Source organism: Nicotiana tabacum, chromosome 12, assembly GCF_000715075.1.
Source record: "Nicotiana tabacum cultivar K326 chromosome 12, ASM71507v2, whole genome shotgun sequence".
Lineage (NCBI taxonomy): Eukaryota > Viridiplantae > Streptophyta > Magnoliopsida > Solanales > Solanaceae > Nicotiana > Nicotiana tabacum.
In genome coordinates, this window is record NC_134091.1 from 114,076,031 (window position 1) to 114,148,119 (window position 72,089).

Genomic DNA, 72,089 nt, shown 5'->3' on the forward strand with positions numbered 1-72,089 from the left:
CCGGATCGTTTATATAAATAGCATATTCTCACAATACTATCTGTCTATTCATAATATATCAACCCTTACTCCCATATTCAAATTCAGACCTCCCGGAGTTCAGGTCATAACAAGCCCAAAAAGACGGGCCATAAAAGTCTTCTGTCAACCAAGCGTCTTCATCAATAACCTTACCTCCGGATATTTCATCCCCATATGTCATGTTGAGAGAACTATGAACACACTAAGAGAAAAATCAAATTGTTATAAAAATAAAAATATTTACAAAAAGAAAAAAATAAGCAAAACCTGTAAAGATAAAAGTAAAAGTCTAATCTAGAAAAATAACTAAATAGGAAAATTAAAAACTCGAACAAAAATTAATTAAAAGCTTAACTTACATAAACAATCAAGCACTAAGTCCCCGGCAACGACCCCAAAAACTTGTTGGTTCCCCGAGTACACGTAAGTATACGTGGCCGTCAAGTAATAAAGTGACTCGAAAGTCAGATGCCGAACCCATAACAACAACAACAACAACAACAACAACAACCCAATATAATCCCACTAGTGGGGTCTGGGAAGGGTAGTGTGTACGCAGACCTTACCCCTACCCTGGGGTAGAGAGGCTGTTTCCAATAGACCCTCGGCATCCTTCCCTCCAAGAACTCCCACCTTGCTCTTGGGGTGACTCGAACTCACAACCTCTTGGTTGGAAGTGGAGGGCGCTTACCATCAGAGCAACCCACCTTGCCGAACCCATAGAGACTTAGATTAATCGTTAACTAAACAAACTAAAATCAATTAACTGTCCAAGATAATTAAAAAATATTATTTATCTACTAGACTACTTTTGCAAATATTGAACAAGTAATTAGCTAATTTATCAGGGATGCAAATGTGTGTTTTGGATTTTACTCAGAGGAGATGAAGATTCCAGGGTTATAGTCGGTTTATCAATCCTATTAAATTCAATAACTACACTTGTGAATCCAGATTATCAATGGTTGCTAATTGACCGGATCCTTTATATGAATAGCATGTTCCCACAATACTACTCGCCTATCCACAATATATCAATCCATATTCCTATGGTATTGAGTCTATCATGAACGAATATAATACGGTTTTTAACTAAGCAAGACTGTTAGGTATATTCCTATCCTAACCGTGAAATCGTTCCCCGAGCAATGGGTTTAGAAATAAGCTCTCTTTAATTTTACTCTAATCTAAATACAGCTTTCTCAAGCATAGCATAGATAGTAGGGTGAATTGGTAGCTACAACAATTCACAAGTTAAAACTAGAATTAAAGAAATAACCACAGGATGTTAATCCGAATTAACGAAGATGTAATTAATAAACGTTAATAATCATGTCAACTACAATCGTAGAAACTAGAGTGGCTAGGCACTCATGTTCGTAGTAATAATTTTTCAAGTATTTTGCTTAAACAAATTACAAAAAAAAAAAAGATGAAGGAATGAAGAACTCGATGATTTTCTCCTCCAAAAATTTTTCCACGTGATGTTCTTGCCTCCAAAATGGCTTGTTCTTCCTTCGGTCAAAAGATCCCGTAAAAATAGTGTTTAAAGACTATTTATATATGTAGGAAAAAGGCTTAGACGAAATAACTAAGTCCAAAACCAAAAAAGAGACGAAATAGGTTTGAAACCCGGAATACGCGAAGCATCTCGCTATAGGCCGTGCCTAGTGAGCTCAAACGCGAGGAATAATCTCGCGCTGGAAGTCGCGACGCAAGCTCAAACGCGAACTAAAACTCTCGCGCCACCTGCCCTTGTCAATTCTTCACGTCTTCATCTAATTCCTCAATTCATTCTGCTTTTCATATCATTTTGCTTGTTCAATTCCTTTATAACCTTTATCCAATCATCGCGTAATGATTAGCAAGTACTCGTTATGTGATGATTAGGTCCATTAGATTCTCCTTCTAATCACTCCTTTAGATTAATAACTTTTTATCCGAATTTTATCTCTCAGAATTTTATCTTCAATATACCTATATTATCCATTAACACCCAAATAAGTATAAAACTCCATAATCAAGTTAAATTGGATATATTCAATATCAAATACAAAAAAATAGCGGTAAAAATATGAGTAAGTTAATATCGAAACATACGAAAATATGTTCAACATCAAATAGATTTTCAAGATTAAAGGTTCGAATAATCATAAAGGAAATGGGCCCTCTAAGTTCCATATTAAAATGGTTCCGACCAAATTTAAATTAATTAAGAGAAAAAAGCCAAAGTTATGCCCCTACTTTGGATAATTAGTCACGTTTATATCCGTTTCTACTTTCTATCTAAAATTGTCCTCACCGTTAACATAGTAACTAAAATTACCCCTAATCCTAACAATGTCCAACATGGCACCTAGGACTCCATAATAATTTGTCAACTAAGCAAATATGAACTCATTTTTAGAAACCCGCTCGACCCTATTGGATTAAACTAGAACCCGTTAATTAGTCTTCTACTTCCTCATTAGAGAAGACCAATAGTTGAGTAAATGGCCGGAATCCGGTATTCAATTGCAGCCGGAGACATTGGCTCCAGTATTCAGGCCTGTCATCCACTCCTTCCATAGGAGTTCAAAATTTTCAGACGCCAAACCGATATTCAAGCTTCAGGCCTTTCCCTTAAGCAAACAATCCCATCATTTTCTTCTTAAGAAACGAAACAAGCAATTAAGGAAGCCGTCAATCAAAGCCGCCACCGAAGAAATTACAGGACTTACTACTATTTCAAACCCCGATATCCCTTGGCAAATTGTTGTTGGCTCTTTGGGTAATACTGCTTCTACTACTCTATGCTTTTTCCCTTTTATTGTTAAATTCTTGACTTTTTGCTTCTTCTACTTTCTGGGATTAACAAATTAGTGAAATTTTTTGGTAGCCGGTGTGATACCTTTCGTGGTTGCTGGAATCAAGTTCAGCAAGAGAATTGTTAAGTAGCAGTCCTACGTTTCAATTGAATGCTTGGAGAAGATTCTTCTTCATCTACTGTTGCTTCCTTCAGATTATTCACTAACAAAACTCGGATGACTCCACCCCCATTAATGTTTTTTCTCTTATTCTTTTTCTTTTCAGTTTCAGAGACCCAGATCTGAAGCACTTTGGCCGGATTCCGGCCATTTATTCAACTCCGGCTGACTGTTGGTCTTCTCTAACGAGGAAGAAGAAGACTAATTAGCGGGTTCTAGTTTAATCCAATAGGGTCGGGCGGGTTTTTAAAAATGGGTTAATATTTGCTTAGTTGGCAAATTATTATGGGTCCTAGATGCCATGTTGGACATCTGTTAGAGTTAGAGATAATTTTAGTTACTATATATTAACGGGGGACAATTTTAGATGGAAAATAGAAACAGGTGTAAATGTGGTTAATTATTCAAAGTAAAGAGACAATTTTGACCTTTTCCCATTAATTAACTAAAGCCTTTTGAAATATTGATGTGAAAGTGTTCAATAATTTTCAAGTATTTATAATTCCAAAGTGTTGAGAAGTTCAAGTAAGCAGACTAGTTATCGACATTTTATATTACTAAAATGTTGCTAAATGTGACAAACTAAAGTATGTAAGAGTATGTAATTGTTCAAGCTTACAGAGCTGAATGGGCTAAAGACTTCTAGGGACTTCATCATTTGTACGAAGATAGTAGAGTAAAATTCCCTTTGGCTATAGAAATGTTATAGCTCGTAAGGTGTTCGTCGGTCGGTACGATACGGTAATTAAATATTTCGGTTTGATACTTTCGGTATTCGATTTCTTAAAATGTTACACCAAAACCGTACCTAATTCAATTCGTATGGTTCGGTTTTTCTCCTATCGGTTTCGATTTATTCAGTATTGTAACTTCGGTTTGTTCGGCTTGAATATTAACGTTGAGAAAATCTTTGTCCAAAATTAGCAAGTATTAATCTATAGAAAGAAAAACAGTACATAAATGAATAAATTTGATCATTAAAAATGTCTTATTACTTACTTAGAGATAATAGCTAAACTTAGAGAATACAATAAGTACTAATCCAATAGATGCAATATCAATACACTAGTAAAATCATAAAAATATTATGTTAACCTGCTTGATAACCGGAAGAATAAGAGTCAAAATTTGCAGCCTAACTTGTTCCTTCATTTTCCTAAAGAAGTATATGGGTTTTAGTGGCAGCCTCATCATGAGTGCCAGAGAAATATTATGTAACTTAGTACGTTATAATCAATAATATATGTATTATGTAACTTAGTATATATTTCGGTACGGTATAGGTATTTCAGTATTATTTTTTTAAATACTAAATATCATACCTAATATCAATTCTTTTTAAAACTTAAACCAAATACCAAAATACTCGAATATCAAATATCAAAATTTTTGATTTCGATACGGTAATTTGGTATTTACCAAATTATGCACAACCCTAATTCAGAGTGTGACATCAATATCTTGTAGTTTAAATATTAAAGTTGCAAAAAGTGAATAATTTAAGGAGAGTTTTTAGGTATTTACTCTCAAAAAAAAGAATCATCATGTGTTATAATAAATATTTCTCAAGGATATTTTAATAAAACATATGCTTGTCAGTTTATCTGATTGTTACTAAAAATTTATTAACAACAAAATTTTATTTATAACGCTAACAAGTGAAATAAAATTTTATTTTATGTGACAAAAAAACAGAGAAAAAATTGATACTAAACAAGTTGATCTTGGTGGTTTGGTTTTTATTTTTGACAAAAATCGAAATAAATAGATCAGTTAACACTCCTATTTAGAACAATTTTCTCTTTAAAAAAAGATCGGGGGAGTGCAGAGAAAAGAGATTTTGAGAATATAGAAAGGGAAACGTGGGGCCTAAGTGTAAATGGATTATGAGAAGAGAGTTTTCAGGAGCAATTAAGTTTTTGGTTCATTATAATTCTTTTTCAGTTATGAATTAAATCTTACAGATCTTTAATTTTACACCTAAAAGATTTAAAAATTAACACTATGAGGATCTTCATATAATCACTTCCTCCTATTTAAATTGAAATTATTATGTTAAATCATTTTCTTGGGAAATAAAATGGAGGTAACCTAACTACCTAAGAGTGGTTTGCTTGAAAATGCTGAAGATTATTTTTTTCTCAACTGAGCAAGAAAAATAAGAAAAACAATCTTTTTTGTAAAAATAAAAAAAGATCTTGGCTATTAGTTAAGCCACTACATGGCTGTACCATCTTCATTTCCCCTTTAGAAGGGATATTCAAAACTACATGCATAAAATACTGTTATTTAGTAAAGTAGCATTCAAATATAAGGGTGTGTCTGGTTGAAGAAAAACATATTTTAGAGTATGTTTTCCTGAAAATATTTTTCATCAAAAAATAAGTAATTTATCTCACATGATTTTTGATGTTTGCCAAATGAACAATTTTAACCAAATCTCTCAGTTTTTTATTTTACTATGTTCAATTGCGAGTAAGCAGAAAATATTTTTTTTTAAATTTCCACCTATCCATGTTCATAAGATCTCTTACTTGTGTTGGTAAATCAGCAAAAGACTAGAACACTTGAGTTTGCAATGAATCATGGTTCAAAGCTGCCAGTTTATCAGCAACTTGATTGCTTTCCCTGAAATAATGATTCAGATTAAAAAATTTATGTCCCCTCAATCTTCTAAGCTCATTAATTTGATCTGCTATTCTCCATGAAGTGCAATTACTTCCATTAACACAATCCACCAAGAGTTTGGAATCACTTTCTCCATGATGCCAAATAACAAGGACATTTCTTCTGCCCAGTTACTAGTTCCATTACCTAAGTTTAGCGTGTACGCATAGATCAAACATCCCATATTGTCTCTTACTACTACTACTCCCCCAACCATTCCTACAACTTCCATCAGAATTAAGCTTAACAAATAGTTCGGGGGGATTGTTCCACTTGGTTATGATAGTCTTCTCGAAATAGACAGTTGTGTGGAATAATTGAGAGATGTTGTTCCATTCCGACTTGATTCTGAACCTAAGGAATTGAGTATTCACCACCTGAGAGATGGAGAAAGAGATAAGAAATATGGTCTTCCTCACATTAATTCTCTCGGAACCATATTTGACTCCTTACCTGGCTTTCCAAATTTCCCATGTTGTGGCGATAGGTAAACAGTTCAATAGAAGAGCTTCAGCTGGGTTTTGAGCCTTAAGCTTCCACCAATTTAACAATAGTTGCCTAAAGGACACTCCTATATAGGGAGTACCTCTAGGGCCACATATAATTCTCCATACTTCTTGAGCATAAGCTCCGGAACAAAAGACGTGATCTATTGTTTCAAGGTCAGGAATTATACAACAACAACTAGAAGAAATAGAGAACCCCATCCTGAGAACTCTTGCACCATATTGGATTTTATCCCTCAAGGCCCTCCAAACAATAAAACTCATTTTGAATGGCACTTGTTTCTACCAAGTCTTTGACTCAATCCATGAATTTTGCTTTTTCCTTCTGAATAAGTGCCCAGCTGAAGCCACAGAGAAGGTACCTTTCTCATCAGCAGTCCAAACTGGGACATCAGGTTCAGCACATCTCAGTTTGTTCTTCATAGAGTCAATGGTTTCCATTACATATTTAGGCATTACGCTATCCCATCCTCCCCACCACCATTGACCATTCACCAGTACTTCGGAGAGCTTCATGTTCGTAGGCTTGCTTCTTTCTGGCAGAAAATTGCACAGTGGACCAAGATTGGCCTAGTTATCAAACCAAAAGGCAATGTCCCCTTTCCCAACCTTCCATAATATGTGCATATCCACCTTACTTTTAATCTTACACATAGCATTGCAGGAATAGGACTTCCCAGAATACCATTTCTTGATCAGAGGATGTGATCTTTGACAGTACTTACTCATAAGAAACTTCTTCCATAGTGAATCATCGGTCCTTAAATTCCACCATTGCTTTGCTTTGAAAGAATTATATTTATCTTATAATTTTCTGAAATTAACTCCTCCCTCTCTGTATGGGAAGCATAAACTATCCCAGGAAGCCTAGTGAAATGTTCTCTTCTCATCTGAACCTCCCCAAAAGAATCTGGCCAACATCCTCTCTATCTAATGTAAGACTCCCTTGGAAGGGTGTATGGCTGCTAGGAGATGAATTGGCAAAGAAAGCAAGACATGTCTGATCAATACGGCTCTACCACCCGTGGACAAAAGTTTGGCATGCCATCCTGATATCCTTTGCAATATTTTGGTGATCAAATCAGAGAAAATAGCTATCTCTTTCCTCAATATATATGGGGCAGCCAAGGTACTTGATAGATAGTTCCTTGTGTTCCATTCCTGTGATCTCTATTACCCTTTGAATTAAATCTGCAGTTCCAATATGATACAAGACTTTTGTTATTCACCAACTCACCAGAAATTTTCTCGTATACTAATAATGCCTCCATAAGCATCTTCAAGGATTTTCTGCTGTCACGACCCAAAATCCCAACCTGTCGTGATGGCGATCTCGTTACTAGGCAAACCGAAAATCTCAATAAACTACAATTTCTCTTATGTTTGAAAATATAATATTTAAATACAATACAAAATCCCACAAATACTTATACGAACACTCCTCAAAACCTGGTGTCACTGAGTACATGAGCATCTAATATGGATACAAGTCTGGAACATAAGGTCTATAATAGTCTAAGACCAAAATACAATAAATAAGAAGATAGGGAAAGAGAGACATGGTCTGCGAAACACGGCAGCTACCTCTGAATCTCCAGAAGATCAACTGCACGAGAGAATCAACACCCGCTATGTCCAGAAGCACCTGGATCTGCACACAAAGTGCAGGGTGTAGTATGAGTACAACCAACTCAGCAAGTAACAATAATAAATAAGGAACTGAAAATAGTAACGAGCTATACAATTATAATTCATTTCCAGTAATTCCAGCAAAAAATAAACATGCTTTCAAATCCGGCAGTTTAAGTCGAATCAATTTTATACAATTCAAGTTCTTGTAATCCGGATATAGAATTCTTCAGAAATGTCACCACAATAATAGATAGCAACTAAGTGCATCAACCAATGAAAAACAAGTACAACCTCTCGGGACAACAATCACTCACTGGGCTCCCAGCCCTTAGCACTCACACTCAATGGGTACTCGCGCTCACTGGGGGTGTACAGACTCCGGAGGGGCGCCTACAGCCCAAGCGCTATAATCTGCACGGACAACTCACGTGTTGCACGGACAACTCACGTGCTATAATATAAATATCTGGATCCGCACGACCAACTCACGTGTTGCACGGCCAACTCACGTGCTATAGTATAATATCTCACAATCAGGTCCTCGGCCTCACTCAGTCATAAAGCTCTCCAGTCTCTCGGGCTCTCAACAATCATAAAATCAGCCCAAACAACAATGATATGATACATCAATAATGAATAAATAGAGGCTGAGATAAAATAATCAAGTAAGTTGTGATTGAGTACAAAACAATAATTTAAGTAGATAATTCAACATGTACACGACCTGTGTGGGTCCCAACAATACCAACATATAGCCTAAGCATGGTTTCTAGCATGACTTATAGTTAAATTTCCACAACACATAGAGAGCACATGACTATCAACAAGTTATTCAGTTTTACAGTTTCCACGGGACGGACCAAGTCACAATCCCCTCGGTGCACGCCCACACGCTCGTCACCTAGCATGTGCGTCACCTCCAAAGTAATCATATGATACGAAATTTCGGAGTTTCATACCCTCAGGACCAGATTTAAAACGGTTACTTACCTCAAACCGTGAAATTCTTATTCTGCAATGTCCTTTCCTCGTGAATTGGCCTCCAAACGCCTCGAATCTAGTCGTAAATAATTCGTTACAGTCAATAAAATTCATTGGAATTAATTCCATAAGAAAATGCTAATTTTCCATAAAAATCTGAATTTTAGCTCAAACATCGCCCGTGGGGCCCATGTCTCGGAACCCGATAAAAGTTATAAAATATGAACGCCCATCCAACCACGAATCCAACCATATAAATTTCACCAAATTCCGACATCAACTCGACCCTCAAATCTTTAATTAAAGTCTTTGAAGATTTCTACCATCTTCAACCCAATCTTTACCCATTTGAACTCAATAATCCTTCCATAAACTTTATTAGTATGTGTATGTATAAACAATACTCTAACACCCAAGAATCATACTTTTAATTACCCATCTTTACTCCAAACCCAAAATTGAAGAATTGGGGAAAGAAATTCTTACCTCTTTGAAGCCCTAGCAAGATCCTTGTGAAATCTTCAAACCTTGAACAAGAATTGATAGATAAATGACTAAGTCTTCACTTTCTCTCTCTAAAATGTTAGATTTTTGGCTAAAAAATGAGTTTCAAGGGCTATAAATCGAAGTTGGGTCGAGTCAAAAATTAGAAAGAATGGAAGCCCCGACGCAGTAGCCCTGACGCAGTAATGCGATAACATAACACGTATGCGGTTCGCATATCGGCTGCATAATTTGGCCTCCAAAACTGGGCGTGACTGACCCGGTCTGTGGTCATTATGTGAACCGCGGACCTGTTCTGCGATCGCATAATGCACTGTAGAACGGGTCTGCAGTCGTGTAATGCACCGCATATTTTCCTCAAATATTGCCTCACAACTGCTTCACTCTGCGATAATATAGTGGTCGCAGAAATGACCCTTTTTTCTGGAAAAAAATTTCCTTTACACATCGGTGCATTGTTCAACCCAAAAGTCCGAGCCGCGGCGAGCTTATTTCTATAACCTTTGTACTAATTGACCTACCTCGGCACCACAAAACCTTAATTTTCATAGCAAAACTTTTTCGGGGTCGTTACACATAAGTCTACATCCGCCCAACCTTTTCAACTTAAATTCTAAACCTTGAATATAAGTGTTCCAAATCATTGCAAAACCTCACCGGACCCGAACCAATTACCCTGCCAAGCCAAATAACAACAGTAAATCATAATTTGAGCAGTAAATGGGGGAACGAGATTGCAATAGTCAAAACGACCGGCCGGATCGTTACACCTGCACCCACTAGAAAAGAGAATAACATCATCAGCAAATGCAAGGTTATTAATTATAGGACCCTTCTTATTCATGTAGAATCCAGTGAATTCTCTATGAATAGATATATCCTGTAATTTTCTGGAAAGATATTCAGCACATAGGACAAAAAGAAAATGGGAAATGGGATCTCCTTGCCTAAGTTCTCTTTCAGACTTGAAGAATCCTTGTCTAATACCATTGACAAGTAGAGAATACCAATTACTAGAGACATGCCTAAAGATCATGTCAATCCATATTTCATTAAACTCCAATCTTCTCATCAAAACACATAAAAAAAGGCCAAGAAACTCCATCTTAAGCTTTAGCCATATCCAGTTTCAGCACAACATTGCCATATTTATTGGGCTTAGCAATATCTTGAATGATTTTCTGAGCAAATGAAATATTTTCAGCTATAGACCTTCCTTTAGTAAAATCACTTTGGTTCCTACTAATAAGATTAGGCAGTAACTTTGACAATCTAGAATTGAGAAGTTTAGCAAAAATCTTGCTCACAACATTACACAAGCTAATAGGTCTTATATCATTAAAATGCTGGGGAGAGAATACTTTGGGCAACATAATTATACAAGTATGACTGAACCACTTGGGTAGACTAGCCCCACAAAATAAAGAATTTAAGTCCAAGACTAAGGTTGGAGCAACAAAGTCCCAGGCCACCTGGAAAAACTTAGCAGTAAATCCATCGGGCACAGGGGCACTGTTAGGATCCATTGAGAATACACACGTCTTTATCTCTTCCATAGAAGGAATAACAATTAGCTCATTGTTGATATCTTCAATGATCATGGGTTCAATGGCATCCAGATCAGAGAAGTCATTATGATCACGCTTCTGGCAAAATATTCCCTGGAAGTACCTAATTGCAGCTTCAGATACCTCTTTGGTCCCTTTTACCCATTGGTGATGTTCATCCTGAATTTTGTTGATGCTCAATCTCCTTCTCCTATCTTTAATGACACTATGAAAATAAGCCGAATTAGAATCGCCATCTGTAAACCACTTCACTCTGGCCTTTTGCCTAAGGATAGAGTCTTGGAGTTTGATGTACCTCATGTAATCAGCTCTAGTATTGTTAAGATTGGTTCTGTTAGCCCCATCGTTATCAGCAATCATCACATTCTCTAACCTGATAAGCTCCATTTCCAACCTTTTGGATTCCTCATAAATATCTCCAAAGGCTTCTTTGGACCATGTACTAAACTTAGAAGCTGTCAACTTTAGTTTTTGATGAAGATTCCACATAGCATTGCGTGAATATTCAACTTCCCAAATATTTTTAATGACCTCTAGGAAGTCTTTATGTTCAGTCCATATGTTGAGTAACTTAAAGTACCTCACAAATAGTTCATCTGAAGCGCTAAATTGAGCAAGTAAGGGAGTATGATCAGAGCAGGCACTAGCCAAGTGGTTAACAGTGGTCCTACCATATAAGTCAAACCATTCAGCATTAAATACCATTCTATCCAATCTCTTCCAAATAGTATCAGGGTCTCCTCTATTATTACACCAAGTGAACTTATTTCCCACAAAGCCTGTATCTTGCATGCCACAATCAATTAAGCATTGTAGGAAGTCAAAGCTCTTGTTAATTCTATAGGTGCAACACTAATTAACCCCATTGGTGATAGATTGATGTGATCTATGGTCTTTTGTTGATTGTGAGCTACTACCTTGGCTGACTTACCTCCAGAGCCTAACTTTTTCTTGACTAAATGAGGAAGCTCACCATCAGACATAGATTCATTTTCAGTTGGTAACTGAGTTTTCTCAACCTCTTTCTCTGAAACTGATTCAAAATGAGAGTACTCATCAATGTCATCCCCTTTATTCTGAGAGTTACTTTCCTGAGCAGTAGGTTCTAACTCAATCCTTTTACTCATCACCTCAAGAGTTTCACCAGATTGAGTAGGATTGATAGACCTTGAAGCCCCTGGCGATGTGTTGAAGACTTGTTGTCCTAGTATCTTCCTCTCCTGTATAGAAATTGTTATGTTCCTATCTTCAGGTGATACTGAAATACTTGGATCTTTTATAGATACTTCTGGAGGTCTTCCATGATCTGACACCTCCTGCATAGCATCTTTCATGTTCCCTCCCACCTCAGGTGGAAGTTTATCTTTTACATTAGCATCGAAAGCTTCATTTATTTCAGTTTTGGATTTAGCTTTGTTCACCTCTCTTGCTTCTTTCTTTCATTTCCTCTCATATGGAGGTCCAGTTTTTACAAAGAAAACATTTACTTTTGGCCGAGATTTGGGTCTCACAGAGGTGGCCATCACCCTCTGTTCAACTAGGGTTTCCATTTCCACTTCTATAACATTCATAGTTTGGTCATTCACTTGAACAATGTCCTTAGATACATTAGTAGTAACGTTTGTAACTTTGAGGACTCCTTTTGTTGTAGTTGACTGATCTTTCACCTGCTTAGTATTGTTTAGTGTAGTGGTTGTCACAACTTGTGGCACCTTGTTGGTGTTTTTGCCTTTCTTCTTACCTCTACCATTAACCACAGTTTTCCAACCCTCTTCTTCTTCAAAATTTTCTACTTCCATAATTGTAGACCCTTGAGCCTTGTTAGTTGTGTTGCCCTCTTTGTTGTCATCCACTTGCATTTCATTAGCAGCACTATTTTGAACCTCTGTAGTTGTTCTCTAATTTTCTTTGGGTCCTTCACGTTCATTCCTCCCAGTACTCTTTTGGTCTTGTCTTAGCTCAGGGTGTAATATTCTACATTTAACTTCACCGTGTCCTTTTACAATGATTGCAATACTCTAGAATAGTCTCATATTCCACTTTTTGAATAATAGTTTCCATTTGACCCTTCTCATTCTTAATATCAATTTGCACCTCATGAGGCAGGGTTCTAGTGATATCAATTTCAACTTCGATTTTAGCAGTTGTAGGCCTAGTTTTTGAGTGTGTGGCTTTATCCACGATGATTGAAAATTCAATTGGTTCCACAATTCGAAAGAGTGCATCCCATTCAAAATAATGCCATCTCAAATTAGGAAGGTTGACCCATACGGGAGCCAGAGTAGTTTCAACTTCTAGTTTGAAATCATTGGTTCATTTCTTTAATTTCATCTGCATGTCACAAATTGTAAGAAAGTTTCTAGCTTTAACGTTTCGATAGTCTTTTTCGAGGTCAAAATCAATAAACAAATGTTGCATGTTATATGCCCCTATTTGCGCAACTCCATTTAGATGAAATAACTTAAGAAAATCTGATCTAATACGGTTAATGGCATATTTTATTCTTGGGAATTTACCCACAATAGTAAGTTTACAAGACTCTGCTAGCTTATCATCCTCTTCTTTAGTGAAGCTCACTACAGGTCTGCACTCCACTAAATCGTAAGGTCTGTGGTGCAGACGTACCTTTTTCCTTGAAGTTTTGAAACCTGAACCTCCTATAGCTGCTGCAAAATTAAGAGAAGAATCCCATACTGGAGCATTTCCATTGTTATTCAAAGCATTTTGTGGTTGCATTGATGTGTTTTCGTTGAAATTTTGAGATCGCAAGGGGGGAAATGAGTGGCTTAAAGCATCAATTAGATATGGGGGAGCTGGTGTGTGACCTCTAGGGAGGCCAATCATACCCACATGACGCATTTAAGCTTAACAATGGCCAATGTGTACAAAGAATAAAGGAGGATATATAGTGAAAAGGTATCGAAAAGTTTAGAGAGATGGAGGAGCTTCTCTCACTAGAAAATAGACGTTTTTTTATATTTTTCGGAGACTAGAATTTCAACTGTATGGATTTTAGATTTTAGAACGACGAATTTTAAATGTTAATAGTTGGGTTATAAATTTAATATTTTTACATGTTGAATAATTTTTTTAACATAAATACATTGTTTGAATAAAAATTAGTCAGTTAAATTAAATCCGTAGCCCGACTTCTAGCTACGCCCATGAAAATGACTTGGTTGTCAATGAAAAATGACTTCCCTGCTATTTTCTGGCATAGGTCCACCTTTGTGCTGTGACGGTAGACTTTTCAATTATTTAAGACTCTTGCTCTCCAAGTCTTTTTAATACTACTACATCTTCCTCCATTGACTTTGTCTCTGTGCGAAGACTTGTAACGATTCTCATCTATCTCTTAAGAAACCCTTTCATGCTTGGTTTGAACAAATAGCAGTTCCTTTGATATAAAGTTCACTTCAATTATTTCCTGCTTCCAGTCTCCCTTGCATACTTTTAAGGTAAAGATATGTAATTCTGCTCTCTTTTATGAAGACTCATCTCTTGTTCATTCTTTTAGTTCTGCATTAATTAATTCTGTACTACTTTACATGATTTTGAGTACTTATTTGTTTGTGCTCGTAGCTTAGCTCTTAGCTCTTAACTCTTCCCTTTTTATATTTAACTTGTTTTCTAAAGACACAACGAACTGAGATTGTTCTGGACTTTCTCAAACTCAAGTCGGACACATAGTCCGCTGCTATCGTGAGCATCGATGTCTAGAATTTTCATTGTAAGGAAGAAATACAGAGGGGGCACTTGCTAATGAGACCAATTAGATATAGAAGAGTTCACAGTAGGGGGAAGAAGGCACGGGCTAATTAAGAAACTCAATTTATGTGACATAGTTTAATTAGGCGCCTAGTTAAGGAAAGAAAGAAATATGTTAAACATGCAATAATATTGCGTGATTATAACACTATTAGAATTTATGATTTTAAACACATTATAATATTTGTGTGGCAATACAAAACTTATATTGGTAGTTAAAAAAATTATGAAGTTACATATAAGGTGTCAGATACTTTTAATGATGTGAGATCTTTTGGAAAAATCGTGCGACTTGACCTAAAATTAACAATATTACGTCATGTTAAGAGTATCTTTAGGCTAGTTGAGCCCAATAACCGGTATGAGAGCCTATAGTTCGACAGGACGAGTATGGTGATAATAGAGTGTTAGCGAGAGGTTGGATTACTTTCCTTTACAAGCTTAGAGGCGCACACAAACAAACAAGCTAGTTGCAAGCTTCAATTGCCATAGATACTCTAACGATACGGAGGGTAAACAATCAATCTGAAAAATTGACTTGTGGATTGTGATAACGCCAACGTGAAACTTAGTTTGAGGGAAAGACCTGCAGATCGTGATGAATGCAAACTTAGTTCGAGGGCGAAATTGTTAAGTAAAATAAAGTTGGGAAGTTACATATAAAGTGCTGTATATTCTTAATGGTATGAAGTCTTTTGAAAAATCATACGTACTTAGCTTAAAACGGACAATATTATATCATGTTAAAAGTATTTTTAGAATTATTGAGCCCAACAAAACCTAAGAGATAATATTTGAAACAGACTGATATATGCTACCAAGTAAACTCAGAAACAAAGGGAATACCACATCCATAATAAGTGCACACCTATTTTGGCAGATCGGAAATAATTGTTAGGGGCGTTTTGGTCTTTCATTAGGGATGTGTCTTCCAAAAGTAGGTAGGGCCTGCTGTACTAACCTGGGCCGTAGTGTGTTGACGTTTTGCCCCATTATTATAGGCAGTCGGCAGCTGTTTCACGTCGCAAGACAGTTCAATTCATACTCGGTACGCACGCGTTAATTTGAATAAAAGACGTTAATAACTTACTGACACTTGATGAGGTTATCCATAGCGATGACATGAGATCCATTCACCCTCAATGTCTTCTGGGTTTTAAACTGTCGCACAAGGTTTAATTAGTGCGGTTTATATCTCTCGTGTGGTTTGCAAGCTATTACACATTGGAGGTTTACCCAGTGCACACAGAGTGCTCACCCGAAGGGTAGAGACCAAAGGCGGATCCAAGATTTAAATCTTATGGGTTCAATTTTAAGGTTTTTAACATTGAACCCATTATATTTTTAAAGTTATGGGTTCATATATACTATTTTTTGCAATTTTAATGAATTTTTACATATAAATTTTTACTCCGCGTCGAAAGTTATGGGTTCAGTTGAACCTGTATATAGTATACTCCATCCGCCTCTGACAGAGACTGTGGCAGAAACTGTAACGGTTGCGGGTTTTCCTGGAGTTCTAAAAAAAACATAATATATATTTTTACATAAATTTTTATCACTTAACTATCGATTAATCTGCACTCACTCGGTTCTAGTTTTTATGTCTTCCTATTTTTTTAAATCAATTTAAAGAGAACGTCCTTCTATATATTTAGTAAGTTCTTAATTTCAATATTTTTAGATGTTCTTTTATAGGAATGACAGGTTTAGGATTACAAAATTCAGAAAATATATTTGTGTATTATACACTTCTTTAATTTAAATGAGATTCAAAAAATTTCTTTATATATATTTTTAAACTTTGTGGCAGTCAAACTAAGATAGAAAATGGTAGGGGAGTACTAATTATCACTTCAATTTATTTGTTAAAAGTACTGAATTAGGATGAACTAGTATAAACATATGTAGGCAAAAATTACTGAATCCGTAAGTTTAAGCCGTATAGAATCCACTACAAAGTATGCTCTCTAATGCAAATTAAGCAGTATTGCTTATTCACCATAACTAAGAGATTAAGGCCTAGTTGATTGATTAATGGTGGGAGTACATGCATTGTAATATTGTTATGTTGGGATTAGTTATATTGAAATTATTTTTTATTAACTGTTTGATTTTGTGTATTAAAAATAACATGCATTACATAATATTTTTTAAAATTATCTGTTTATAAAAATACCCTCCAAAATTTTTGGAAAGGATTTGAAAAAAGTTTTAAAAGGGTTGTTTTGTTTTTACAAGTTTTAAAAGTTCAGGATACCTCTCATGTCGGTGCACTTGCTTGAAAATGCAAAACAAAAACAACTTTCAATTCCTCTGTATACAGTGCAAAATATGGCAAAATTTATTACCGTGAATATTTTGACGACATTGCAGCTGGCGTTGCCGACATTCATGAGGTCGTTAGAAACCTGAGGTTCCCTGCATATAAGTTATGAGGTAAACAAATGTTTTTACGTCTTTAACATTACTACTTTATTAGTTATACTTTGTTACGAGAGGCGGAGCTAGTCTATTGAGTGGGGTTTCAGTTGAACCCAGTCACTTTTGCTTCAACAATATATTTGTACTAGAAAATTTATTAAATATATATAAATGTTTAATTGCGAACCCAGTAACTAAGATGAGCTATATATGCTGTGAAATTCAAAAATAGCTAGGTTTATAAGTGGTAATTGAAAAATAGCCACAGTTTCAAAAGTAATTGAAATTTAGCTATTGTTCATGTAAAGATAAATCTGAACGAAAACACTGTTCAAAATCAGGAAAATATTCCAGCATAATATACTGGAGTTCCAACATAATATGCTGGAAGTTCATACACAGATGCTCCAATCTCCAGTATATTATGTTGGAACTTTCCGTGTGCTAGAGTTCCAACATAATATCCTGAAAGTTCATACACAGGTGCAATCTCCAGTATATTATGCTGAAATTTTTCGTGTTGCAGCATAATAGTGGCTATTTTTTAATGACTTTACAAACGCTGGATATTTTTTAATTACCAATCCGAAAACTGGCTAGCCCATGCTAGTGACGAGGTCAGGTGAGACCCTACTGGAATATAATAATGGCATGATAAAATGTTTAACAATATAGTAAAATAAAATAACATTGGAAATGAATCAAGTAATGTGTCATCATTTAATTAAGCAAAATAATGGCAAATAATATCTCGCGGAAACAAAACAGAATTTCAAGTTCAAAAGTTCTGAATTAATTCAAGGAGTAATATCCAAATCACAAATTTAATTACATGAATCTGTAATGTAAATTACTGATCCACAATTTCTGATGCACACTTTCCTGCCCAATCAAAGAACCATGTAGCACCACCAACTAAAAAGCATACAGCCCATAGCTTCGAGTTCAATCGCGAACTGTCGCTAAATATAGGCGCTGCCTCAACAAACGAGAACTGCAAAATAAGGGAAAATCCAGCCGCTGCCCAAAACCAATAATTATAACCAAGACCGTTAAAGATGTTCTTCTTCTCCGGCTCTCTAGCACAGAATATGTTAAGCAATTGGCAGAGAGCAAATCCATTGAATATTATGGAATTAATCTCTTGACTACTGATGCCGTGGATGTCTTTTCCTTTGCATTTAAAGCCCACAAAGATGCCAATCTGATAAGTAACTTGAATTATTATGTTCCTCCACATTGCCTTTGTTATTAGTGGTTTACGTCGTCTAATTGCTAACATTTCATCCTCCACTCCTGAGAGCAATGATAGACCTCCAGGAAATGTAACAAGAAAGTGGAGCCAAAATAACTGAAGATTTGTTAACGGAGCATCTCCTGTAATCATAACTGAGATCAAGTTTATTGACAAACTAGCAAAAGTCAGAATGAGCTCAATTTGTATAAGTTTCCTCATATTCCCACTAATAAATCTTCCAAACCTGATCATACCTATCAGGTAATCATAACTCCAAGTATCTATATACAGGCCAAAGTCTGCCTTTTGGATTACCAAACCATCACCTATGCATTCGCCAAGCACATGAACCACTTTGCCTTTTAGCTTCAAACACTTTACAAGAAGCAACTTGTGAGTAAGGGAGGAATTTCCCATTATGCAGATTCTATCTACTTTCTCCATCCTTTCCTCATCACTGAATTGATGAAAATCCTCACCTTTAACCACCAGAGCATCGTCCGAGTCAAGGTTATTAACCAGCCCAGCTTCACAGACGACGTTTTTAAGTTCATCAACATCATCTTCTGAGACAAATATGATCTTCACCTTCTGTGAGAGTTTCAACAGCACCTTTGACAACTTCCTGATGATTCTCCTGTGCTAACCAACCAGTCTTTGTGGAACAAATAATAGTAACTGAAGACTCTGTCTCGAGGAGCAATGCTATATTAACTTTGGAATAGTCCTTGTTTGATACTATCTTCCCTTTCCAATACGCAATTGCTATTGCTACAACGTGAGATAATCCTTCTGTCATCCCCACCAGTGAAACACAAAGCAAGGTTGTCAATTTGGATTCATCTCTAACAAATTTTCTGATGGAATTTACTATCCGTCCAAATTCGACAGGTTCTTCCTTAGTTTCTGGTCTCTGTCCGTACTCATTATCTTTCTGTCGGAATTTAAAGCGCACGAACAAAACCACAAGGATTACAATATTGATGACAAGCCCAACAACATGAATCGTGGTGCGCAACTTCTCAAAACAAGCACCAAAACCGAAAGCTTTATGTGAAGTTTCAGCTATTGCCCTTCTCATTCTTTCAGTCCATTCTGCCTCATCGCCAACCGACAATGTCACAATCATCTTAGCATCACCCTTAATCACTTTGGAACCAATTAACAAAAATGGGTTCTTCTCACTGATAAACAACTTCACATCATCATCATCATTATCTCGTACCTCTAACGCTTCTCCACAATTAGAAACAAATAACCCATTTGCAGGGATTAGGTTTCCCCTTCTTAAACAGACTATATCACCATAAACAAGATCAGAGCATGGAACCGGACCCTCGATTCCTCCTCGAATAACATGGACCTCCTTTGTCTCCCTCAGTATCTTCTTTTTACGCTCCTCCTTCTTCTTCAGTAATTTTTTTGTTTCCCAATACATCCACACCAACTTAAACTTTACCAGTCCAAGTATGGATAAAAGCAGAATCAAATTGTCGAACCAACACTTCTGTATCCCTTCTTCGACAATTCCAAAGGCAAGAGAAAGTAATGCATTCAGTGCAAGCAAGCAAATAGTCCAGCCTTCGAATGCTTCACGCAAGAAGTAGAAGAACATGAATACAAGAGGTACACAAGTTTGAGGAAACTTGATCGTTTCGTCGCGCAGACGCATATCTTTAGTGTCACTAGCAATTCCATTTTCCAGGTGACTATCCAATGCTTCTTCAACTCCAGCGACTCCTCCAAAGTCATTAAGCTCATCCCAGTTCTTCTCTTGGACGATACGATTAATGTTATTCCTTTGAAGAACTTGCAGCTCAGCAAAAGTTTCATCATCCAGAGGCTCATGTGCTGCATCATCAGTAGTTGGTCCGCTTTCTATATCCTGCAAGAACAACAGAATAAGTGATCAATTACTTCACCGTTGCAGAAAAAATAAGGAAAGAAAGAGCTTGAAATCTCCATGTTAAGTACTAGTTATAATTATTGGGGGTGTCGGTGTATCTTTGAAAGCCGGCTAAACCGACCGAACCGAGTCATACCGAACCGATTATTAGATTTATTTTAATAAGATCATAGGTTTGGTATTTTGTGGCTTGAATTATTTTCTTGTATTTTTAGGAAACTCATAATTCTTATAGATTTAGGAAAACCCATTGTCCTAATAGATTTGGGAACGGAAAATCTATAGTCCTTGTCAAATCGGGAAACCTTTCTATTATAGGTTTGAGACTGCTTGGGATCTATACACAAGGGTTGTAGTTGGGGATTCTATAGATTATATTGTGCTTTTCTTCTCATTCATAGTGGAAAACTCTCTCTGCTTCTGCCCCGAGGATTAGGCTTAGCCGAACCTCGTTAAATCCTTGTATTGATTTTTCTTCTCTATTTGCTTTGTGAATAATTGTGTGCTAGTTAACCAACGATCTTCCGCAATAATTGGTATCAGAACAAAGTTCGGGTTTCTACATATAATCTAGGCTTAAGATGTCTTCATCATCTTCAACAAAGTACGAAGTAGAGAAATTTAACGGGGGTTCTAGTTTTAGTCTATGGAAGATTAGGATGAAATCGTCACCGGTGTTACAAGGGTTATGGATGGCAATTGATGAGGATTTTCCTGAAGAGATGAAAGAGACAGAGAAGCCTGACGTAAAGGATATGGCTTTGAGTGCGATCTTCATGAGCATTACAGATAGCGTTCTTCAGGAAATTGCTGAAGAAACTTCTGTAGCAACAATTTGGAAGAAGCTGGAAGATCTGTTTTCTAAGAAATCGCTCACAAATTGCCTCTACCTGAAAAAGAGGTTATACAATCTCCGTATGAACGAAGGTACACTTGTTAAAACTCACCTTGATGAGTTTAATTCAATTATAATGGACCTGAAGAACGTAGATATCAAAATTGAGAGTGAGGATCGGGCCTTGATTGTGTTATGTTCTTTACCACCAACTTATGATACTTTTGCCGATAAGCTGCTATATGGGAAAGACAACATTTCACTGGAAGATATTAGTAATGCACTAAAATCTAAAGAGTTGAAAAAGAGCTTTTCGGACAGCAAAATTAAGGACGAGGGTCTTGTGATTAGAGGAAGAACACAACAAAAGGACTTTAACAGAAAAAAGTCAATCTCTAGATTGAAGTCTAGAGCTAGGAAGCAGAATTGTTATGAGTGCGGGGAGCAAGGTCACTACAAGAGAGAGTGTCCAGAGCTGAAAGAGAAAAGAGGAAAGCGGAAAATAGATAATTCGGCAAATATTGTTGACACTGACAATAATTCTGACAATAGTGACTATGTAGGGGAAGTCTTCTTGGGTTCTTGATTCTGGTGCTACTTTCCAAATGTGTCCACACAAGAATTAGTTTGCAACTTACAAGAAAATGAGTGGGACAGTCTACATGAGAGATGATAATCCATTACCATTTTAGGGGATTGGTAACATTAAATTGAGAATGTTCGATGGAATTATAAGAAATATTGAGTATTGGCATATTCCTCGGATAAAGAGAAATTTGATTTCTTTTTCGACTTTGGATAATCAAGGGTATAAATTTCACTCCGAGAATGGAATACTTAAAGTGTGTAAAGGCTCCATGGTACTCATAAAGGTTAAACTGCATTCTAAATTGTATCATCTTCAGGCCAGTATAGTTGAAGGGGAAGTTGTTGTAACTTCTGGGAAAAGTGATATGAATCGGTCTCTCAGTTATGACACTTGCGACTTGGTCATATGAGTGATAAGGGATTGTCTTTGTTGAGTAAGCAGAGTTTGCTGAATGGGTACAAAAATCAAGTTTTTAATTTTTGTGAGCATTGTGTGTTTGGTAAACAGATCAGCAAGAAGTCCGAGCACAAGATACGAGAAAAATTAGATTATATACATTCAGACTTGTGGGGTTCAAAGAGAGTTCCCTACAAGAGTTGTGCCAGGTATTTTATGACTTTGATTGATGATTACTCAAGAATTGTGTGGGTGTATTTTCTAAAAACAAAAGATGAGGCATTTTCGATATTTTTTAAATGGAAGACGATGGTTGAGAGGCAGACGGAAAGAAACGTTAAGCGTCTTCAAACTGACAATGGGTTGGAATTTTGCAATTCTGAGTTTGATAATTTCTGCAGCAAAGAGGGCATAGTGAGACACCGCACTTGTATCGGAACACCACAACAAAATAGTATTGTAGAACGTATGAACATAACGCTTTGTGATAAGGCACGGAGCATGCTTACACACTCATGTGTTAGCAAGGTTCTTTGGGCTGAAGCAATCAATACAGCTTGTTATTTGGTCAACAGATCTCCACCCACAGCTATTGAGTTCAAAACTCCTTTTGAGGCATGGTCCGGTTCGTCTGCTGATTATTCAAATTTAAGGATATTTGGTTGTCCTGCTTATGCTCATGTGAGGGATGGAAAACTTGAGCCGAGGCCAAAGAAGTGCATAATTCTAGGGTATGCGACTGGAGTGAAAGGTTATAGGCTATGGTGTACATATCAAAAGACTCCAAGTCTAATTATCAGTAGGGATGTAATATTCAATGAATCTGCCTCATTGGACAGCTAGAGGGAGAAGGCAATAGCAGAAATATATGGTGGTGTCATTGACCGCATAGAGCTAGAAATTGAATCTCCACTAGCTTAGTGCAGTAAATATTGATCAAGATGATAATGTTGATATACCTGCGTAACAACAACCATATAGCATTGCAACAGGCAGAGAGAAAAGAGTGATCAACCGACTGCAAAGGCTTGCAAACGTAGTTGATGGGAATCTTCTTGGATATACAAATCCTGTGGGATTTGCTTTGGCAGTTGCACAGACCGTTGATGCGTTTGAGTGTTATAGCTATCCAGAAGCTATTAAGAGTATAGAACCAAATCAACGGATTATTGCTATGGCTAAAGAGATTGAGTCTCTTAACAAGTTTAGGCGTTGCCTAGATTTGGTTGATGTGTACGACAATGGGTAGAGCCCTCGTGAGGGCTAAGGGCAAGGTAGAGAGACGTTGTTCCTATTAATGAAGAGAATTCAAGCCAAGGGGAAGATTTGTTATTTTGTGGCTTGAATTATTTTCTTGTATTTTTAGGAAACCCATAATCCCTATAGGTTTAGGAAAACTCATTATCATAATAGATTTGGGAAAGGAAAACCTATAGTCCTCGTCAAATTGGGAAACCTTTCTCTTATAGGTTTGTGATTATTTGGGATGTATATATATGGGTTATAGTTGGGGATTCTATAGATTGTATTGTACTTTTCTTCTCATTCATAGTGTAAAACTCTCTCTGCTTCTGCCCCGAGGATTGGCTTAGCCGAACCTCGTTAAACCCTTGTGTTGATTTTTTTTCTCTATTTACTTTGTGTGTGATTGTGTGCTAGTTAACTCACGATCTTCTGCAACAGTTTTTATATAAATATATAATCATACCGATAACTACGATAAGTTTTTAATTTTACAAAAATAAACCAAAAAAATATCGAACCGTACCGAATAATTTTATATATAAAAATATATTTTATATATTAAGTTTTAAAATAACATAAATTAATTTTTTTTCTTGGCCTTTGGGATTATGAAAACGTTTATCGCCAACAAGTAATTAAAACCCAAAGTCTCAACTCTCAATGCTAGTCCTATTAAATCTAGATAAGTTAGCAAGCATCTTGAATAGCATGCCCTAGGTATTCGAGCGATCTTGAGTGGCAAACCATATGAAATAAATATTTTCCTTTCGTATAATTTAGATTTTTCTTATTGGATACTTAATGTTCTAATAAACTCTATTCTTGAGTCCACTTTTGATTAATATACTCGTTTGATATGTATTTCTTTTGTCTTTGCTTAATTTCTTTTACATAGAATAGTAGGATGAATTTCTATTCTGGCTATCTTTCATATTCTCTTGATTCATCGTCTTTTAAACTGGAAAAATGTCTAGAGAGTTTTGCCGAAGTCCTAGTAAGTACGTATTTTATCGTATTCTAACTTCTATTAGCGACTCTTACATGACATTTTAAATAAATTATCGAAAATTAACCGAACAAAATAGATACCGAAGAGAAACTAAGGTGATCGAGACAGTTTCAATAAGTATAATTTTGGTTATATAAAATTGAATAACCGAAAAATTGGTATAGTATAAATTTTATAAAATAATAGGCCGGACCAAACCATTAACACCCCTAGTTATAATTAAGTACTCTACGTGTTTGAATATGTTCTCCTAGTTTGACTCAACACGAATTTTAAGAAAGAAAAAAAATATATATATAGTCATAAATATTTGTGTGACCGTGCGACTTTTGGAACTTGCAGGGTAAAATATTTCATAATATTGTATGTTATTACAAAAACTTTTCATTAAGTGTAGAAAAATATGACGTTAAAGTTAAATTATTTTTAAATTAAGAAAGAGATTATTATTTTTTAAATGCACTAATAAGAAAATAATGCCAAACAAAATGAAATGATTGGAGTACTTTTTATCTCTTCTATGATGGGATTTACAAACCCATGTGAATAAAATCTAAATGTGAACCCAAACTCATTGTAGCCAATCAAATCTAGCATAACAATATTTGGTTGGTAAATATTTTTAAAGATGAAGAAAAATAAAACTGTCGTATCTGAATTCTCTTATACTTGCGATGTTATCAGTGTTATAAAAAAGAGACCGTTTTTCATCCCTATAAATAGGGGCTTCTTCTTCATTTGTGCAACTTGAGTGCTTATTATATCTCAATCCATTATATAGTTGTATTGTTTTGTTCCTCTAGGATCATGATTTTTCTCATAGTTTATAAGTGCATCACGTAAAAATATCGGTGTCATTATTTCTCCATTTTATCCCCAAAGTTTGACAGTGAATATTTTTGTGTGGGTATTCTGCTAACCCCAACAACTAATATCAGAGCATAAACACTATATTATGATAGAAAAGACTGTATTAGTGCAGTTACTTTTGGTAGTTACTATTCATAGTCATAATTCATAATTATTATACACGGTCATTATTCACATAATTGTTTTATGAAGAAAAAATAATGTAAGAAGAATGGAAGGTTAAGATTGACAAGCTTAATGGCAAAGATTTTGAATTCTAAAAAATGCAGATAGAGGATTATATGTATTAGAAAGGTTATAATTACCAACGACCAAGATAAAACCAGAGAATACAGCCAAAGCAAATGGATCTATTAAATTGTCAAGCTCTATGATTCGTTTGATGCTGACACGAAATATGGTATTTAATATTATTAACGAGAAGACCATCGCAAGCCTAATAAAAGTTTTATCAAATATGTACAATAAGCCATATGCTTTAAATAGAGTTTATTTGATATGGATATGTCGATTGTTCAAATTGAAGATGGCTGAAGGTAAGTTTAATGTAATTTTAACTCGGTTGAGTTCTGTTAATTAACATAGCATTTGATTATGAAGTCAGGGAGGTAGATAACATATCAATGAGTTTAACGTAATCTTAACTCGATTAAGTTCTCTGAATTAACATAGCATTCATTGACGAAGTCAGGGGCTGATACAACTATCATGTTCACCGATCAGTTAGTTTGCAACAGCAAATATAGTTAGCAGTTCATCGGGATATATCAAATTCAAGTTAGAAAAAGTTATTTGATTCTGAGAAAAGATATTCGCCAAAGAGAATCAAGTGATTCCCGATTTTCTTTGAGAAGCGAGGAGAGAAAGAAGCAGTCAAAGAAGACAAAGCATGTTTGTGGAAGATAAAAGTCAAGAAGAAAAGAGAAATCTAGGAATCAAAAAGACATAACTTATTGAAATTGTGATAAAAAACACCACTACAGCAGTCAGTGTAGAGAACCAAAAAGGAAAAGGAACGATCAACTCAAGGATGATAAGTCAGCAAATGTAATTACTGAACAGATTGGTGATGCGCTAATTTGATGTGCAAATAGTCTCATCGAATCTTGAATTCTAGACTCAGGTGCCTCTTTTCACTCTACCACATGCAAAGAATTATTGCTCAACTATATTACTGAAAAATTCAAGAAGGTTTATCTAGAAGATGGTGAACCTTTTTTTGGATATTGTGGTGGAAGGTGAAGTTCATGAAAAAACTACACAAGGAACGCTATGAAAACTGCAACATATCCAACATATTTCTAGCCTCAAGAAAAATTTTGATATACATAAGGCAGATTGACAATGAAGGATATAAAATATTATTTGATAATGGATTCGTGGAAGATAACCAAATGAAATTCAGCTGTGAGATGAGGGATCCAAGAAATGAATATCATATGCAACTAGAATACAAAGAGATACTATAGCAACGATTGACCATTATCGTGACTCAACATTGTGGCATAGGAGACTCAGGCACACATGAGTGAGAAGGAAATAAAGCTACTAGTATCCAAAGAAAAATTATCAATTCTCAAGCATGTTGAATTAGGTTTTTATGAAGATTGTGTGAAACAAAAGAGAGTTAATTTTTCAAAGGCAGTAAGGACACCAAAAAAAGAAAAGCTAAAACTAGTACATATGACCGTATGGGGACCAACTTTTGTATCTTCTATTGGAGGTTCACACTATTATGTTACCTTCATTGATAATTTTATGGAAAGGTATATAGTTTATTTTCTAAAAAATAAATTTGATATGTTTGTTATCGTTAAAATGTGGGAAGTTGAAGTTGAAAATCATATGAGCCTGAAGATAAAATGTCCATAGTCTGACAATGAGGAGAGCATAATAGTCAAGAGTTCAAAGTAGTTTGCTCTGAGAATAGGATCAGAATGATTAAGATAGTTCATAGAACACTATACCAAAATGGTGTAGCTGAGAGGATGCAGAATCCGGAATAAACAAGCCAAAAGTATGAGAATACATTCTAGATTGCTGAAATATTTTTAAGCTAAAGTTGTTCACATGGAATCTTACTTTCTAAATAAGGGACCCTCAAAACTACTACATTTTGACATTCCTAAGGAGGTATAGAACTATAGATAGGAAAGCAGCTAAATCCTCAAATCTGAAAATCTTTAGTTGTGTTGCTTATGTACGTGTAAATTCTAATGACAGAAATAAGATTGATTCCAAGCCAAAAAATATTTTTTTATTAGCTATGATGATGATAATTTGGTTATTGATTTTGGAATGATCAGAACAGAAAGATCATAAGATACAGGGACGTCACCTTCAATGAAAATATGATATACAAAGATAGATTTGGAGTTGAACCAGCTAGCACCAGTAGATAAACATTTGAAATAGTTGAATTGAAAAAAATCTCCAAAAATAAAGTAGCTAGATGGAGTGACACTGATTCTAAAATTGGAGATGCAGAACCAAAAGCCCAATCTCGGACCAGAACCAGAACCAGAATCAGATTTGGAGCCAAAATTAAAACTAAATTCGGGATCTATTACTTTTGAGCCTATATTAAGGAGATCTCAAAGAATTTTAATGCACTAGGTAGGTACACTGCCTCTCCATTAATTACTTATGACTGATGCTGGAGAACCATCATTTTGATGAACAATGTAATAGATAAACTTTGATAAGTGGAAGATGGCCATGAAATAAAAGATAAATAATCTTTAAAAGAATAAAACAAGAATACTCATGGAGTTACCAAATGGAAAGAAGGTGTTGCAGAATAAATGGATGTACATGGTCAAAGAAGAGCATAGTGTTAAATTAATACTACTAAAAACGTATTTTTTTCGTCCAAAACAATCGACCGAAAAACTAATCGGTCGTACCAACCAAAATATGGGCCATAGTCGGTCGCATTTTTTAAAATAATTTTTTCCCCATTTTTTAAAATAAAATCGATCGAATTTGATCATTATTTTGTGTCAAAATGCGGGAAATTATTTGTTCCAGCCGATTCGGTCAGTAATGCATACAGAAAAATTTCTTATTCAAGAAATCGACCATGATTTTTATTTAAAATAAATTAAAATTAATATTTTTAATATTATCGCCGGTCGATAATTGTTTTTTTAATATTATCGCCGGTCGATTATTTTCACGTAAAAATATAATTAAGGAGTATAAATAAAAAAATATATATAAGTCATAAACCAACAAGCACCAATGCCTTAATGGAAGAATAGTATCCTGCCATAGTATTGACTACGGAATGATCCTCACATGGTGCATTTTTTAATTACATAATTTAAAAAATCAACATACTTCAGTTGGTATTTTCGATCGATTTTTATTTTTTTTGGTCCGAGTATGAAATTCAGTTGACCGACCAAAATTGATCGATTTTACTGACCGAAGTAAGTCGGTTTTTGATAACAGTAATTTTTTGACTCGTTCGATTCGGTCGGTAATCGTTCAAAGCCGACCGAATCGGTCCATTTTTTCAGACGGAAAAGTACAATTTGTTTAGTAGTGTAACTACTATCAAGTTGATGCTAAATATCATAGCTGCAGAAAATTTACATTTGGAGCATCTAGATGTTAATATTGTATTCTTGCATGTTGACCTTGAGAAAGATATCTACATGAAGTAATCCGAAGGTTTTCGAGTTCATGATAAACAAAATCTTGTGTGCAAGTTAAAAAAAGCGTGTTAAGTTTGGAATAAGTTCCCCAACAGTGGTATAAGAAATTTGATGGATTCATATACAATAATGAGATCATGAGACGTGAGATGAACCATTGTTGTTCTATCAAAAACCTTGATGAATCTTATATCATTTTATTGTTATGGTATACAAATTGCAGGCTTTAGCATAGATGATATCAACTAGAGTTAAGCAACAGTTGGTGGATGAGATTGAAATAAAAGACTTAGGACCAGATAAGCAAATACTTGGGATGAGAATTTGCAGAAACATGTGTCTATCTCAAGAAAAATACATACACAAGGTACTAGATATGTTTAGTCTTCATAATACAAGGACCAGAAATACTCTATTAGGAAGCCGCCTTACTATGTTGAAGAACCAATCACTAAAGAAAGGAAGTACGTTCCCAAAGTTCCATATGCTTCACCAATAGAAAGTTTGATGTATATAACTATTTTCAAATGTGCAAAAAAATAAAAAGATCATGTCTAAATTCTCTTATACTTGATATTATCAATGGCATCAAGAAGAGATTCTTCATCCGCTTCACAGAAGAAAAAAAAACACATATGTGAGAGAAACATCGAGTGTTTGAGCAGTTATACATATAGTGAGGATATTTTTAAAGAGAGTTTTTTCTTTTGAGTGCGTTAACCTAAAATATATTATACAAGTCGTGATTATTGTATCTCAACTCATTATAGTGATATTGTTTTGCTCCTCTCGGGTCGTGTTTTTTAGTTTATAAGGGTTTCCACCGATTTCATTGTTCTTCCTTCTATACTCAAAGTTTGACGGTGAATATTTCTGTGTGGATATTCGCTGATCCCAACACTGTAATTAGATCTGTAATGTAGACATCATGAATGATGATCATAGTGGCCTCAAAGATTCAATTACGTTGAGAGGCAACCAATTAAAACATGGGTTTTAATGACACATTCGAATAGAATTACAAAATTCATAACACTTTCCTTTTCTCTTTATTTATCTCTCCTTGAGTATTTAGTTGAGACCCTAGTTTCAGATATCAAACTCGCTTTTACGTGGTGTATTAATTAAGGCCATAGGATGAATTGGACTAGAGGTGTCACTTTCTCTAGACATTAAGGATGTTTTGGTTAATTAAGTACAACATTTTAGGGATTTAGTTAAACTTATGAGTATCCGTTAAGGATGTTATGAGTTAAAAACTCATGTAGCTTCTTAGTTAGGGTATTAGAAGTAGTTGATTGAAGGAAGAATTAGCTTAGTTGAGATAGTAGTTGTTTTCGCATGTAAATGATAGCTGGAAACTATGAGGATAAGTTAGTTGAAGGAGGAGGAGAAAAAGAGACCTGGCCTATGGTAGAAGTTTTCAACCATGCTTATATATCATCTATGCACCAATCTGTGGGAATGAGGAAATAGCAACTTGCCTGGACATAATCGCTCGCGGGAGGAGATGCAGATGGTCTTGCAGCTATTTTGGCCATGGCAATGAAACGAACAAGTACAAGGATTCTAAGCCAAGACTGTCTTGAATTTTTAACTTCATCATCTTCTGCAATGATCAATTCACTTCATCAACAACTTATCAAGTAGTGACGATCAAATTTTTATAGATATTTAGTGAGACATTTTAGCACACATACAAAATTTAAACAAAAACTATTGATTCTCGTGAACCCATAGCTTGTATTCTAGATCCACCACTGGTCGTTTGCCATAGCTTGTGTCCTAAACTTGCACTGTTTCTTGATTTACTTGTCACTGAAGTGCTTCCTATATAACAACTTTAATTAATTATGTTATGTTACGTTATTTTTCTTCCTCAGCATGCATGCACTTAATAGTCAGCCGCTTTTTGTAATATTCTAACCCTACCTAAACTCGTATTATCATCAGTAAATGCTTCTGATCGTCTTTTCTTTTTAAGATATGCGGCTACATATAGAAATACCAATCATAAAATCAAGGACATGTTCTACATGGTGAAAGCAGAGGCTGATATAGCTCTACAATTACATAAATATATGTGTACAAAATTTATAACAATTAGTAGATCAATGAACCCGTAATAATAAATAGTATATAAAATAGTTTAATACTAAGAACATTAAAAATTAAACCCATAAAGCTTAAATATTACATCTACTCTATGTGGAAGCCCAACTAGGGCTCGTTGTTTCCTAGAAAAATAACAGAAGATGTTGTGAACATGGATAAGTTAGATAATGCTTATGGGCCAATTATTTGGACAAAGGTTGGCCAAGCTATTGGGCCCGGGGCTAAACCGCGATATGGCCAAAGAATTAAACAGCCCAACTGTACATTTACTTGGGATCCAGGTTGAGTAGAAAAGTACGTGACAAAGAGAATAAAAGGGTGTCATCGGCAGTTTTGGAAAGGAGGCGAATTATGCCAACTGCTTAGGCAAAGTCTATGTTTTCTCACTTCCAATTATCTCTATACTCTACTATGTTTGTTCTTAGCAATTTCCTTTCAGTGTTTAGTTTACCTTTGTAATTCCAATTTTTATCATAGTGAAATATACTCTTTAATCTGTTGGGCGTGGAATTGTATATGTTTAGTGTTGGGTTCGTTACATTGGTGCTTTCATCCATCGGACTCCAACATCGGAAGTGTTTCTGCCTAGATTCAGTGGCGACAGCAACCCAGAGCGCTGGAATTTTTTAGCCGAGTTATACTTCACATACCTTGGCTTCTCCGAGAAGGATTGGCTGCCTCTTCCTTCCTTCTATCTAGAAGGCGATGCCCTCACATGGTTCGATTGGTTATTTCGCAACAACCAATTCTATGATTGGAATCATTTTAAGGAGAAGTTTCTTCTGCATTTTCATAAACAGACCTTTACTGATCTGCTATGTATTTCAAATTTGTATGGGCTTGAATCTACTTTTGAACCAGCCAACAAGACAGAGCAAGCATTTGATGTACTCTCTACTAGAGTTTCCCCTAATACAATTGCTGATAGTTCTTCGGTTACAACAATGGATTCCAAAATTCATCCTCCTTCCTTATTAGATTCATTGACAAACCTTCAAATCCCTGAAATACATGATCCCACCTCTAGTTTACCTGGTGGAAACAAGTGCGCACCAGCGGAAGACACAGTGCTCGATGAAATTCTTAGAGCGATGAACCTAATTTGCCTTTCCATTTTGCAAGCGATGAAGCACTCCTCGTTTCTCTTGTCGGACGAGATTGTCTCATGCCTAAAAAAGTAAAAAGATTGAACAATCTGCTTTTACAAAAATTTTGTCTATAAACTATGCGGGATTTTTCGAGGCAACTGAGATAAACTTTGATTCAAATACTAGCAAATCAGAGGAGGACCAGCAAGTCTACGCGATGGTGGAGAAAAATTCAAGCAACGCTGTAGTTCAGTTATTTGACAAATTTGCTCATAGGAAAGGAACTGATTTTTTGGATGATATACCATCGTGGATATCCATTGAAGAAACTGCTGACATTTTAGAAAGTGACGCGGATAAAATGTTTGATAAAATTATTCAGAGAAAAGAAAATGGTACGACACTTATGAGGGAGGTTGTTAGCCACACCAATCAGGTGCTCTCTCAACAAACCAGTATGACTGGTCTAGTGAGTGTTATATCTAATGCAAAAATTCAAATTCTTGTCATTGAATTTGATATGGGATATGGTTTCTAGAATCAATTACTTACTGAACATCCTAAAATACTTTGCCTTCGACATGATGCATTTGACTTACATTTTCTGTTTGATCCTGGCTCTGGTGCTATTCTTTTAATCAGTGCGAAGTCACCTCAGGGGAGGTTAGAGGACCTTTTTACACCCTCAAATCCAAGTAGGCAACATTTGACAAAACAAAAGGGAGTTTTTAAATATATGTTGTGATTCCAACATGATATCATTGTCCATATAGCTAATTTGTTTGACATTGGGTAGCGACCTAAGGGTAATAAGTTCTCTCTAGCTTTCTTTGTGATTATTCCGATTGATAAGTGTGTGTATGTCAAAGTTAGTTGGTTGGATATTGGGAGAGAGATATTCGATGACATGATTGACGAGAACATACTCACTGTGCTCGAGTCTTTTGTACCACCAACTACTGTCTATAGTAGTTTTCATGTGATACTTCTTGGATCTGTTAAGTCTGTCCAGTCTAATAAGCTAGCGCTTGCACTTATTCATGATGTTGTGAATCCCTCAACTAGAAGGGGAGCTATCAAACGCTTGTATTTTGCTTATGTTAATGCTTCAAATGAGCAGATCTGTAGTGACGCCACTCTTACGTTTGGAGATGATGTGATTCTTGTTGTATTTGTGTCCAGTGCTAGAATTTTTGAACTGATTTGTGGTTCCTCCTACGATGGAAAGTCAGCCCAACATATTATAATTGCTTGGATACACCATAATGGGTTAAAGTTTGAAAAGCCCCTTGATTGTTTACTGCCTTTTGACCTTGGGAACCCATATTTTGGCTAGCAGGGTAGAGCCAAATTTACACCTAAGGCTCCAAAGATCATCACAACCACTTCGAATATGCTACAAGGACGCAATCTAAAAAAATGGATGACTTTGGCATTAGGACCCCAGGTCAGTAACAAGATTGTGTTAGTAAAAGAATGCAATATACTCCTTTGTTTTGTCTCACAGGTAGTTTATATTGGAGATCAGCATGTTATTGGAGTAGGTACACATTTATTCATGCCTCAAGATTTAACTGGTACACTAATAAAGAAAGTGAAAGTAGAGATGATTGTGGAACTCACTTGTAGAATAATAACTATTTTGCTATCCATTTCAGTGTTTTTGTGGCTTATGAAGTATTCAAAGGAAACACAATATATATATCTCATCATGCCCTTGTCCAAAATGAAGTCCACTATGCAGTCACTCTTGTTGTGCCAGACATGAATAGAGCTTGGTATGGTGCTCTTAATTTTGCTCAAGAGGAATTGGCATGTGATTTCCATCCAGTGCACTTCAAGCTTATTGAAGTCCACGTAACTACAACTAGTTTACCAAAACCCGTGAGTCTGAGATTTCTTAACTCGAACCTTGAGGACAAGGTTCTTATTGAGGATAGGAGTATTGTTGTGAACATGGATAAGTTAGATAATGCTTATGGGGCAATTATTCGGACAAAGGGTGGCCAAGCTATTGGGCCTGGGGCTAAACCGCGATATCGCCAAGGAATTAAACAGCCCAACTGTACATTTACTTGGGATCCAGGTTGAGTAGGGAAGTACGTGACAAAGAGAATAAAAGGGTGTCATCGGCAGTTTTGAAAAGGAGGCGAATTATGTCAACTGCTTAGGCAAAGTCTATGTTTTCCTATCCCCAATTCTCTCTATACTCCTCATCCCCAATTCTCTCTATACTCCTCATCCCCTTCTACTATGTTTGTTCTTAGCAATTTCCTTTCAGTGTTTAGTTTACCTTTGTAATTTCAGTTTTTATCATAGTGAAATACACTCTTTAATCTGTTGGGCGTGGAATTGTGTGTGTTTAGTGTTGGGTTCGTTACAGAAGAAATTCAGGAAGGGTCCTCACGTATCCTTCGCATTTCGCCCTCCTTGTTTTCCTTTTAAAAATAAAAAGGAGACACTCATTTTATCTTTATAAAATTTCGTAGATCTTCACTTAGTTTTCATTTTGAACTTTGAAAAATACCCTCTGATTTTTACTTTTTACTCCCCCATGTTTCTATCAAATTCACTACTAGAAATTCGACAAAAACCGACCAAGGTCGACCGACCAACTTTGGTCGGTCAAAGAATCGACCAAAGTTGGTCGTTTCAAATTATTATTATTATTATTTTTTTTTTTACGAAACCGACCAACTTTGGTCGGTTTTTTTTTTGGCGCAAAAATGCGGGAAACTATTTTTGAGTGCCGCGAAATTTATTTTTCGAGAAACCGACCAACTTTGGTCTGTTTTCAATTACAATAAATAAAAATTAATATTAAAAAAACCGACCAAAATTGGTCGGTTAATTCGGCCGGTCATTTTAAAAAATCGACCAACTTTGGTCGGTAACTTTATTTTTTAATAAAACCGACCAACTTTGGTCGGTTATTTTCGTGCGAAAATATAATTAAAGAGTATAAATCAAATAAAAGACAGTCTTAAAACAAAATGCACCAATGGTCTAGTGGTAGAATAGTATCCTACCACAGTACAGACCCCGTTTCGATTCCCAGATGGTGAATTTTTTGATTACATAATTAAAATACCAACCAACTTTAGTCGTTTTTTTTTTTGCAATATTTATTTGTTTGAATTTAATTGACCGACCAAAGTTGGTCGGTAATTTTCGACCAACTTTGGTCGTGATGCCTTTCCGACCTCTAAAATACCTTCCACACGTAAATGGTCGCGTTTTGAACGGTTATTGGCCATTACCGACCAAAGTTGGTTAGTTTTTACCTGATTTCTAGTAGTGAATGGTTATCCTTAAATTGAAAAATGGAAGGGTTTCCGATCTTTTATACCCTCTATATTTATATGAAGGATGATACGTACTTTTATGGTTTAACAATATCCAATTTCCTTGCAGACTTTTTTTTTCTGAAAAAATAAACAATAAAGAAAATGAAAAAGTGAAAGTTTCACGTAAACTAGCCTTAATGAGAAGTTAAAATAGTATTATGCATACGTAAAAAATTCACTTTTAAAAAAATGAAATCACATTTTTCCAGAAAAATTTCACTTTTTTTTTTTGGAATCAGTGTTTGCCATAAAAATTTCACATTTGAAACTGAATTTCGAAATTTTTCGAAAATTTGAAAAACTCCTTGTAAAAATTCAAAAACAATTCTAAATTGTATTCATGTCCAAACACAACTTTAATTTTCAAATAATATTTTCACTTAAATTTTATTTTTTCCCGAAATTTCACAATTCTTTTGTCCAAACGCCCACTCAATGAAGTATGAAGAATGAAAGAAATGAAGGCGCTTTCTTTTGAAGAAAAGAGCTATGTTTGATATGGCTGACAAGTCAAAATTGATGTGCTCTCTTAACTAAAATTATGTTTCAAGATTTTCTATTGAGAAAATAGTATGCATTTAAGCTTATATGTATTGACAGTGTAATATTTTTTTATACTATTAGTGAATTTTACACGTGATCGATAGAAGGTTAGTTATTATTATTTTTTTGCATATTATCATTCATCAGTTTAATATTTATAATAAATTTACCTGTAAATACCCAATATATAACATGATTGTATAAATATTTTTCATTTGGATATAGAAATAATCTCTACTTTTTATTCGGGTGATACGTTCTTCCCTAAAAAGAGAATGGTTTTTTCACATTTGTAAGATGGGACAACCCGTTTTAACCTAATCCATTAATCACCCAATATTTTTGACTTGCAAAATTATGTACGGTTTATATCGTGACCATTTTTCTTGATTTGTTTAAACCCTCCCCCACCCCATCCAAAAAAAAAAAAACCCGATCCAGTAACTTATTTGCCACTGTAAAAATAGTATCAGTGGCCATCTTTCGATTTTATAATTGAAAAATAGTTATTATCCTATAGTTTCAAATAATATTTGGCAAGTGAAACTCAGGAATTTGCAATTACTCGGTATATGTAATGAAATGCTATATTAATTATCGTATTTCAAGAAAATTTTCGACCAGCTTGTTGTTCTCACCTACTTCATGGTTAACAAGATGAGGCCTGGTGTTCAGTTCTTGAAGCTCCATGCCATTTTGATCAATATGTGGAGCTGGATTTGCGTCGAAAATCAAATCACTGGGACTGGCGTCTATAGTGTCCTGTTCATACAAGAGAATCAATAACGAGGAAAAAACTGACAAGAGGGTTTAGTACGTTAGATACTTGACTTCTACTCGGTAGGTCAAAAAGTAGTTTCAGTCTTACAGGCCAGGGCGGATCCGGCAGATTAAAATATGAGCAAGAACTGTAGATCTGTACGTAGTACAAACGATCCGGCAGATTAAAATTGCCAGAGAAAATGACACGCGCGAGTATGAGTTATAATAGCATAGATTACCTCCGACGACTGAGTTCGTCCGGCGGCAAGTAGTATTCCGGTTGCATGGATAAACAAACGCCACTTTAGCCGCCATTTTGATGTCGGAATTGCAGAAACGTCGCCGCCCATCAACAGCCTTACGTCGCAGTTGGAGCTTTCCATATCTTTCCTTATCCTTCAACATGTAATCGAATCGGAATTGGTAAGCTATGCTATATATAATGGTCATGAATTACATTAGACATCCCTGTAATATGTGTGTCTGCACCAAAAAAATATATACTCCTATGTATGTGCGTCTACATTACGCTAACACAAAACGCGTTAGTCTTATCGTTTTCTTGCTATGGCGCCTCTGCCCTCTTTTGCCACTTCAACCGTCTTTCATCATCCTCCCAGCGTCATTCTAAACAACATGTGTTGCTAATAATTTTTTTTTTTTTTTTTTTTTGTGTGTGTGTGTGTTTGCTAATGTTTTATTAACCTATCTATGCTATTTTATGTAATATTTTACTTTACTATTACTTTACTACACTACATAAAGTGGAGGTTTAACTGCCTCCGGTTAAAAAGAGCTTTTCACTCTACACAAAAATTATCTTATTACTACGGTTATTTTTGGGTTCTAAACCGCCATAATCTGTATTTACGGCGGCTTTGGAAAATGTATTACGACGGTTTTACCACCGCCGTAATCAGGGGCGGATCTATCTTATAAGGTAGGGGAGTCACGTCACCCGCTCACTTTGCTAAAATTCTTACTATATACATAATATCTCTGTGAAGAAACGTATATATGGATAGAGTGGCACCCATTAATGCAAGTTCGATTCCCTGTTGGAGCAGCTCCTTTGATTTTTCTTTTTTTCTACTTATTAAGATTTCTTTTATTTTTCAGTTGAGCCCTAGGGCCTCACCTCTTTTCCTTCTTTTTCGGTTCTTTCCCTCCTTTTCTTTCTTTTATTACTTGCTAAGTCTATCTTCTTCATTTTTTTAACTTTCACTCCTCATTTTATTTCTATTATTATACCTTACTTTATGAACAATTATTTTCTATAGGTAATTTAAATTGATTTTAATTAGCATATAATTTCTTTATTTTTAATGAAACGATATTAATTTATATATTGGAATATAATTTGGGCAATATCTTCTATTGGGTTTTGAAAATAAATTAAATGGCTTGATTGATAGTCGTTTTGAGTCGAATATCATAGGTTGAATGTTGAAGGTTTTTCTTTGAAAATAATTGTCATATAACTTAAAAATTAAGATGGAAAAATTAACAAAGAACAATACAAGTAAATTAATCTAGTCAAACAAAGAATATATAGTATAGTTAAGCTACTTTTAAGAAAATATTTATATTGGAGGCATTCTTTCATGAAATATTATTTTTCTTTTGTATTTTTATTTAGAATGTATTTGAATTAAGCGTTAAAAATTCGAACTAAATCGAACTTATTTGCTTTGTGAATGAAAGGCCTATTCAAATTAACCAAAAACTAACTGAACCGACCCATTATTCCTTATTTGTCTTTGTAGCTACTGACATGTATATTGTATGCATAACATGGTGGCACCTGCAACCTTCGAATCCTGAATCCGCCTCTGACCCAGCTTTACTCTTTTCAATCTTCAAGATAATGGAAGTGCAGTATGATTTCAGTTAAGATAATTGTTTACCCAAAAAATGGATAGAGTTGAATAATATTTTGACCATTTATTCCAACCATTAGTAATATAACAATTTTTCCATTCCACATTTACATCCCTACGACACTCCACCCTCAAATTTCCATTACATATCATATTGAATTTTAACACAAAATATAATAAAGGATTAAACAAGCAAATTATTTATTAAGCAATTAAATATAGTTACTCCAAAATTACATTATCCAATGTATTTCTATTTCAAAGAGTAATTCAATACAACAATTAATATCCAAGAGATTCATAGCTAATCCTAAACATGATTACTAATTTTTATCTGTAAAATATTTTTGACCCAATTGATGATGGAGTGTCACTTCCTAAATTCGATGCCTGCAAAACAATACAAAAAAAGAAAAGAAAAAGAGACAGTATTACAGAAAAAACCACAATAACTAAAAAATTGACATCAACAAGAATAGGAACATAAAAGTCAAATAGCTTCACTGGCAGTAATTTATTTATTCAACTGTATTCCAGAAAACTAACTTCAGAAAGTCAATAACGACCATATAGTTCACTCCATGATCTACCTAAAACAGAATGACAGTTTCTGAAAGAGAGAGAGGCACCTTTCCTGTTGTGACTATAATATACTGTTGTGACTATAATATACTGATTGATCTCTCCCCTCACCCATGACCGTACCATGCAAGAAAGAGAGGAAGAGGAACATAATGATTCAGCTCCTTTATCAAGTATATATCATGAAACTTCTAAAAGTATACCTGATCAGTTACCTCATACACTATCAGATCCTTCAACACTAGTTCTCCTTAACAGACATACAAAGAACTTGTAGCGTCAAGAGTGTATATATTCCAAGCCCCAGCAAAAAAGCAAACAAGAAAAGATGAGTACTATACATGTGGTCTGTGGAGTATAGTAGGAAATAAGCCAGCTAACTACTCGGGATATCTCCTAAGACCAAGTCGTATAGAAGTTTGCTCGAACACTACAGTCAAAACTGCACCTAAGTCTAACCTTAAACGCGACCGACGTATTTTGTATCCTTCAATTTTCTCCTGAACGAAAGATAAAAGAATATTTAAATCTTATACAAATAGTCTATTATTATATGATTATAAATATCACAACTAAAAAATACAAGCAATCAACCTACTATTTAGCACAATCTCTCTAGCCTCTTCATTCACATAACTCCCATCTAGCCGCTTATGAGTTCCAATCCGATATTCGCCTTGATCAATATCTTTCTCCGGTGTCTAACTTCTGAAATATTCAAGATGTAAAACATTAGTACCTAATTAAGGATGTATTTTATCTTTAGAATTGATCACTAAGCACATCGTATTACACTACCATATTAGCCCTTCTAACCAAACTCACAACACCACAAGATGACAAATAACTTGTTTTCATCGAACCTATTGAGTCCTCTTGCAAAGCTCCTACAAGTTCAAATAACTTTCCTATGCCTTTCTATCACGACCCGAAATTCTCACCTTCGGACCGTAATGGTGCCTAACATTTCACTTGCTAGGCAAGCCAACGTTAGAATAATATTATTTATTTTTAAAATAATTTTTAATTTTATTAATAACAGAGAACAATTGCGGAAGTAACGTTTGAAATATAGCGAATAATCCATGAACATAACAGTGTCTAAATACTATCCCAGAATTAGTTTCACAAGTGCACGAGCTTCTAGAATAAATATAAATAAAGGCTTGAATAAAATAAAGATGTCTGGAAATAAATACACAGCTAGATTAAAATAGACGGGGACTTCAGAACTGCGGACGCCATGCAGTTATACCTCAAGTCTCCTCTGGTAGCTGAAATTCGACCAAGTCTATGGTGCACCGCTGGGACCAACTCCGAAATCTGCACAAGAAGTGCAGAGTGTAGTATCAGTACAACCGACCCCATGTACTGGTAAGTGCTGAGCCTAACCTCGACGAAGTAGTGACGAGGCTAAGGCGGGTCACTTACATTAACCTGTACGCAATATTAGTAACAACAACAATAATAATAGAAGTAATTCAGATAACTCATTTTTAATAATTGAAGCCAACTCAACAGTCATAACCAATTATCATTTCCATCAATTCTGTTGCAGCGTGCAACCCGCTCTCACAATATATTCACATTCAATTTTTTTGCAGCGTGCAACCCGCTCTCACAATATTTTCACATTCGGTTATGTTGCGGTATGCAATCCGCTCCTCCAATATATTCACATTCAATTCTGTTGCAGCGTGCAACCCGCTCTCACAATATATACCTTTAATCAAATCTGTTGCGGCGTGCAACCCGATCCCCCAATATATATATATGTATGTCGACTTTTAAATAAGTCTGTTGCGGTGTGCAACCCGATCCTCCAATATGGACTTTTAATAAGTCTGTTGCGGCGTGCAACCCGATCCTCCAATATGGACTTTTTAATAAGTCTGTTGCGGCGTGCAACCCGATCCTCCAACATATTCATTTCAATCAATTCTGTTGCGGCGTACAACCCGCTCCTCCAGTATATTCATTAATATTTAATATGCTAAATGTCATATAACAATTAAGACAACAAGCATACAATAATTATGATTTAATCAAGAAACAGACAAGGTCAAATAGCAAATTATTATAGAAATCAGGGAGAAAATTGGCAGTTTAATATTTAATATGCTAAATGTCATATAACAATTAAGACACATAATTCAAGTAGCATGTAACAATTAATGTAGGAATTCAAGAATTAATATTTGGCAAAGAATAGGAGAGAAATAATTATTATAATAATTATTAATTCATGATTTAAAATAATTTATGATTTTTTAAGTAATTATGCAAAAAATTAATTTGACGACGTATAGACACTCGTCACCTCGCCTATACGTCGTTCACATGCATTTCACATAGCAAATAATTTAAGGGTTCTATTCCCTCAAGTCAAGGTTAACCACGACACTTACCTTACTTTGCAAATTCCAATCAATTACTCGACCACAACTTTTCCTTTGAAATTTGTCTCCAAAAGCTTCAAATCTATTCACAAACAATTCGATATACTTAATACGAATCATAAGAATTAATTCCATATGAATTTATAAATTTTCCGGATAAAAAACAAAATTCATTAAAATATTTGGCAGTGGGACCCACATCTCAAATCCAGGAAAAACTCGCAAAATTCGAACACCCGTTCCGATACGAGTTCAACCATACAAAAATTGTCCAATTCCGATATCAAATGGACCTTCAAATCTTAAATTTTTGTTTTTGGAAAATTTTATAAAAATCTAATTTTTCTTCCATAAATTCATGGATTCATGATATAAATGAGTATGAAATCATGATATATAATCAATATAGGATAAGGAACACTTACCCCAATATTTTTCCGTAAAAATCGCCCAAAAATTGCCTTACTCGACCTCAAAAATGGAAAAGGGTTAAAAATGGGACGAATCGTTCGCGAAGGGTACAAGTCCCAGAAATAGAACTTAAGTTCTATTTCTGGGACTTGTACCCTTCGCGAACGCAGTCAGTGCCTCGCGTTCGCGAAGCACAAATTTGTGCTGTCCCATTTTTCTCTTCGCAAACGCGATGCTTGCCTGGCTTGGCCTTCGCGAACGCGAGATGCCCTTCGCGAACGCGAAGACTAAATTTCCTGGCCAGCCTCTTTCCCTTCGCGAACGCGAGGCTTCGATCGCGAACGCGAAGCTTCGCACCTCAAGCCTTCGCGAACGCAAAGAGTAATTTTTATCTGCCTCTAGTTTCTTCTTCGCGAACACGATCCCTGTTTCGCGAACGCGAAGAAGGATACCAAAAGCAGATTTCTGCAGTTTTTCCCAAGTCAAAAAATGATCTGTTAACCACCCAAAACCAACCCGAGCCCTCGGGGCTCCAAACCAAACATGCACCCAAGTCCTAAAACCTCATACTAACTTGCTCACGCGATCAAATTGCCAAAATAACACCTAAAACTACGAATCAGACACCAAATCAAAGGAATTTTCAAGAAAACTTTAAAACTTATATTTTTATAACCGGACGTCTGAATCACGTCAAATCAACTCCGATTCCCACCAATTTGGCAGACAAGTCATAAATATTATAGTGGACCTACACCGGTATCCGGAACCAAAATACAGACCCGAGGTCAATAAATTCAACATCAGCAATTTCTTAAAAATCATTAAGCTTTTAAGCTTTTAATGTTTCATCAAAATTCCATATCTCGAGCTAGGGATCTCGGAATTTGATTCCGGACATACGCTCAAGTCCCAAATCACGATACGGACCTACCGAAATTGTCAAAATACTGATCCGGGTCCGTTTGCTCAAAATGTTGACTAAAGTCAACTCAGTTAAGCTTTTAAATCTCTATTTCACATTTTAATCCATTTTTCACATAAAAACTTTTCAAAAAATTGTACTGACTGTGCACGCAAGTCGAGGAATGATATATGGTATTTTTAGAGATCTTAGAACACAAAATTACTTATTAAATTTAAAAATAATATTTTAGGTCATCATATTCTCCACCTCTAAAACAAACGTTCGTCCTCGAACGGAGTTAGAAAAAAGTACTTGAGCTGGTGAATAAGTGTGGATATTTACTCCGCATGTACGACTCAGACTCCCAGGTAGATGCCTCTACCGGCTGACCTCTCCATTGCACTCGAACTGAAGGATAACTCTTAGACCTCAACTGCCGTACCTGCCGGGCTAGAATAGCCACCAGCTCCTCCTCTTAAGTCAAATCTCTGTCTAGTTGGACTGAGCTGAAATCTAACACATGGGACGGATCACCATGATATTTCCGGAGCATATACACATGGAACACCAGATGAACCGCTAATAAACTAGGTGGTAATGCAAGCCTGTAGGCTACTTCACCCACCCTTTCAAGAATTTCAAAGGATCTGATATACCTAGGGCTCAACTTGCCCTTCTTTCCGAACCTCATTACACCTTTCATAGGTGAAGTCCGGAGCAATATTCTTTCTCCAACCATGAATGCAATATCACGAACTTTACGGTCGGCATAACTCTTTTGCCTAGACTGAGCTGTGCGAAGTCGATCCTGAATAATCTTGACTTTATCCAAGGCATCCTGTATCAAATCGGTACCCAATAACCGAGCCTCTCCCGGTTCAAACCAGCCAACTGGCAAACGGCATCGCCTTCCGTATAATGCCTCATATGGAGCCATCTGAATGCTCGACTAGTAGCTATTATTATAAGCAAACTCCACAAGTGGCAAGAAATGATCCCAAGAACATCCAAAGTCAATAACACAAGCGCGAAGCATATCATCCAATATCTGAATGGTGCGCTCTGACTATCCGTCTGTCTGTGGATGAAATACTGTACTCAACTCCAGTCGCGTGCCTAACTCACGTTGTACAGATCTCCAGAAATGTGAGGTAAACTGCATACCTCGATCTGAAATAATAGACACGGGCATACCGTGTAGGCGGATAATCTCACGAATGTAAATTTCAGCTAACATTTCTGAAGAATACGTAACTGCCACTGGAATGAAATGTGCTGACTTGGTCAACCTGTCCACAATGACCCAAATTGAGTCAAATTTTCTCTGAGTTCGTGGGAGCCTAACTACAAAATCCATAGTGATACGCTCCCATTTCCACTCAGGAATTTCTAACTTCTGAAGCAAACCACCAGGTCTCTGATGCTCGTACTTAACTTGATGACAATTCAGACACCGAGCTACATGTGCAACTATATCCTTCTTCATTCTCCTCCACCAATAATGTTGTCGTAAATCTTGATACATTTTAGTGGCACCTGGATGAATAGAATACCTGGAACTATGTGCCTCTTCAAGAATTAATTCACGAAGCCCATTCACATTAGGCACACAAATACGACCCTGCATTCGCAGAACTCCATCTTCCCCCTCAGCAGCATATTTGGCATCACCGTGCTGCACCGTGTCCTTAAGGACAAGTAAATGTGGATCATCATATTGCCTCTCTCTGATGCGCTCATATAAAGAAGACCGAGCGGCTGTGCAAGCTAGAACCCAACTGGGTTCTGAAATATCTAACCTCACGAACTGATTAGCCAAAGTCTAAACATCTGCAGCTAATGACCTCTCACCAACCGGAATATACACAAGACTGCCCATACTCACATCCTTTCTACTCAAAGCATCGGCCACCACATTGGCCTTTCCGGGGTGATACAAAATGGTGATATCATAGTCTTTCAACAACTCCAACCATCTTCTCTGCCTCAAATTAAGATCCTTTTATTTGAACAGATACTGGAGGCTATGATGATCAGTAAATACCTCACGCGAGACACCGTAGAGGTAATGCCTCTAAATCTTCAGCGCATGAACAATGGCTGCCAATTCTAAGTCATAAACAGGATAATTCTTCTCGTGAACTTTCAACTGCCGCGACGCATATGTAATTACCTTGCCATCTTGCATTAATACTGCACCAAGCCCAATGTGAGATGCGTCACAATATACTGCATATGATCCTGAACCTGTGGATAATACCAACACTGGCACCGTAGTCAAAGCGGTCTTGAGCTTCTGAAAGCTCATCTCACACTCGTCTGACCATCTGAATGGGACACCATTTTGGGTCAATATCGTCAATGGCTAGGCCAATTCTGAACAGCCTCAATCTTCTTAGGATCCACCTTTATGCCTTCTGCCAATACAACATGCCCCAAAAAGGCAACTGAGTCTAACCAAAACTCATATTTTGAAAACTTGGCATATAATAGATTATTCTTCAAGGTGTGAAGCACACTTCGAAGATGCTGCTCATGTTCCTCCCGACTGCTGGAGTAAATTAAGATATCATCAATGAATACAACCACAAAAGAATCCAAATAAGGTTTGAACACCCGATTAATCAAATCCATAAATACTTCTGGGGCATTTGTCAACCCAAATGACATCACTAGGAATTCGTAATGCCCATACCGAATTCGAAAAGTTATTTTAGGGACATCAGATGCCCTAATCTTCAACTGATGGTAACCAGACCTCAAATCGATCTTTGAAAATATCTTGGCACCCTGAAGCTGATCAAATAAGTCATCAATTCTTGGCAGCGGATATTTATTTTTGATAGTGGCCTTATTCAATTGCCGATAGTCTATACACATCCGCATAGAGCCATCTTTCTTCTTTACAAATAATACTGGGGTACCTCAGGGCGAGACACTGGGTCTAATGAATCCCTGATCAAGCAAGTCTTGTAACTGCTCTTTCAATTCTTTTAACTCTGGTGGGGTCATACGGTATGGTGGAATAGAAATGGGCTGAGTGACCGGAGCTAAATCAATACAGAAATCAATATCTCTATTGGGTGGAATCCCCGACAAATCTACAGGAAATACTTCTGGATATTCACGAACAACTGGTACTGAGTCCATAGAAGGGACATCCGCACTGGGATCGCGAATATAAGCCAAATAGGCTAGACACCCTTTCTTTACCATACGTCGAGCTTTCATATAAGAAATAACCCTGCTGGCAGAATGACCAGGAGTTCCTTTCCACTCTAACCGAGGTAATCCAGGCATAGCTAGGGTCACTGTCTTGGCATGACAATACAATATAGCACGATAAAGTGACAACCAATCCATACCCAAGATGACATCAAAATCTACCATATCAAGAAGTAGAAGAGCCACACTAGTCTCAAGATTACCAATAGTAACCACACACAAACGATAGACATGATCTACTACAACAGAGTCTCCCACCGGTGTAGATACACACACAGAAGCACTCAGAGAATCACAAGGCACAACCAAATATGAAGCAAAATAGGAGGACACATAGGAATAAGTAGATCCTGGATCAAATATAACAGAAGCATCTCTATGGCAAATTGGAATAATACCTGTGATCACAACATCAGATGACTCGGCCTCAAGCCTAGCTGGAAAAGTATAAAATCGGGGCTGGGCCCTACCACTCTGAACTGCGTCTCTGGGATGGCCTCTAACTGGCTGGCCTCCACCTCTAACGGTCTGACTTTCACCTCTAATGGCCTGACCTCCACCTCTAATGGCCTGACCTTCACCTCTAGCTGCCTGACCCCTACCTCTAGTTGGTTGAGCAGGCGGTGAAGAAATCGGTGCCGGTATGATGGCACGAGAATCTTGCCGATATCTGTTACTCGCCAATCTAGGGCAATACCTCCTGATGTGACAATGTTTCCACACTCATAACACCCATCCTGATGCCGTGACTGCTAAAGTTGGAGCTGACCCAATTGGAAAGCTATATATAATGGAAAGGTCATGAATTACATTAGACATCCCTGTAATATGTGTGTCTGCACCAAAAAAATATATACTCCTATGTATGTGCGTCTACATTACGCTAACACAAAACGCGTTAGTCTTATCGTTTCCTTGCTATGGCGCCTCTGCCCTCTTTTGCCACTTCAACCTTCGGCTCGGCTCGTTAATGCAAGTTCGATTTCCAGCTCCTTTGAATTTTTTTTTTTCTAGATTTCTTTTATTTTTCCTAGGGCCTCACCTTTTTTCCTTATTTTTCAGTTCTTTCCCTCATTTTCTTCCTTTTATTACTTGCTAAGTCTATCTTCTTCATTTTTTTAACTTTCAGTCCTCATTTTGTTTCTATCATTATACCTTATTTTATGAACAATTATTTTCTATAGGTAATTTGAATTGATTTTAATTAGCATATAATTTTTTTATTTTTAATAAAACGATATTAATTTATATATTGGAATATAATTTGAGCAATATCTTCTATTGGGTTTTGAAAATAAATTAAATGGCTTGATTGATAGTCGTTTTGAGTCGAATATCATAGGTTGAATGTTGAAAATTTTTCTTTGAAAATAATTGTCATATAACTTAAAAATTAAGATGGAAAAATTAACAAAGAACAATACAAGTAAATTAATCTAGTCAAACAAAGAATATATAGTATAGTTAAGCTACTCTTTAAGAAAATATTTATATTGGAGGCACTCTTTCATGAAATGTTATTTTTCTTTTACATTTTTATTTAGAATGTGTTTGAATTAAGCGTTAAAAATTCGAACTAAATCGACTTATTTGCTTTGTGAATGAAAGACCTATTCAAATTAACCAAAAACTAACCGAACTGACCCAATATATCTAATCTGTCTTTATAACTACTGACATGTATACTGCATGCATAACATGGTAGCATCTGCAACCTTCGAATCCTTGATCCGCCTATGGCCGTAACATGTAGCTAAACACCGCCACAACTACGCATTCCAGAAAACTAACTTCGGAAAGTCAATAACGAACATATAGTTCACTCCATGATCTACCTAAAACAGAATGATAGTTTCTGAAAGAGAGAGAGGCACCTTTCCTGTTGTGACTATAATATACTGATTGATCTCTCCCCTCAACCACCCCCTTTATCTGTCACCGTACCATGCAAGAAAGAGAGGAAGAGGAACATAATGGTTCAGCTCCTTTATCAAGTATATATCATCCAACTTCTAAAAGTATACCTTATCAGTTAACTCATACACTATCAGATCCTTCAACGCTAGTTCTCCTTAACAGACATATGAAGAGCTTGTAGCGTCAAGAGTGTATATAATGCCAAGCCCCATCAGAAAAGCAAACAAGAAAAGATGAGTACTATACCTGTGGAGTATAGTAGGAAATAAGCCAGCTAACTACTCGGGATATCTCCTAAGACCAAGTCGTATAGAAGTTTGCTCGAACACTACAGTCAAAATTGCACCCAAGTCTAACCTCAAACGCGACCGACGTATTTTGTATCCTTCAATTTTCTCCTGAACGAAAGATAAAAGAACATTTATATCTTATATAAATAGTCTAGTATTATATGATAAATATCACAACTAAAAAATACAAGCAATCAACCTACTATTTAGCACAATCTCTCTAGTCTCTTCATTCACATAACTCCCATCTAGCCGCTTATGAGTTCCGATCCAATATTCGCCTCGATCAATATTTTAGTGTCTAACTTCTGAAATTATCAAGATGTAAAACATTAGTACCTAATTAAGGATGTATTTTATCTTTAGAATTGATCACTAAGCACATCGTATTACACTACCATATTAGCCCTTCTAGCCAAACTCACAACACCACAAGATGACAAATAGCTTGTTTTCATCGAACCTATTGAGTCCTCTTGCAAAGTTCCTACAAGTTCAAATAACTTTCCTATGCCTTTCCTATAACATGGTTGCCTTTCCTATAACTCTCCTACAAGCCCTCCTTAGGCTTGCCAATGCCTTTCCTATAATAGCCAGTAATCTTCATATAACTTTATCAATATGAACAAAGTGTTACAAGGGTTATCAGTTACTAAATCTGACGTGCTTGTGCTATCCAACTATTTGCAAGTACCTTGACAGATCATGAATTAGCTTTCAAACAGACTATTTTATAACTGCACTATTTTAGCCTTCATCAGTTTTTTGTGCTCAACAGTCAGCCTATTGCAAAGATGTGAAGCACAAAGATTTAGCACACAAACATCATCACTTTCATTCTGGAATTGCATGATGAGCATGTATAGTGGAATGCAATTGCCAAAGCACAAAGACAAATATCAAAAGGAATTAATTTCTTCAAAATATCGACATAAATGTTTCATTACATAATGAAGTTCATTGGCCACCTAGTCATAGACAGTGTACGTAACGGAATTAATTTTAGAGTAAAACATAGTCAATACCTAAGTTATTCGGACTCAGGTGCGGGTGTCCGACACGGGTGCGGATCCAAAGGTCGGATCCTTCATGGTCTAAATTTTAGGATTCGAGGATACGAATCTTGGTACGGGTGCGGAGATTCGGCAAAAATAAATTAAAAATCTAGAAATATAGCTATAGAGATATACATAATTATGAGAGATTATATGAAAAACTTACGTTTAACTTGTGCCTTGTAGAGTGTAGTAACTGAGTCATTTAGTTTTCAAGTTGTAGGCAGGCACGTAGACACTCTCCAAAATGGCATGATTCATTAATTTTCCTACAACTCGCACAACAAAGTATTAAAATAAGTTATTATAAACTTGTTGAAATATAACAAATAAAAGTTATAAAGAGATTTAGAGATACAAAAGAAATGAAACATACCTTTGGAAGTTAGAACTTAGAACTAAATAGACTAACATATATTCAAGAGTCACTAGTCAAAAGTTTTAAATAATTAGTTATTCAAATTAAGTTACTCAAATGGCCACCAAAAAGTTTTACAGAAATTGTAAGTTCACAAGTTCATAGACAAAAAATAAGTACATAGCATACACATTTAAACTACGCTAGACTTGTCACTTGAAACATTGTGTATGAGTACATTCTATTCAAAGGTCATCTTCCTCAATCTCTTCAATGTCAACTTCTTGCAAATCTTGAACTTCCTCTTCAAAGAAGACTCTTTCTAGTTGAGGTTCGTCTATTGACAATTCAACTAGATCATTGATACTTTCATCAATATTAAATAATCTCCACCTAAAATAACACCAAAATAAATTTAGAAGATTGTGAAAGGAACTTATCATGTTAAAAAAATTACTCAAAAAATATCAAATCATGGATATGTATGTATACGGATATACCTAAATCCCAATATTTGTGTAACGACCCGGCCGGTCGTTTTGAGAATTTGAGCCCCGATCCCCTAATATCTGCTTTCCCCATATTTGTTTCCACTTTTAGGATTTGCCGGAGTGTTTGGTTATGGAATTCAGGGAGTTTTGGGACATTTAGTCCCTAGTTGTGAGTTTAAACATTAGAGTTTGGACTGTAGTCAGAACTGTATGAAGACAGATCCAGAATGGAATTCCGTCAACTCCGTTAGCTTCGTTGAGTGATTTTGGGGTTAGGAGCGCGTCCGGAATATGTTTTGGAGGTCTGTAGTAGATTTAGACTTGAATTGGCGAAAGTTAATTTTTTGGCGATTTCGGCCGATAGTGGAAATTTTGATATCGAGCTTGGAATGAAATTCCGAAGGTGGATGTAGGTTCGTAATGTCATTTGTGACCTGTGTGTAAAATTTGAGGTCATTCGGACTAGATTTGATGTGGTTCGGTATCATTTGTAGAATTTGGAAAATTTTAAATTCTTAGGCTTGAATCGGTGCTTAATTCATGATTTTGGTGTTGTTCGGCGTGGTTTGAAGGCTCGACTAAGTTTGTATGGTATTTTAGGATTGATTGGTATGTTTGGTTGGGGTCCCGGGGAGCCTCGGGTGTATTTCAGATGCTTAACGGAATGAATTTGGACTTAGAGGAATTTTTGGAGTTTGCTGGTTCTGGTGTTTTCGCACCTGCAGTGGGGAGTCCGCATGTGCGGCCTCACAGAAGTGTGGATGGGATCGCAGGTGCTCTTTTAAGACAGGGATCAGTGGTCGCAGATGCGATGAGGGAGCCGCAGGAGCGGAGCCGCATCTGCGGAAGGGTAGTCGCAGATGCAGAGGTGTGAAGGACCCAAGGTTCCGCAGAAGCAGACGATTGAGCGCAGAAGCGCATCCGCAGGTGCGGACTCATGCGCGCAGGTGCGGACCTAGCGCAAGTAAGTGGACTTCGCACCTGCGATGGATTATCCGCAGGTGCATGACCGTAGGTGCGGTCCTAGGTCTGCAGGTACAGAAATCGTTGGGCAGAAAAGAGGATTTCGAGGGTTTGAATTTTCATAACACAAAATTCGATTTAGAGATCGGTGGGAGACGATTCCTCGAGGGTTTTTGAAGGAGAACTATTGGGTAACAAATTCTAACTCTATTTTGATCATAATACATTTATCTATTATTGTTTTCCTCGTCTAATTAAGGAAATTGAGGGCAGAAGTTTGAAAATAGAGGAAAAGGGTTCCCCAATTGAAAATCTGAGATTTGAATGGGAATTTGACGTCGGATTTAGATGATTTTTATTCGAGTGAACTCGTGAGTGAATGGGTATTCATAAATTGTAATTTTTACCCGATTCCGAGATGTGGGCTCGGGGAGACTTTTTGGGCATTTTTCCTAAATTCACGCTTTAACTTCGAATTAATTAGCTAAATTAGTTACTTGTAATTTTATTTACATTATTCAATTTATTTGAATAGATTCGGGCCATTTGGAGTCGGATACTCGTGGAAAGAACGTGATATCGAGTTGATTTGAGCGGTTCGAGGTAAGTGGCTTGCCTAACCTTATGTTGGGGACTTTTTCCCTTAAGGTGTTTGATATTAATTGCTGTGTGGGAGCCCTGTACATGAGGTGACTAGTACGTACACGGGTTATTATTGCAAAAATCCCATTTTCCTTTCTAAATCATAAATTATTTTTCCTTATTAAATTGCACTAATACGTTTAATTGTAAAACTTAGACTAGAGAAGCATGCTTACGTGTTTTAACTGCCTAATTGACATTTTGTGTGTCATATTTAGTTAAGTCCTTATTTTCCTTATCTGTGTCCAGTATAAACTGTATAACTCGATGTCATACCTGCCATTTCATCTTGCGTTGCATATTTAAATTGGGACTCCGAATGTATTCCGGGAGATCCTCCTGTACTACATATTTACTTTGGGACTACGGACGTATTTCGGGAGATCCCCACTGTACTGCATACTTACTTTGGGACTACAGACGTATTCCGGGAGATCCCCCCTGCACTACATATTTACTTTGGGACTACGGACGTATTCTGGGAGATCCCCCAGCACTGCATATTTACTTTGGGACTACGGATGTATTCCGGGATATCCCCTTGTACTGCATATTTATTGAAACTACGGGACGGTATCCCGAGAGATTTCCCACTATGTTTGCCTTGTGCTGAGCCGAGGGCTCCCTTAACTGTTAAATTTTCGAGAATTTCTTTAACTATGTTACCGTAAACTTTACTTATATCTTTTACTGTTTAATTTATTATATTTACCTCGGTAGGGCCTTGACCTGACCTCGGCACTACTCGACCGAGGTTAGGCTTGGCACTTACTCGGTACCATTGTAGTATACTCATACCCTTTCCTGCACATGTTTTCGTGTGCAGATCCAGGTACGAGCTATCAGCCTTGGAGTTAGTGCGTGCTGCTGATTCTAGGAGACTTCAAGGTACTTCTGCTTGCGTCCGCAGATCTTCGGAGTCCCCTTCTACTCCCTCGCCTAGAGAATTTCTATATTATCTTCAGACTTTTGTATAGAGCTACACAGATTATAGCAGCTTGTGACTTAGTGATATTCCGGGTCTTGGAAAAATATTTTGTACATGTCGAGTGGTACTATTTTTTTGGATATTCACAATATGCTATTTATCTTTAAGATGTTGTATTTTCTTTATATTTTTCGTAATATTAGGCCTACCTAGTCGTAAAGACTAGGTGCCATCACGACACCTTACGGAGGGTTGATTTGGGCCGTGACAAGTTGGTATCAAAGCACTAGATTCATAGGAGTCACGATTCACAAGCCGATTTATTAGAATCTCATAGATCGGTATAGAGACGTTCGTACTTATCTTCGGGAGGCTATGTAACTGTTAAGAATAATCATATTTCTTTGATTTCCTTGTCGTGCGAGTTATTGACACCAAAAATTCTAAGATTCTATTATATTCTTTCTCACAGATGGTGATGACCTATAATGGGAGGACCGACGATCATGCAACCGAGCCCCCTTCCATAGCCACCAGAGGCCGGGGTCGGGGTAGAGGACGATCACGCGGTGCAGCCCCCAGCAGCTCCAGCTGGAGAGACAGCGCCGGAGATCCCTATTGCTACTCCAGCCCTCCAGGATACTTTAGCTCAGTTCTTGAGCATGTTCAGCACTCTGGCTCAGGCTGGACTATTTCCGATAGCTCCCGCTACATCTCCGGCCGGGGGAGGGGCACAGACTCCCGCAGCCCGCACTCCTGAGCAGAGGGTCCAGGTTGATCAGGCCCCAGAGTATATTCTTATGCCTCCAGTGGCTCCGGTTCAGCATGAGATCAGGGTAGCTACTTCTGAGGCAGAGCAGCTCAGACTTGAGAGGTACAAAAAGTACCACCCACCTACTTTTAGCGGACTAGCTTTAGATGATGCTATGGGTTTTCTTGAGGAGTGTCATCGTATTCTCCGCACTATGGGCATTGTGGAGACGAGTGGAGTTTCTTTCACCGCTTTCCAGCTGAGGGGAGCAGCATATCAGTGGTGGCGTGCCTATGAGCTGAGTAGCCCGGACGAGGCAGCTTCACTCACTTGGACTCAGTTTTCAGAGATGTTCTTGCGTGAGTGTGTTCCTCAGAGCCTCAGGGATGCTTGGCGCGCAGAGTTTGAGCAGTTGCGTCAGGGTTCTATGATTGTGTCGGAGTATGCAGTCTGTTTTAGTGGGTTAGCTCGCCATGCACCGGCTCTGGTTGAAACAGTCAGAGAGAGGGTTCGTCGCTTCATTGAGGGACTCCACCCTAGTATTCGGACCAGTATGGCCAGGGAGTTGGAGATGGACATCACTTATCAGCAGGTAGTGAGCATTGCCAGGAGGGTGAAAGGCATGTTCGCATAGAGAGGAGAGAGAGGCCAAGAGGTCTCGAAAGACTGGTCATTATTTAGGAGCTCGTGCGCCAGCAGCACACTATGATAGGGGTTTTATGAGTCGCACTGTTCATTCATCTCTTCCAGCGGTGTTCTAGCTCCTCCTAGACCTCAGGAGCCCTATTATGCACCGCGAGTATCCAGTATGCCTCCTACTCGAGGTGCTATTACCGGCCAGTCCAGCAGGCTAGGCCCGAGTCAGTCCCAGCCTCCGCGTCCTCCGAGAGGTTGTTTTGAGTGTGGTGACACTCGTCACCTGGTTAGGGATTGCCCTAGAGCAAGGAGGGGTGTACCTCCACAGACTTATCAGCATCCACATGCTCCACCGGGTCCTCCGGCCATTCTTCCAGCACCAGGTGCTACCCCACCTCCTCAACCAGCCCAAGGTGGATGTCGGAGTCGCAGAAATATGGCCGTCGTTGTCGCCGTCGCCGACCACTCTTATGTAGCAGTTGCAGTTTTCCATAGCTTTCAACACGTTATTATGGAATAGGGAACCTTATTTATAAAGGTCAACTACATTAGACATCCCTGTAATATAACTTAATTACATATATACTCTTCGTATATTAAATTTTACACTTAACTTTTTTTTATAATGGAAAATCCGACCCAAATATAAATTTCAATAATATAATTTTATTCTACAAAGGTGTTAATAGTTTAGTTTTAAAGAATATATATGAGGTATCTATGTGATAAGGTACATATTAAAATAGAATGACCAAAAGCAATTTAATTAAAAGTGCAAATAGAAAGTTCTATATATTCAATTTAATGAAACTTCAATGAATTTAGTGAAACTTAAGAAAGAGAATAAGTAAATATTATTCTTGAAAATAAAAATAGCACTTTTGATTAAAAAGGAGAGGAATTCTTTTATGAATCACGTATATTTCGAAACTCTTAAATAGGAAATAACCAAAAATTATTTATTAAAATAGAAGTATCAATTGTATTTGAACATATATTGTGTTTTATCAAAAATAATTATATTTAATATGTAGGAATTTTTCATTTTTATTTTAGCTTAATTTCTTATTGATAATTCAAATATTTCAAAATTATTCTGGTTCTCATTCAACCAACAAAATTTTTGTGTAACCTTATTTATTTAATAACCAATTTGTTTGCCCCTTTTTCCAGATTTTCCCTTCTCTTCTCTTTCGAGACGAGGGACCATAAAGTTTTGACCAATTTTTGGAAAATTTTAGAAAAACAATTTATTTCCTGCAATATTTTTTTCAAATGAAATGCATGTCCCAAACATAATTTTAAATTCCGAATTAGATTTATAATAATGTCTAAATTTGATTAGCAATTTAAAATAAAGATAGATAAAGTTAAACACAAGCAAAGAATTATACAATATTAACACATCAACACCCATGTTAAAAGTCCACAATATGCAACTCAACGCTTGGGCCCGGGGCAGCAAGAGCCAACTTTTACTAGTATTTGACTCTATTTGATGCAAGTGTCAAATTCCTCCTTTTATTGATTAGATATTATGCATAATCAAACATCTTCAAATAAAATAAGACAGAAGGAGTAATATATTATAATCTAGCTAGAACAATGACGAGCAACACAAAAAAATAAAAAATCAAAATGCAAAATAAGGAACAAAAGTCAATGTCCACTTTGGCCCAAAAAAAAAAAAAAAGTTTTCCTTTCCGTCGAATGAAGCAAAGCAGCTTCCAAGAAGCATCCCCTCTATATATTCACAATTCACAACCGAAAGAGGAGCACCTTCTTTCCTAAGAAACTACCAAACTTCTTTTCTTCATCGCCTCCTCCCCCAAAATATCCACATGATCAAGTATCAATACTTACTGAGAAACAACAGAGAAAAGTCAGAGAGCGAGAGCGATAGATAATTTATGATGTAAACATTGAATACAGATAAATTATTACAAAAAATCAACTATCTTAACCGCACCAAAACTTACAATAATTGAAAAAGGTACAAAGTAACCAACTCACTTCTAGAGGGTCCCCCATATACACGACTATCTGCAAAGGAAATATCAGCCTCTTTTATTCACTACATCTACATAAATAGCTTAATCAAATACTTTTGTTGTTTCAATTTATGTGACAATATTCTTTTTAAGAAAAGGAGATTTTATTAATAAATCTTTATGAGTACAATTTTATTTCTTGATCATTTCCATGATTCGAGGCTTGTAGCAGTGTGTTTCTTGAACATAGAATGATGTGGTCCTCCTCGAGATGTATTTGATTTCCATACTTCTTAAAATATTTGATTATCAAGAAGTATTCGGCCATTGATTTATTTATAGAATTTTGGAGATTATGTGTGATGATATTTCAATTTTTGTCTGCCTTAAAGAAAAAAATATCCTTATATATTAAAAAATAAAATTAACGTTTTTAACTTTACACTTAGTAAAATAATTATACCCAGACAAATATCTCTTATTTTTAGGAAAAGATAATTGTGTGTTGGTCTACAAAATTACTCTCTTACAGTGGGAGAGCTCAACACATCAAGACTGTCCTGTTCGAAATGCAAACCTACTGGGCTCAGGTGTTCCTACTGCCCAAGAAAGTTACCAAACAGGTAACAAGCATATGTAGAGCTTTCTTGTGGATTGGGAAACATGAGGATACAAAAAGAGCACTCATTTCATGGGAAAAAAGTATGTATGCCTCGCTCTGAATATCATAGATCTATACACCTGGAATAAAGCTGCACTCTGCGCAAATTACTTTGGGCTATTGCTGAAAAGAAAGATACCTTGTGGATCATACTTTCTACATAAAAACCAATGCATTGACTTCAGTAGCTGTCCTTAAACAGTCCAACTAGAATGTTAGGAAAATAATCGAAGCAAGGAAATGGTTTCCAAATGTGGGTCCTGGAGCAGAACTACAAAACTACTGTATAAATGGGAGCTTCTCGATAAAGAAAGCTAATCTGGCCCTACTACTTGAACCTTCCCTGTTACCAAAAGACTGGCTACAGTTGATCGATTACAAAAATGGGGCATACAAGTGCCAAGTGCATGTGTGTTATGTGACTCAGGGTTGGAGGAAACTGCAGACCATTTATACAGTGCTTCTCTTGTGCCTACTCTAAATGCTTGTGGAAGTCCCTAAAAAGACAACTGGGAACATTAGATGATGAAGTTGACTGGATGGCCAAACGAACAAAAAATAGCAAAGCTAGAGATGGAGTTCTCAGCTTCTTGTTTGTGGCTTCTGTTTACCACATATGGCAGGAAAGAAATGCGAGACGATTTCAAAGCCAAAAAATAGAAATATCTCATAGAATCAGAGAGATTGTACTACAACTACACATTAGAAGACAACAAAATCGACACTGGAGTAAGCTGTTAAGTAGTTTAAATAGTTTCCCTATCTTGATGTAATACGATACAAGAGTTATTTTGTCTTCATAGATAGATAGATAGGTAAGGAATAGCTTTCTTTTGCTGCTCTAGTTCGAGAGTCAAAAAGAACTAGTTGATGTACATAATTATACATGGTTGAATAAAAAAAATTAGGTTCGACCAAAAAAAAAAGTTCTAAAAGTTTCTCTTTTTTATTTAAATTTTGTGCCCAGTCAAATACCATCATATAAATTAGGATAAATTTCATAAATTGTCATATAACTATAACGTTTTTTTCACCAAAGTCATATAACTTTGTTTTTCACACAAAAATCGTAAAACTTTCACTAACTCACACAAAAATTATAGTGACCTAAAAACATAATTTTTCGGTAGTATTCTCTTATTCCATATTTTTTATTTTTTATTTTTAATTTAATAAATAATAACCCAATTAAAATAAGAGAATTATATATTTTTAGTCGCTTCCAAAATAATAGCATATAAGAACATATCTTATATATTTTTTGGTTAGCGAATGAAATTAGTTTCTATCGACCGATCAAGTTTGTAATTTTTTCCTTAAAATAGGAATGACTCAACCCAACCTGACACAATATCCTTATACATAAATTAAAATAATACTAAAAGTGAATTTTTTCCCACAAAAAAATTAGTTCGAAATACATAAGATTCTGGCCAAAAAAAAAAAGAAAAGAAATTAAAGGTATAATTAGAGGGCACTCAGAAAAAAAAAATGCTCAATTTGAACGAAAATCTTGAATAAAAAAAAATACAAGTATCATGTTTTGAAGGATTCACTTTTAGTATTATTTTAATTTATATATATATGAGTATTGGGTCTGGTGGGTTGGGTCGGGTTTGGGTCACTCCTTTTTAAATTGGATTATTATTTATTATATTGAAAATAACAAAATGAAACCGTGGAATAAGAAGATACTACCGAAAAGTTATATTTTTCGGTTACTATGATTTTTGTGTGAGTTAGTAAAAGTTTTATGATTTTTGTATGAGAAAATATAGATATATGACTTTGATGGAAAAAAGTCATAGTTATATGATCATTTACGAAATTTACCTATAAATTAGGACGGAATTAGTATCAATTTCTTGTCCTTATAAAATCATTGCTGATCCTTTATCTAAACAAAGTTATTTTTCTTCTCTTTTTTCTTTCTTTCTTCTTTTTCCATGTTGCTAATTTGATCTTGAATTGAAGAATGTCTTCTAGGATCCTTTCAAAGCTCTGCACCCATCTTGCAGATTTTAAACTGAAAATTGACTTAACTAATTACAATTAGATCCAGCTTAATCTCTTTATTTCTGGTTAAGAATAGCTCTAGGAATCAGGTGAACATACCACGCCTATTTATCCATATCAGGTTCCGGGTAAGTGATTTTATAGGGCGGGGAAGGAGCGCTAGAAATTACTTTTGTAATACTTGCTAAGAAATATCTTTTTTCCTTTACAATTACCAAACAGAAAAAAATTATTTCAGAAATATATCAAAAAAATATTGAAACTATTTTCTGAAAAATATTTCTACTTACTAATTACCAAACAATGAATAGTATAAATAAGAAAAATACTTATTTTCTTATAAAAAGTCATACCAAATGCGAGGGGCTACGAGAAGGAAGGGGAGTTGTTGAGAGTAGAGGTGCTTATCAAGCGGATCAGACGGATAATTATACTTAACGGTTCGGCTAAGCGGTTATCGGATTATAAATGTAGTAAAACCAGAAAAGCACATTCGTTCAGTAATCAGTCAAACTTTCAAAAGGACATTCGTTCATAATCAATCAAAAGACAAAAGCTTCAGCCTTCGCCCTCAAAGCTCTGACGCGTAACTTAGCTAGAAGTTGTAATTCGATTCTGTAATATGCAAATAGATAAAGGTACAACATGTGAGAAAAATTAATATTCATATAAAACTGGGCAGCCATCTGTAATTGAATCAAGAAGTTGGAAAAAGAATAATAATATACAAATAACAATGGGAACGAAAGACAGATAAATGATGGTACTTTATATACATAGGAGTAAAAGTATAAATATAAAAATTCTTAATGGGTTAACGGTTTACCCGATAAGAAAATTGAGTAATCTACCCCCAAACCATTAAGGTGTTAATTATAAAATTTCAAACTGTTCCCTATCCATTACCCCGATAATCTGATACCAATAAGCCATCGGTTCGGTTCGGTTAACGATTTCGATTTGATTTTGAACAGCCCTAGTTGAGAGGTTACGTACTGAACGGTTTAACATTACACCTTTTAAACTCTTCCATAGTGATATAAAATATCTTTTCAAAGAAATAATGCAAGAACTGCAGTGAAAAAGCACAGTTATTCTATATCGAAATCTCAATAACGTGTTTATCCTCCGCATCATCAGAAGTTGGGCCCCCCACATGCCGAGGATACTGACTTTCGCGAACTGGAGTTGTTTCATCCCCTTTGTTGCGAGTCTCACTGATTGAGTCATCACGCTAAGACATTTCTTCCTGTTCATTGTGTGCTCCAATATTGTAAACATTGTTGACATCATTGGTTGCCATACCTGATCTTTCTTTTGCTAAGGAAGGAATTAAAATTCGTTAATAACAGATTAATGGATCAAAGCAATTATACAATTGTGTATGCCCCACGGTGGGTGCCAAATTGTTATCCGAAAAGCGGTACAGTTGAATTTATAATGTGGTTTATAGACAAGTGAATCGATTTGACCCAAAGGATATTAGGTAATAAATAAAAGAATGATGAAATAAAATTAAAGGAAATACAAGCATGATTATGAGCTTGATCTTTCCGGTAACAGAAGTACAAGCAATAATAAGAATAGAGAAAAGTAAATGGATTTTTGATTTAGAGACCAAAATATAGACTTTTAGTACAGAGTATTTCGTGTCCAAAGAATGATGTTAATCCTCCTATTTATAGACTTATCCAGGGAGACAAGATTCTCAAATCAAGCTCCTCTTGAATGAGAATAAAACCGTCATTGATTGTTATATAATAGTTGGTTATAAATACTGATATTCTTTGTAACAGATGCTCATTAAATTTTATCCAATATCAAAGACTCTTTATTGTCGATTACTCTATCTTCGGGGTTCACTCAGCACCGACCACATACTTTCATCCGGTACCGGTTATTTGCTGACTCACGTCCCACTTGTCTTCCGTTACACATGGCATTCTTCTTATATGACCTAAGATAGCAAACATGCGCTTTGGATGTCAATTGATGCTACTTTCACAATTGGAGACTATGTGTGTAATTTGCCATCAATTGAAGACTACATGTAATTGGAGGCTATATTTGTAATAAGTGACTACACTTAGTTCCTTAGAATTAGTTTAGGAGTATTTGGGTCATTTGTAGTCAAATAACCACTCTACTATAAATAGCCCTTAAGGCTTTCATTTTAGGAAGACTAATTTTTGATGAATGAAGAGTTCTTTTTTAGAGGTGTAATGGTGGATTGCCATTATTGATGACAACTTCTTCAAGGTGTGTTCCACTTGAAGGTTTTCCTATAGTTTAGGTTCACTTTGTTATGTAATTATTGGGTGATTGATTATATCAATTATTTTTCAATTACTACTTTCTTGACTCTATTCTCAATTTCTATCTTGTCTTTAATTTCTTCAATGTCACGCCCCAAACCTGGGGAGGTGAGACCGACACCTGGTGCCTCACTTAACTGAGCGTACCAATATGAGTCTGAGGGACTCTGAACATACAATGTCATACTTTGGCCATAGGGCCACATTGCAAGATAATTTTGAAACAAAATATAAAAATTGAACGAAGACTAGCTCTGATTGAACATCAATATAAAGCTGGGCCGACAAGGCCTTCATAACTACTCCAACTAACAAACCAAAAACAATATACATACAAGGCTTACAAGCCAACATACTGTATTGGCTAATAGGATATGTCTACAAGCCTCTACTGATGGATGTACTATGGTCGGAACATGGCCCATAACCTACCCATATATATATATATATATATATATATATATATATATATATATATATATATATATATATATATATATATATTTTAAAAATATATATACACACACACACACACACAATATGTACTCAAAACCCTAGACCCGGCAACTCTGAGAGACGTGGAGCTTACTGATCAAGCTTAACTCGGACAACACCTACTGAGGAGGTCTACCCGTTTGTCTATCTGGACCTGCATGCATGAAATGCAACGTCCTCAGAAAAAGGGATGTCAGTATGAAATAATGTACCGAGTATGTAATGCAATAGAATAACTGAAAGCTGAAACTGAACTGATAATATAATAACTGAAAGTAACCGGAAGTCATAGATGATCTGGAGATATACTTACCTGCTGATACTGACTCAACTCTCTTAATATATTAAGTAAAATAGTTGTCAGGCCCTATAAGGCTCGATACGTGTAACTGCTCGACCGTGGTAGGCTCGCTCATAGACGCTCGGTCATACTAGGCTCAGTATCTCAGCCATTCTGGGCTCGCTCATAGGAATTCGACCACAGTAGGCTCGGTATATAACTTACCATCTGATCACAGATTCCCAAAAAAAATAGGGGCCTACCTATCAATTATAGCTCGATGGTGGTAAAAATACTGTAATATCGTATATATATAGACTCTCTGCTCTCTTAGATGAAAGAAGACAATACTAAACTAAATATAAAGTTCCGATAAGGGAGAATACTGCTACTTATGAAACTAGGATAATGTACATAAGTTCAGGAATAGAAACTTCTCTTTATGCCTCATTATCAAACGCATGTAGTTACGGGATCATGCCAAAATGAAGGAAAGGTTTAGCCTTAGCATACCTTATCACAATCCTTCCAATAACAACGTTGAACTAGTTTCTTCGCACCTTAATCTACAACAACTATAATAATACTATCATTAAGTTACGAAAGGTACAACTATCACACACGAACGACAAGCTTATTTTATATTAAAACGGGCAGCATCTCCCCCATAATGTTTACTTCCTCCCAATTTGCGACAACACCAACAACACAAGAACACAGCAATAATAACATATATACATCAGTTTTCAACCTTATATCTATCACAAAATACCATAAAATAGCCCAACATACCCCAATCACTTCATACACAAAACGACAACCATAGTAGAATCAAACAATCTGAAAATGTTATGACGAATGACCAGCCCACCACCCCGCATTTATATGGTGTTTCTCCACACCCTTTCTCCTCCAAAAATCCATAAAGTAGTAGCAAAATACACAATCCAACAACAACACTAAACAACCCACAAAATAGTCCACTACAAGTTGAATAACTCGAACTCACGGCTTTCGATCACCGTTCCGTGAGTTCTTACAATTATAGAACGAGTTTCTTTACTTTTCCGGCAGAAACATGGATGAAAGAGAATAGTATACTTACCTTATTTGTTGAATATCTCAGCTCCTATCTTGGTCCTTCAACCCGTAGGTTTTCTTCCAACTAGAATTTGAAAAGAAGAGAAAATCAATTAGGGTTTGTGTTGAATTATTTTGGGGAAATTTTGCAGGGGCTTATCTCTGTTTGTTATTCTCTATAAAGAGTGTGAAATATGAAGTAAATAGGCCCTTAAAAGGGCTCTTTGTCCGACCCGAGATATCCCCTTTTTGGACATATTTAGTCTCTCTACTCTGATATTATATTGATAAACGGTTTAATGTGTTAGAAACTAGACTAATAGATCTTCAATTTTATGGGTGGATCACCCCGTAAATCTAAGTACATTGGAAGAAAAGCTCAGTGACATTTGACCCAAACTTCAGTAAAGCTTATGAATGTTGACTTTCATCAACTTTTATTTCATAACTCGCTTGACTTCAAACCTTAACACATAACTATCATACAAATAAAATAATTCATAACATAACATTCTTATCATGTTAAGAACTCTTTGTTGAAACGGTATCCTTTTTCAATCCCTTTGGCTTCTGAACCTTTCAACTCTCTTTGTACTTGTTGTTCACGATCTTCAATGTTTGTAACCTCCAACGTAACATGCTTAACTTACTTTATATACTTTCAAAGATGTTCTCCTTTTTGGTCTTACATTAGTTTGCTTATGGCGTACTTTTACATACGAAAAATGGGGTGTAACATTCAATTCCATACTTAGATTCGTATCATTTGGTATCCGAGCTTGGATTAGTGTTTGTTTCTACATACACTAGATAAGTATTTGATTTTATTTGAAAATCCAAAAAAAATAGAAATAAACAAAATATTGCTCTTCATATTCTTGAGTTGAATCTTTGATTTCTTGGATCTTGATGCATACTGATGTTTGAAATTGATTGGGATTTGCTCTCTATGTGAAAATACATCAAAAGAAGTTGGTTTGAAGTCATTTGAGTGTATGCAAGTTAATTTGAAAAGTTTCTTGTTCATTAAGTTTATCATGTTTATAAGTGGGTTCAAGAGAAAAAGTATAATTTGATTTATTTGAGTTTATGTGATTCATGAATTTGATGTTAAAAATCATTGGGGTTTGATCCTAAGGTGATTCCTAAGTAAAATTGGAAGTTTGAAGGCATTTGAACATGATTTGGATCAATTAGAAAATTCAAAATTGAGCAAAAAGTGACGAAAAAGTGCAGAAAATTTCATATCTACAGGTTGCGTAGGTACGTGCGTAGCTACCCACTCCTTGCGTAGCCTTATGACAATCCACTCTCATTTTTCAACTCATTCTCTCCTTTTTTTTCTCTAGGATTGCCACTTTTCTTTCCCTTACTCATCTCTATCTTCTCTCTCTCATTTATTTCACTAGGAGTATAATAGGTTTCAAGAGTTCGCATTGAGTCATTGGAAAGACTCTTGACTTCAAGTTTTCATCTGGCTATGCTAGAAGCATCTTGCTTTCCGTCAACATTCAAACCTTCATTCTTGACTTGCCTTCTAGCCAATGCTTTCCTTTCTTGACTCAAAAGAATGAAGTCATACCATCTTCTATTCATTCCAAGATAGTATCTTCCCATCCTTTCATCATATTCAAGTTCCTTATAATGAACCAAGGATCCCCAAATACTATATGACATCCACGTAAAGGGTAGACGTCACACCACACATATTCTTTATAATCATCATGGGAGACGAGAACTCGAGCCACTTTAACAATCCATACACCCTCCTTATAGTCAGGCGCCACCTTGTTTCTACAATGAATTCCCAACCTTTCTACCAAAGTAGGACTAATGAAATTAGTTTCACTTTCATTTACTAGTAGAGTGTAACTCTTATGTCCATCAACATTTACTATGAATTTTCTCCAACACTTCTCTAGCCCATAATCATCACAGTAATGTCCATGAGAAGCCTTGATAGTAGTGAGTTCACTAGATGGACTCATTCCATTCGAAACACCAACCAATCCATCCAAACTTTCTTTGTAATTTCCTTGTACATATGGAAGACATATTTAAGACAAGAAAGTGGTTAGCATAAAATAAGGACCTGACAAGTCACTCCCTTAGTGTTTAGACTCAATGTAGATGTCACTCAAGTTCACTAGTGTATAAACTCGTCATAGGCTTTCAAGACCTCACTAAATTATTCTCACCACTCAAGACTTTTACCACTTTGCGGTGCTTGCAAAATTTGCTTTCGAAATCCACAAGAGTATCCAACAAGTAGCCCTTCCACTTCGAGGTCGGAGAGGAATTTATGTTGACACGAAAGAAAGATACAATAAAGCAAACGGACAAGAGTCAAATAATTCATAATGTAATCAAAGAAAAAAAGGACAAAAGAAAGTAGCACGAAAGAGAAATAGCACCAAAACATTAGACTAACAATTAATATGGACTAATATTAATGTAATATAATTAGAGTAATCAAAATAGTAGAAGAAACGAAAGAAGAAAAGGAGTGGATCACACAATACAAAGCTTGAAATTTCACTATGTCTTGGGTGTGCGTAGTTATGCTCTAGGGGTGCGTAGATACGCTCTAGGTTGCATAGCTACTCTCTGGAGGTGCGTAGATACGCCTTCTGTTGTGTAGCTATGCCTAATTTTTCTCCCATTTTGGTGGCTACTGTTTTTGGCTACGCAAGGGACGCGTAGCTAATATGAAATTTTCCACTTTTTCTTCACTTTTGCTCGATTTTGAATTTTCTAATTGATCCAAATCACGTTCAAATGCCTTCAAACTTCCGATTTAGCTTAGAAATCACCTTAGGATCAAACTCTAATGATTTTTAACATCAAATTCATGAATCACATCAACTCAAATGGATCAAATTGTACTTTTTCTCTTGAACCCACTTATGAGCATGATAAACTTAATGAACAAGAAACTTTCTAAATTCACTTGTAGCCACTCAAATGACTTCAAACCAACTTTTTTGGATGTATTTTCACATAGGGAGCAAACCCCAACCAATTTCAAACATCAATATGCATCAAGATCCACGGAATCAAATATTCAATTCAAGAACAAGAAGAACAATATTTTTATTTTATTGTTTCATTTTTTTTTTGGGATTTTCAAATAAAATAAAATATTTAGCTAGTGTATTAGAAACAAACACTAATCCAAGCTCTGATGCTAAATGATACAAATCTAAATACGGATTTGAAGAAATTAAAGACAAGATAGAAATTGAGAATATACCCAATAAAGAAGTAATAGTCAAATAATTAAAATAATCAATTATCCAACAAATTACAATACTTAGTAGACCTAAACTAAGTGATTACCCTTAAGAGGAATTTCTCTTGTGAATACACCTTGCAAGAGTTTGAATCAACAAGTTGAAAACACATGCTCCTCACAATTCTTCAATATTCGAATATAAGCTAACTAGAAGTGACCTCATCATATGTTATTTATACTAGGTCCAAATAAGGTAGGAAAGACATAGGTACCCCTAATGGGTCTAACTACTATTCCCACAAGGGAATCTTATAACCCAAGTCTCCGATCATTGGCAAGCATGGCCTAGGTCCACATGCTTGCATCCAAGCTGATGATACCCAATTTTAACCTCATATTTTATAAAGTATTCTATATACTTTCAAAATATTATTTTTGCACTATTACCTAATTTACAAGGGTCATATAAGTATTTTCTATAGTTCTCTATAATTTTTAAAGCTTTAAAATTGATCTTCTTGCATTTAATATTTTTCAATATTTATCAATTATCCCTGTTATTTATCAATTTCCCATTTTAATAAGTTTTTCAAGTAAATAACTTTCCTTAATTTAAAAAATTTAAAAAATAACAGATTTAGAATAATTAAAACAGAAGCAGCTAAATGCAGTCATAACCGTGGAAATAAAGCCAAAATCACAAGTCTACTAGTGTGTGCCAAGACCTGGTGTCACAAGTGTATAGGCTACTAGTAGAATACACAAAAGAGCACTATACAGCTGTCTGAAACAAAATAGACAGAGAAAATAAGGCAAAAAATAAGACTTCGGCTGCTGCAGGACGGGCTTGGAAGACAGCTCACTGTAAAGTCTCGCAGTAGTAAATCAAGTATGTGCGCCGAACTGATAACCCGAAGTACCTACCTCAGATCCTGCACATCAAGTGCAGAAGTGTAGCGTGAGTACATATACAACATGTACCCAGTAAGTATCCAGTGTAACCTCGAAGAAGTAGTGACGATGGGTCGACTTTGACACTTACTATGGGCTAAAAATAATATGCGAAAATTTACAAATGAGCATGGATTTCGTGAATAATACTGAAAACTCAATAACAGGAAATAATAATCCTTTCACAAGTACTATGTCCCGAATTTATTTTTCATCATTTAACAATTTATATCTCAAGCCAATGAAGCAATATCGATTATAAAAGATTCCAAAGATGTATCATGCGTAAATTATACCGAGGTCGTTTGGCCAGATCCAACATAAAATATTTAAAATGTGCACTGCCGAGAGTCGAACGGCTCGAACCATAGATGCATCTATCTGCTACCATGGCATTCTGCCCGCTCCACAAAGATAAATACTTTAAAGAAACACAAATTCCCAATAACAATCAAGTGTTCCATTCACAACTTCAAGTAAGTGAAATTTAACCTTAAAGAAATTCCTTTATAAGTTTCCAATCTAACTTAAGCAATTAAATTAACATTTAAGGGTGCAAGCATCTCAAGTATAGCATGATATGGATCCTAGACTACCCGGACAATAGCATAATTAGTAGATACGTACGGAGTCTCGTCACCTCGTGCGTACGTAGCCCCCACAAATAAAAACACATGTTAATCAGTTCACCTAGGGGGATAATTCCATCTTACAAGGTTAGAAAAGAGATTTGCCTCGTCTCAAAACCTACTTTTTAGTCCAAGATTGTGCTCAAACCCTCAACTGGGTGCCAGATGACTCGAAAATAGTCAAATATTATATAAAATGATCAATACCTGTTCAAAAGTTCATATCTTAACTATCAAAGTGATTTCCCAAGCCTATTTGAAAAATCTCTAAAACTCACCCCCGGGCCCACGTGCCCGGATTTGGGAAATTTTCGAAGAAAGTTGTTACTCATAACATTATGAACTCAAATATATGATTTTCACTAGATTCCATAACAAATTCCGTGGTTAAATCTCTTCTTTATCAAAACCTAGGTTTTCACCTAAACCCCAAGCTTTTTACTAATTTTCATGTTATAATCTACCAATAAACTATGTTTTAAATTCACATTTGATAGGAATTACTTACCTCAATTAGTTGATGAAAATTTCCTCTTTAACCAGCTCCAAAATTTCCCCCAAGAAGTGTAAGTAGTGGACAAAATGCCTAAGTCTCGTATTTAAAACAACCCCACTGCCCAGCGAATCTCGCACCTGCAAGGCCAATGCCGCACCTGCGGTGCCGCTTCTGCGGAGGAAATATCGGAGGTGCGGTCCTCCCCCAGCCGGCCAACGTTCACATCTGCGGAGCTAGAGCCGCTCCTGCTCGACCGCTCCTATGACCACCGACGCGCGCATGCGGACATAGCCGCTTCTGTGGTTTCCCCCATCACACATGCGTGTTCGCAGGTGCGCAAACTCACACGCATCTGCGGTCCATGGCCAAATGCTCCCAGCCGCTTCTGTGGCACGAACCACTCATATGCGGCCTCGCACCTATGGCCCAAGGCTTGCAGGTGCGGTTACACCAGAACTGGTGCAACCAGCAACCCTCTTTAGTTTAAAACTCAGTATGCGCATCGTCCGAACGGCATCCGGGACCCCCGAGGCCCCATCCAAACATACCAACAAGTTTGAAATCATAAAACGGACTCGCTCAAACTCTCGGAACGTACAAAATAACATCAAAACTAAGAATCACACCCCAAACCAATTGAATCAAAATATGAACTTCAAGTTCTTTAATTTACTCCCAACGCGCCGAAACGTGCTTAAACTACTCGGAATGACACTAAATTTTTGCGTGCAAGTGTTAAATGACGTTATGGAACTATTCCCAATCTCAGAATTCCATTTGGATCCCGATAACACCAAATCCTATTTCAAACCAAATTTGAAGAACTTCAAAAACCTTCAAATAACCAACCTTCACTATTAGGCGCTGAAATGCTCCCGGGTCATCCAAAACCCGATCCGAACATACGCCCAAGTCCAAAATCATCATACGAACCTATTAGAACCATCAAATCCCAATTCCGAGGTCGTTTACTCAAAAGGTTGACCGAAGTGAAACATAGCCTCTTTAGCCAACCTTATTTAACCAAGCATTCCGATTTCAACCCGAAACCTTCCAAATCCCGAACTAACAATCCTCGCAAGCCATAAAACAGCAGAAGCACATATGGGGAGTCTTATTTAGGGGAACGAGGTTATAAAAAGTAAAACGACCGGTCGGGTTGTTAAACCCTTCAAGTTATTTTTAGAGTAATTTAATCATCCCAAATCATATTATACCCACATGCATTTTATAATATTGTATATTATTTTTATGTAATTACATTTGTATTTTTCTACTTTATCTATAACTAGACTTTATCTACACTAGTTATAATAATAGCCTATATTCTATAAATAATTGCGTTTATTATATTATTTATGCCAAAATAGAATTTTATATTTTTATAATGTTGAGTTATTATTTTCAAGCATATTTTTATATTATAGATAATATTTTTACTATTTATTAGATGTTTTAATAATTTACTTTTTAATTAATTTTGGGTGTTTCAAGAGCTAGCCCAAAACATGCCAATTTCCGGACAAATTTAATGGCTCAAATGCCCAAAATCCCTGGCTCAATCCCTTTTAGCCCAAACCAAATGACCCCTTCAGTTCAACCCAGCCGCGACCCCCCAAACGACCCGCCCCACTCAGCTTTTTAATCTTGATCATTGATCTCTCAAGATCAACGACCCTCGTCTACCCTACCCTTTTTAATTATCCAAACCCCCCAAAACCCTATTCTCCCTAAGACCGTCGCCCCTAAATCCTCTCACCCTCTCTCCAACTCTCTAAGAGAAACCCTAGCCGCCTCCCTCAAATCCCAATCCTAATGCGATATTACATGGAAAAATTTTCATGTTTCCTTTCCTTTTTTGCACATATGGAGATTCTTACCATCTCCTCAATGTCACAATGTTTGGTACTCAGTTATTTATTATAAGGCCCCGTAAATTTTTACCTAGAACACGAGGTTTCGTGATGCCGAAGTAGGCTAATATGTTTGAAGATTGTAGAAAATGAGACGCGGTACAGACTTTTTGGGTTGTACAATGCATTGGGGAGTTGGAGGAAAATTATTGCAGAACATGGCATTTTTGCGGTCCATTATACGACCGCAGAATTACTCCGCGGACCACAGATCCACCGCGGAGTGGAACAAAAAAGGGGCTAATTTTGAAAACTACTTTTGCTGGCCACATAATGATTCTCCTGGCCGCATAATGATTCTGCTACCGCAAAATTGGATCGCGGAATGGACCAGACCAAGCCGAGAATTTGAAAATAACTTTGTGGCCATTCTGCTAGCCACATATCCATTATGTTGGCCGCATATCTATTCTGTTGGCCATATAATGATTCTACTGGCCACATATCCGTTCTGCTACCATAGAATTGTACCACATAATTGACTTAGGGTTTCTTATCCGACCCTATTTTGATATAAGGCCTTGGAGGGTCATTTTACAAGATAAAATATAATATTTTAGAGAGAAGAAAGGGATCTATAGAGATAAGGAAGGGCACCAACATCTTCATGCTTCAAATTCTTGCTCAAGCTTTAGGGATTCAAGGGAGAAATCCACAAGATCTTCATCTAAGAGGTAAGGTTCTACTCCCTAGCCATAAATTTTGGGATTTGGACTGAAAGTAGGTAATGAGAAATATGGTTCTTAGGTGTGGGAGTTTCTCTTTGTGCCTGAATGAACCTATGAGGATGGTGGGGAGGTCCTTAAGATAATATGAGTAAACTCTTGGTATTGAATTGGTTGTGGAGTGAAGAAAATTTTGTAGAAGAACCTTGTAGTCAAATTTGTACACCTAGTGTTTAATGAAATGCTTAAATGAGGTGAACTCACGAATATCTCCCTAATTATGGTTCAATTTTGTCGTTGATAGATCAAAGTTGCTAGGATTTCGGAACGTTGTAGTAATCTAAAGAAAGCTCAAACAAGGTATGTTAGTTAAACTCCTCTCTTAGAATTGAATCCCGCGATGTTCTCGTAAGTCTCAAGTATGATGGTCCAATTCCTTATTTTTCATATCCCGAGTATTCATTATATATTTTACTATGCCGAATAAACTTTGTACCGAAAGATATGTGTTCCAGATTCTCTTGTAATGTTACGTTATCCTTCGGGAATGTATTCAAAGTATGAATTGTGTATTAAAATGTTATGACCTTGAGTCGTGTTTCAAATGAAAGTTATTATGCCAAATTATGGAAGAAAACTCAATGTGCTTATGACTCTTAACTGCTCATATGTGTAATTAAAGTCATGATTAGAAATGCCTTATTGTTGGTAACCCATGATGATGTTTGAAAGTGAAAGGGGTGAGCATGAAATATGAAATACATGCAACGTTCTAGGAATGATATTACATTGTGGCCACTAGTGCCAATGAAAGGAAATGATGTGTGGAAGATTATGAAATGAGCCTTGATTCAACTGTTCCAAGTTGACTTCGATAATAGATTTTCCAAAAAGCTTATGTACTCAAGTCATGTCCAAACGTGGTTGTTTTAACTAATGTTATGCTTAGTAGGTATTTTCAATATGTTTTGAGTTCTTACATATTCATGAGTTGAAATTGTGTATTGCCCTTCTTGGAAAAAGTAGTTAAATAATAAATGGGGTGTCACTCATTTAAGATTTTAACTTGTGCTTCGATTGCCAATCATTCTGCTCCATTTCTTTGGAAAGAAATTCATTGTGTTTAAAGCCTTCATTACTAATGAATTTAGAGTTATGATTTCCAGAATATTCTATATGTTGATGTTTATGATGATGATCCTTGAAAGTAAAGAAATGAAAGTATGGAATATGAAATATGGCCAATGTGCCATGAATGAAGAATCATATATATGACTAAAGGAGCC

General features: G+C 36.1%; 1 protein-coding gene and 2 long non-coding RNA genes across 5 annotated transcripts; 1 reads left to right on the top strand and 2 right to left on the bottom strand.

Annotated features, from left to right (window-relative positions):
• Positions 1-7,515: 7,515 nt before the first annotated feature.
• On the bottom strand, positions 7,516-13,988 carry LOC142166939 (uncharacterized). Its single transcript, XR_012697457.1, has 2 exons — positions 13,471-13,988; positions 7,516-7,811 (listed from the first exon to the last, which is right to left on the bottom strand). It is a non-coding gene; the product is annotated as an uncharacterized LOC142166939 (long non-coding RNA).
• A 149-nt stretch (positions 13,989-14,137) lies between these two features.
• On the top strand, positions 14,138-34,325 carry LOC107818212 (uncharacterized). 2 transcript variants are annotated; one of them, XR_012697456.1, is made up of 4 exons: positions 14,138-14,303; positions 16,990-17,052; positions 33,329-33,566; positions 33,648-34,325. It is a non-coding gene; the product is annotated as an uncharacterized LOC107818212 (long non-coding RNA). The 2 variants fall into 2 exon arrangements; XR_012697455.1 differs by having other exon boundaries at positions 14,144-14,303; positions 33,329-34,325.
• LOC107818214 (uncharacterized) lies at positions 28,947-37,139 on the bottom strand. Of its 2 annotated transcripts, none has more exons than XM_016644166.2 (3): positions 36,881-37,139; positions 36,518-36,641; positions 28,947-30,395 (listed from the first exon to the last, which is right to left on the bottom strand). In XM_016644166.2, exons 1-3 carry the CDS (start codon positions 37,022-37,024, stop codon positions 30,220-30,222), a joined length of 444 nt encoding a protein of 147 aa, XP_016499652.1. In that variant the 5' UTR covers positions 37,025-37,139; the 3' UTR covers positions 28,947-30,219. The 2 variants fall into 2 exon arrangements, with proteins under 2 accessions (XP_016499652.1, XP_016499654.1); XM_016644168.2 differs by having other exon boundaries at positions 28,947-32,070; positions 36,881-37,136.
• Positions 37,140-72,089: the final 34,950 nt, after the last annotated feature.

What these genes read in the sequence shown, in the direction of transcription:
- LOC107818214 (XM_016644166.2), bottom strand. Translation starts at nt 37,024, where the DNA reads ATGGAAAGCTCCAACTGCGACGTAAGGCTGTTGATGGGCGGCGACGTT. An exon ending in GACGAACTCAGTCGTCGGAG is followed by an intron (nt 36,642 to 36,880) that starts GTAATCTATGCT and finishes TTGTATGAACAG; the next exon opens with GACACTATAGACGCCAGTCC. An exon ending in TCTTGTTAACCATGAAGTAG is followed by an intron (nt 30,396 to 36,517) that starts GTGAGAACAACA and finishes TGATCATTGCAG; the next exon opens with AAGATGATGAAGTTAAAAAT.